Raw genomic sequence first — 62,662 nt, 5'->3', positions numbered from 1 at the left:
TCTCCATCCCCTATTCCACCTGCCTTTGCAGAAGGACTTAGATGACTTTTTAAAGAAGGGGACAAATTACTGAGTCGTGTGCAGGACCCTCGTGCCCTGGGCTTCCCAGCTGGTGTAAGCTTCAACCAGTTAGCTCCAGTTAGCTCTTACCAGCTGGTGTAAGCTCCACTTGGTTTTTCTGTCCTGCAGAGATGTGCAGGGAGACGGTCTAAAGTTTGGATTGGGGCTGAAACACCCTTGGATGTGTCCAGAGTAAAAATAAGTTAAAATATTCCTTCCTTGATGAAAAAAAGAGTGCTTGCTCTTGCCTTTCCACTTTGGTACTAGAGCAGGAGCCAGTGTCAGAGGGACAGTCTGGCAAAGCTCTGCTGTCACTCAGGCAGAGAGCAGCTGAATCCCTGCAGATAATAATCCTCTATTGATTTCTGCCTTGTTTTTACAATCATTAGAGAATTTTCACTGAGCAGAACGAGAAAATCTTCTGATCCCCCAGAGGGTTCTCATGTTCTCTCAAGGAAATAACAACAAACAAACAAAAAAACAAAGCAGAAAAATTAAACCCATGAGTAAGCCAGAAATAACGGGGTAGAGCTGGCTGAGAACACTTTGATGTTCAAATGCATCAGTTACATGGTTTGGTGCTTTTTCTTAGAATTTTCCTGTACTTTCCTAACTTTTCATAAGCAGATTTGCAGTACCAGGCATTGCTTCTCCTCAGTCCATTGGCATTTCCAGCCCTGCACAGAGGAGCATGAGCTGGGCACAGGTGGCTTTGGTGCTGTGTCAGAGGCTTTTGAGGATCATTCCTCTGGGAGAAGTCTGTCTGATAAGGTCGTAGCTGTGTTTTGAGGAATTCCCAAAATGCGTGTGTGTGTTTGTGTGTTGGCTCACTGTGTGTGTCCATGCCTGGCTTGGCTGTCAGGGTAGGTGGAGGCTGAGGTTGTGCCCATGGTGTGGGTGTCTCTGAGGCTTTTTGTGGCCAGAAGGTGAAGAGAAGACTCTGAAGAGTTGCCTGTGGCACAGAGAAGGGCTGTGTGTGTACACAGAATCAGAGGATGGTTTGGGTTTGAAGGGACTTTAAAATTAATCTCATTCCACGCCTGCCATGGGCAGGGACACCTTCCACTATCCCAGGTTGCTCCAAGGCCCATCCAACCTGGCTTTGAACACTTCCAGGGATGGGGCAGCCACAGCTCCTCTGGGCACCCTGTGCCAGGGCCCCAAAGCCCTCTACATGTGCCTGCACACACGTGTGTGCTCGAGGACAGGGGTCTGCACACCTCATCCCAGCACAGCCTTTGGAATGAGTGCCAATTCCAAGAGCTGGCAGCACTGTTCTGCTGCTCAGAGGTGCCTGCTGTCTCACACAACTGAAAAGATTATGACATTCAAAAGAAATAATTTATAAGCAGCAGATGATTCATAAACTGTGACTAAAAAACCCAACAACACAACAGCCAGAGCACCATCCCACCCAGTAAGTGCCTTGACTTAGAAACAGGTATCTGGACAGAGCAGCTGCTGGGAATGCCAAGGGAGGTCGGCTCCAGAGTAGACCTGAGGTGCCCATGATGCTGAATGCCTGATAAGAAATGTTGAAGTGATACAAAGAGGGCATCTGAGGGAAATCAGACTCTTGCATTTTTTATAAGAAACAGGGTGAAGAATGATATGATATGATTGATATGATATGATTGATATGATATGATTGATATGATATGGGTAGGTGTAGGGTGGGGAAGGGGGAAGGAAGAGGGGAAAACAACAATGAAGATGCAGCAGAGCTGAGCCACCATGTGAAGAACTTTGACAGTGAGCTCTGAGCAAAGCTGGAGCCCTTTGCAGCAGCAGCAGCAGCACTGTGACCCTGTCCCCTGCCTGCCCGAGCCGGGCAGGGATGAGAGGAGAACTGCTGCTGGGGGCACAGGTCCTGACCAGGGAAGGGCCAGCAGAGCCTGACACTGCCATGTACCCCTTTCCCAAGAGCCTTCTTGTTACAACTGTAAAAAATCCATTTCAACATCAAAGTCTGTTTTAATTTGAGCTTTCAGTCTCTTTGATTTCATTTCTTCTGCATTTGCTAAATAATGACACGAGTGCTTTCAGAAAATGCCCTTCAGTGCTCTCTAATTTATTTTTGTGCTGTAATCAGCCCTCCTCCTCTTCCTCTTCAAGACCTCTTGGTCCCTGCAGCCCTTGCCCAAGCAGCAGCCAGGAGGAGAGAGTGGACATCTCCCTCCTTGTGCTCCAGCAGGTCCAGGCAGCTGGGGCAGAGCTGCTGGGTGAAAGCCTCCATCTAGCTGTGGCTCCTGGGGACACACCTGCCACGGACTCCATGGACCTGCTGCAGCTCAGCATCTCCCCCCAGTCCCACCCCTCCACCACTGCACCTGTCAGGGGCAGCTCCTTCCTCACAGCTTTCCCTCCATGATCCCACAGATCTCCTGTACTAGTCCCTGTCACACACAACCAGAAGACACCTCCTGCAGCCCCAGCTTGGTGGCCATCAGCCTCCCTGGCAGGATTACCTGGTCTCCCTCAGGCATTGCAGGGATGTACCTCTCTGAAGGACTTGGCCAATTCTTTCCCAGCTGGAAATCCTTGTGGTTGCCCCAGGAACTCTTTGGCAGAGATCCACACCCCCTGACCAGCTTTTAGCAACCTGCAGATTGGCTTCTGGGGTAGCCAGTGTTGTGGTTTCCCACCCACATCTGTCAGTGTCTGCTATTCTGTTCACCTTCTGGGTGAAGGTCTGAATCAAACAGATGAATATCTGCTACTACCACCTGAAAACTGCTGGGAAACATATAGAAATTTAGAGTGAAGGAGCTCTCAGGAAGGATCCAGCCAGTCTCTCCTCAGGGAAGCTGGATCAGGTAGCCCTGCCTGGCAGGAATCTGTCCCCACTGTGTAAGGGAGTTGACAAATTTGGTCAACCAAGTGCCAGCCAGAACCTTTAACTGGGCTCTCCATTTCTCACTGGCTCCCACTTTTGCGGTTGCCATGCCCTCAGCACTGCACTGAATGCCAGAGGAGAAGGCTCACAGCACATTGTCTGTGTACACAGCACATTAAATCCGGGAAACACAACCCTCTGCAGCCCCAAGTTATTTGTTAAAGGCTGTTGATAGCTGTTACTTCTAGTTTGTGTCTCCTTTTATATCTTCTCTGTTTGTCTCTGTCTGAGAGCTGGGGGGGCTGGGGGCTCAGGGACCTGGTTGCCTGCGGGGTGTGTGGTGGTACCCAGAGCCTGGCTCCATGCAGCACTGCCAAGCCAGCTGAAACCCCTGTGGGCATCCTGGAAGAAGGAGGTCACTCTCTGGTTTAATGATAACTTGTTCTCCCCAGAGATTTTCATGTGCAGACAAGCTTCAGAAAGGGCTCATAAAGGACCCTAGAAATCCCCCTAATTTCCACTCCCCCCTCTCTTTGCATACCCCAGGTCCCAGGCAGAGCAGGCTGTGCATTTGCAGGTGGTTCCTCCTTTCCTCGAAAAGCAGAGGATTCATCCACACCTCATCCTGTCTCATTCCCTGGGTCAGGGCTGAGGGCTCATGTTCACATTCATCATCTCCCATTTGTTCCCATTTCCATGAGTGAGCAGCTCTTTGGAGGGTGTCCTTGGAGAGCGGCTGTGCATTAGAGAGAGCTCACTCAGACAGCATTAGTGTTGTCACCATTGCCTGCATCATCCCAGCTCACACCACTCCTGTGCTTCTGTGTCCTTATGGATGTGAATTTCTTTGGGATCAAGGAGGAGGCCCAGTGTGCAGGTCTCTGTCCCAGTTGTGTCTGGCTGAGCACATGTGCTGCCCATGTGAGGCTTTGCTGAGCTGCTGCAGGAGCTGCACCAGCCACCCCAAAAGTGACCTTCTCTGACAAGTCTCACTCTCCACAGGAGTTGTCTTGTGGCCAAATGAAAACCTGAATATTTTCTGTGTAGAGTGAGGGATCTGAAAGGTCAGCCATCCTTGGGCTTTGCCATCAATAAAGCTTAATTTGGGGACAGTGATTACCTGTCAGAGCAAGGGTCTGTCTACCCCAGCACCCTCATCTCCAAAAAGCTGCCAAGGGAAAGGGTAGAACTCAGGGAAAACAGCAGCTGCACCTCCCCAGCCCACAGCAGCTCTCCCTGCCTGCAGCTCAGGCACTTCCTTGAGGGGCTGTGGTTAATAACATTGATGGACTTTTTTCCCCATGAATTTGTCTAATTGCTTTTTGCATTTCTGGATATCCATTAGCTGGTCTCAGCCAAGGAAAGGTTAATGAATTAGAGCCCTTAAAAGCACCCAAAGGGTTTTAATGGAAACAATTCTCTAAGCACAAATCCTCACGTTCTCCTACTGTCGTTAAGAGCTGCAGAATCATTTTGAGCGTGGTTGGTGTAAGTATGGGAACTCCAGCCCTATCCCCCTTCTGACCCATTTCCCAGCCCAGAGACACTGGGGTGGTTTATCTGGCTCTGCCTGAAACCTGCCATTCCCATTCCTGTTTTGTTCTGTGCTGGGGGGATTTAATTTTTTTTACTTTTACTTATTCATTTTGTGGTAGAGGAGGAAGAAGAGTTTAGATTGTTTTTGTTGCTAATGTACAGCCTGAAAAACAACAGCTGCTTATTATGGATTAGTTTCATGGGACCCAGAAAGTGAAGGAGAGAAGAAACACAAAGGAGTGAAGTTTGGCACAAGTGGAAATGATCATCATGAGGACAAACCTGCTGGAGGAAAAGGGTCCAGAGGAGAGAGGTGTCAGCAATGTGTGGTTTCAGTTGAAAGAGAGGTTTCAATCAGGCTTGATGGCCATGGGGAAGGGTGGATGGGGGTCTTCACTCTGCTCCTCCCATGCTGGACCAGCAGCACTGGTCACACTGGGACACACTGGTGGCTCTGGGTTGACAGCAGTGGCTGGGGAGCAGCAGAGTGATGTGCTCCTGCCTAGGCAGGACTCCAGGGACAGCTCATTCAGGGAATGCACTGATAATTCCTCAGCTGCCGAATCTGGAGTTTTGTGGTGTAATTAGTGTGAGTGGGGTGCAATTAACCACAAGGATCAAGCACAGGAAATCTCAAAGTGTAAGAGGAGCTTAATGTCATCCTGGAGCCTCCCATGATGGTGGCTCTGGCACCCTGGCCAAGCCCCAGGAAGGAGAGCTTTCCTAGAGGTCTGCATACCTGTCCAAGCTCTAAACACCTCACCAGCCTCACCTGGGGCCAGGTGACCCACCCACCCACCTTCAGCCCTTAGTCAGGAGTGTATTTCAGCTCAGGCTCTCAGTTTTCTTCTTTCTCTTGGCTGGGCTGTGTGGGTGCCTTATCTGGCCTTGCTCCTTGACTCTGACTTCAGGGCTGCCCCCAAAATTGGCTCTCCCTGCTCTGGGACTGAGCTCCTGGCTCATCTTCCTTGGCAGAGCAGCCTCTCCTTGCTGATTCTCGACACTTTATCTCCAGGTAGGTCAGCTCTTGTTTCATTTTATTTGTGCTTAATGCTTTTCATAATGGAAGGGCTGATCTTGTTTCTCCCTGAAACTTTCTTATTTGCTGCATGGAGGGATGAGCTGTGAAATGTCAGTGCAGAACTTGAGGAGGGAGAATGTGTCAGGGGTTTGTACAGCGGGAAGGGGTTGTTGCAAGGTCCATGTGTTGATGCCACAACTCTGGAAGCTGCCAGTGCCCTCAGGACCATTTCCAGGTGAGCAAAACTTGCTGTTGCTGTGCAGACCACGCTCTGTGGGAGCTGGAAGTTGGCCAGGCTGCTGCAAGATTTAGGAGCTGATTTTCAGGTCTCAGAGCAAGATCCCACTCTGCTCCCAGCTGCTGGCAGGGTTTTAAAGCAGGAGAGGCTGCCTGTGGTGTGTTCTGATGGGGTATGGAGGGAGGGGTGCAAGAACTGGGGAACATGGAGTGCAAAAATAAGGCTGAGGGGAGGGAAGGCATGCTGGAAGCAGCTGGCAGTGGATTGTAATAAGGTGACAAGAAACTCTAACACTTCAGCAGCTGCTTGGTGCAGCCAGTAACCCAACACATTTAATGAGATGCTGCCTGCTGAGAAGTGAAAAGGTTGGTTTCCTTAAATAAATATTATAATAGTATGCAGGAGACTGCTCTGGCAGGGTGCTCCAGTCCCCCTCAGCTCTCCCCTGGCACCTGGCAGCATTGAATTTGAGCTCCAGGGTGAGTGCAAGAGGCTCAAGCTGTGGAGGAATGGCTGTGGGCACTGGGAGCACTGGGCCTGCCTGCTCTTGTGGAGGTGGGCTGTGACCTGAAGGAGGAGGTTCAGGCAAGCTGCTTGGGCAGATCTCAGTCAGGTTGAGTGTGAAGGAAGGGCTGGACATGGTCCCTGGGCAGGCATTTGGGCTGCTGCCCCTCAGCCCCTCTCTCCTGTTCACAGGCATGGTTCTCCTTCCTGTTGCTCTCAGTGATGCCCACAGTTGCTGTTATCAGCTTAAAGCTGACACCGAAATCCACTTGAATTCCCCCTCTCCCATGCTGGCCTGATCATCAATTACCAAAATCTGCTACCACCGTGCTGCTCTCTACACTGCCTGGGCACCTGTGAGAGCCTGGGAGGCTGTTCTGGCCAGCCTGGAGAAGGTCTGGGCTGGGAGAGAAGGAGGGAAATGAAGGTTTGATGGGCAGGGCTGAGCTTGGTGTTTGTGATCAAACCCGCTGGGCATGAGTGTGCAGCAAGACTAAAACCACTCTGTAATGCAGGTTTGGGGCTTTAGGGGAGGTGCCTGGTGTTCTTCACTGGGATGCTGAGTTGCTCTGGGATGAAACTGCTGTGGGTTTTTGTGGCTGCATCAAGGTGCTGCCCAGTGCTTGTAACCAGCCTCGAGGTTGCCTGGAGGGCAAGTTCCTTCCTTCCCACAGGCTGGCAGGTTCCCCCTGTTCCTCTGGACCAGCCCAGAGCTCTTAAGGAAGATGGAGAGCTGGAGCAGTGGCCAGGAGACTGAAACTAAAGGCAAAGGTTAGAAGTCCCCTCACACAGCTGTGATCCCAGGAACACTCAGCACTTTGCTGCACTGCAAGTGTGAGATCATTCCAGCCTTCATTGCTCCTCCAGGCCCTGTTGCAGGTGATATCCTCCTCCTGTGCCCTGCCACAGCTGCACAAGTGAGGAGGGAGAGGAGCTGGGAGAGCAGTAATGGACTAACCAGAGCTCCTCTGCTTCAGCTCAGCAGCTGCTGCACTCAGAAGTGCACCTGTCTGTAACTATTGCCATGCAAAGTACTTGTTTTTAACCCACTTTTTCAATAGTTTCTCTCCAGCCTTTGGCCAAATACTCCCTGGTTTTTCTTCCCTGGGCAAGGGCATGTGGCAGTTCTCCTGCTTCTGCTTTTCCTAGAATGCTAATTTTCTGTGTGGAAATAATACAGGTTTGTGCTGTCAGAAAATGGTTGGCAGGCTGAGTCATGCACAGGGTGCAAGCGTGTTGTGGGGTTGGCCTCCAGGAGCTGGGCAGCCACCATAAAAGGTTCCTCCTTCACCTGAAACCCAGACAAATGCTCATGAAGGCTTCATCCTTAAGTGCACTAAGTGTGGGGGAAAAGCTTTTTCCATTCCTTTCCATGCTGGGAAAGGTGTTTTGCCATGGAGAGCTCAGGAGGTGCTGTGAAGCTGTTGGGGCTGAGGGCAGCTTTGTGCTGTGACCTGAGGCATTCCTGCCTCCCATCTCTGCCCATGGGAGCTCCGTGCTCTGACACAGCAAGAGAGAACTGCTTGCTCAGGGTGGCCACGTGGGAACTCCGAGGTGGCCACAGCCTTGTTCTGCCCTGGGGTAGGACTGGAGGGCTGGTTCTGCCCAAGCTGAACCTGGAGAGAAGCAGGGCCACCTCCTGAACCACTGAGCCCTTCCACACTGCAGGTGTTCACCACAAGCCAGTCTCAGGGATATGAGCAGAAGTTCTGTTGATCCAATTCTTTCTTGGGTTCTGCCTCTGAGCTGGAGGAGCATCTGTGGCCCCACTGATGGGATGGCAATGTTCCCTTCCGCCCACCACATACCCCTCATTTGTTGTGTTTTGAAAAGTGCTAGAGCAGCCTTAAAATAGATGGCAAAAGAGAGAAAGTGCAAAAAAACCAGTTTAAAACATTTCTGCATAGTTGGCGCTATTTTTAGCCACAATTTGATAAATGAATGTAGGTCAAAAAATGGGGGGAGAGAGTTCACACTTCTTCTTTTGTACGAAATTTAAGAGAATTTTGGGAAAACTGGAGCAGCTCAGGAAGGGACTAAGTAGGTGCTGAGCACAAAGTGTTTCTGTCTGGAGAGCAGGCTCCTCGTGTCGTGGGTAGGGAGAAGGAAATTTTTATTCCCTCCAAAATATTCCCCACTTTGGAGTATTTACATAAAATACCTCAACCACAAGTTTCCACCACGCTTCTGGAGCTGGGGCGGTGGTGCAAAGGGCACTTCCTCAGGTCTAAAGCTCCAGTTTTGTTTTGACTCTCTGGATGTGGTGAGAGCAGAGACTTCATTTTTAATTTGTTTTTGTTTCAAATGCACCAGGCCTGTGAGATGAGTGCTGGAGGTGTGTGTGGGGGAAAAACACCTGGGGGATAGAGATCCAAAATCTGGTTCATTCTCCTGTCAAATGCCTCTGCTCCAAGACAAGTGTTGGAGGGCTGGGTGTATGTGGAAGGGATGGGGGAGATGGATAAAGGTGAGTGGGAAGATGAAGTGCTTTGAAAGGACACAGATGTGACCTCCTGTGAAAGGACACAGATGTGACACAGATGTAAACCTGACTAGTTTTAGCCTCTTCTGGCCTTGAGAAAGTTTTTCACCAGGATTTCTTGATGTCAGAATCCTTTGAAGGAGAAGAGGAAGCAGGAATAAGGAGAGCAATTGTATGAGGGATGTGTGTTTGGACAGAGACCTGAGTACCAAGAAGGACACTCATGTACTTGAATGCCTTGAATATCCTCCTCAGCACACTCCTGCCAGCCCTTCAGGAGGCAGATCACTGCTCTGGCCTGGATGGGTCCCTGTGCTGCAGCAGCTGAGTCCCACGGGGATGTGCTGCTGATGCTGCAGTGTCCAGGAAGGATGCTCTGTGCTCTACTCCTCTTCCCATCTCCTGCTTTGCCCCACTCTGCAAAGAAAATCCTGCCAAAATAACTTTCTTGTTGCAGTACTCAATTACCTCCAGGACTCTTACTGCTCTGCTGGCTTTCAGGCATATCCAAATGTAATTAATGTGTTCTAAATTAATCTTCAGCACACAGGGGAGCGAAAAGACACAACCTTCCCTGACTTTCTCCCAGTGCCCCCATTCATCCTAATGATGGTGTGGAACAGTAGGAGTGCAAGAAAGAGCATTTAATACCCACCTGTGCCATTCTGGAGGTGTGCTTGCAGCTCTCTGCAGGGCAGGATCATCACTGCACCGACCGCTGTGGGACTGTCAGCGTGGGCACAGGGATGGCTGGCACCTGCAGCCTCCCCGATTTCCTCAGGCTGGAGTGTCACTGCTGGGGCACTGAGGAAGCTCAGGTGCCCCTCAGTCCCCTCCGTGCTGGGCTTGCTCAGGTGGGACTTGGTGAGGGACCCTTAAAGGGCTCAATGCAAGCTCTGCCTGGGGCAGCACATTGCACCCCAGGAAACCAATGCACAGAAAAATTGTAACTTTTGGAAAAAAAAAATGTTTGGGGACTGATGCAATTCTTTTTCAGCCTCACTCACTATTAAATGACTGTTGTGACTGAACTCCAGCTCAGCTCCCCCTCAGCTCTTTTCCCACTTCTCTCCAGTGGGGTGGGGGAGAGAAGAATTGGGAGGGCAAAAGTGAAAAAGCCTCATGGGCTGAGATGAAGACAGCATAACACAGGGGAGGCAAAAGCTGTGCCCACAAACAAAGCCAACAAGGAGTTAACCCCCCACTTTCCATGAGCAGGCAGGTGTTCAGCCACCCCCAGGACAGCAGGGCTCTGTCACATATAATGGACTTGGCAAGACAAACGTCGACATTCCAAATGTTCTCCTTTCCTCCTTCTCCCCAGCTTTACATGCTGAGCATGATGCCATATGACATGGGATGTCCCTTTGGTCCCTTCCAGCTTTTTGTGCACCCTGACCCCCTCAGTGGCGGGGTGGGGCCTTGGCTGTACGAGCCCTGCTCAGCAGCGACTCACACATCCCTGTGTTACCCAAACCAGACCCACGGCAGCTACTGGGAAGGAAATAACCCCTATCCCAGTCAAACCCAGCACGCTGCCTGGCTGGCACAGGCAGTGCTTGGGAGGTCACTGAGAGCGTGCTCAGTCTGACCCCAACCTCTTATGTCCCCAAGTGATGGCATCTCCCATCTGCAGTGGCACAGCTGTGTCCCAGGCTGTCTGATGGCACTGGGGAGGAAGCAGGGAACTTTGGGAAGCTTCAAGAGCAGCAGGTTTTTGTGTTGTTTCTGTCTCATTTGTCCCTGGCCATTTTGAAGTATTTATGTATTAGTGCCAGATACGCTGAGTTGCTTGTGTGTGCAAATCATGTGTTTGAGTATGCATTTTCCTCCTTAATGGCTTTTTATCTGGAAACCTCCAAGTGCTTGGTGAGGGGAGGAGATGATTTGTTGTGATGGTATGGGAGGTGCAGAGCATCACTGTGGGGCTGTGGGTGCCTGTCCCACACCCCAGGAATGTCCAGGAATGGTCATTACAAGAAATGCCCAGGAGAAAGCCAGGCCCCTCCTTGTAATCCCTGCCTTTGAACACTTCCCTTTACTCCCCACCCAAAATGTTGCTCTCCTTTGAAAGGGCATACACAGATGACAGTGTTTATGTATCTACATTTGAGAAATGTGTTTTTTAATGTGCATTTCCAGTGTTTTCAATGGATACAGTCACATATCACAGAATCCTAGAATGGATTGGGTTTGAAGGGACCTTAAATATCTTATTCCAACCTCTTTGCCATGGGCAGGGGTGCCATTCATCAGACCAGGTTGCTCAGGGCCCCATCAAACCTGACCTTGCTGGATATCAAGTATTAAAAACCTCTTTTGCTATAGGTTTGGGAGCCACTGGTGGCCAGCAGGTGCCCTATAAAGAGCTCAGCTGTGCTGCAAATGACTGCATGTGCTTGACTTGTGGCAGAAGAAAAAATAGTTTGACTTTTTTCAGACTCAGCTAAAACAAGATAAATGGAAAATCAATGTGTGTGCTGTAAATTCTGTTTAGTTAATTCATATAACACTTTAAAAATTACAAAATAATGGAAAAGTGGCTGGGTAAAAAGACAGTAATTGATGGATCACCTTTGATTTTTTTTTTTTTTTTGTAGGGAGAATAATTGTGTGTGTAACTCTGGGATGAGGTTCTTAGCAAGCTGGCATCATGTTCTGCAGCTCTTCCATCCATTTAGTCATGAACATCACCGTTTTCAGTGTACCTGGGAAGCTGCACCAGAGAAGAGCGTGGCACATTTGTTACCAAGCCTCGGAGGTGTTTTGTACATGAGGAGCAACAAGGAAGGCTGTAAATGTGACTTGTAGAATGCTATCCCTGTGTTTTGTTGGATGGGGACACTTCCTTGTGTGCCTCACGGGCTGGGTCCTTCCCCTCACCACTGGTGAGAGCCTCTGGGGCAGCAGGACTTGCTTCTCCTGATGGACAGGGACCTGTGCTGCCCTTGGCACTGTTTCTGTGAGGAAAGCCTGGTGAGCGATGCTTCACTGGCTGCTGCCTGCCTTCCCAACCATCCAATCTCACGGGAGTGAATGCTCCCTGTGCTTAATACTTTGTGTGTCCTCCCGGGAGTAGCTGCCTGTCTCAGCAAAGCCTGCCCCAAGGTGAAAATGAGATGGGTCCCTCGTGTCAGGCTGCCTGCAAAGAAAGGGGACATTTCTTACCTTGATGGCTTGGAATCCGAGTGAGTGACTGGACAGAGGGCAGGAAATAGGAATGTCGTGGGGGGTTTTCTGCCTGTGGTCTCAGGACCAGAGTCAGGGACCAAAGCAGAGGCTCCCCAGTTGCAGCCCTGTCTTCTCCTTGGAAAGAGAGAGGGATCCATCAAGTGAGGAGCCATCCTGGGATGGACAGCCAAGCTCCCTCCAGGGGTGGAATGTTGTCACCCTCTGCTGCTGCACACACTGACAGCCTGTGCTGGCTGCCGGAGGGACTCCAACGCTGACTTTTTCACAGCTGTCCTAGTGACAAAGTAGGGGTTTTCCAGAGCAGGAAATCTGTGAGTCAGCCACAGCACCAGCCCAGCCCAGGACAGCAGAGGTGCAGGTTTGCTGTGTAATGAATATTTAAATTGAGGATGAAGTTTCCCCTGGAGGTCTAAATTTTGTCTCTGAGAGTTAGTGTTCAAAATATCATATTCCATGACGGATGGGGAATAGAGCCATTGACAGCGTGCAGAGCAGGGAATTGCATCAAGGAAAGAAGTAATAAATAATTTTTGGGACCAAAAAGGGTTCCCAGGCCTTCTGGGCAATAGCCTGATTAACAGAGGATACACAGACACCTCTCAAAAAGCAGTGCCATGTCCTGCTGATTGCTGAGATGCTTTTTGGATGAGATCTGGACCAAAACCTTCCCCACAAGAAGAGGAGGGTCAGGCTGATGGGACAGAGCATAAGAGTGAGGTTTCTCCACACTGCTCTTTAACCTGGGACAGACTCTGTGGGAGCTGCTTGGATCCATTAAAATATCCAACACACTGAGCACCTGATGTGGGTCCTAGGAACACTTCTTAAAGGCACAGATGGAGGTCAGGGCCTGAACCCTGTAGCCAGAGTACAAGGAAACTCTGTGGGGGTGGGAAGACCTTTTTCTGGACACCTGAGTGGCCCATCTTAATTGTCTGACCCTGCTGTGCTCTCATATCCAGATGCTGGTTCCCATCTTTATTCCCCTGCAGGTAGCAGGTTGTGGATAGGCTGCACCCATGCAGCAGGAGCATGGGATGAAGCCCAGCTGAAAATTGTACTTAAAGAGCCACTTTTAGAAAAAAACTGAAGATACTCTGAAATTTTCAGGCCTGAGAGCAAGTACCACGTAGACATAGCTACACCTGGGAAGGCTGCTCTTTCCTCTTGAGATGGATTGCTCTGCCTCAGCCTGTGTTATTAAACATAAAAAATACAGTACTTGAGTATAGAACTCCAAAGACTTGTTCTTGAGCTTTTCCACCTGGCTCCTGTGTTTGCTTTACTGCTTACTTAAGGGGCTCAATTATGCCTGGGAAGAGGCAGAGGGTGGGGAAGAAGCCTGTCACCTCAATGACAAGTGCTTCAGGCAGGTGTAATGCCTCCTGGATGCTGCTGGAAAGGGGAGGGACTGGTTTGGGTGACAGTAATTGGGTAATGCTACCTCAGCAGCAGCCCTCTTAGTGCATTTGTGGTAGGTGGAAGTCCAGGTCTGAGGATGGCTGGGTTACAAATGCTCTTTGGATGAGCTGCTGTTCCAGAAAAACCTCAACCTCTTCCACCTGCCTCCCTGCCAAGCCTCAAAGAACAAACACTGGCAGTTCTTAGTGGAAAAGAAAGAGGAATAAGACTCTCCTGAGGATGATGTAGGGCTTTTTTTTTTTTTTTTTTTTTTTTTTTTTTTTGTTTGGTTAAGCAGAAAAGTTGAACTTTACCAGAATTTGTTTTACATGAGGATCTGAGTTACAGATGTCTCCTGGATGTTCCTTGCTGCCTTCAAAATGTTGACTGTTCTCCCAGCCTCCTGCAAGGGAAGGCAGAATGCTCAGTTTCCATCACAAAAAATCCCACATGGAGTAGGAAATTCCCTGCAGCACCTCAGTGGTGTCTGTGAGGTACCAGCAAGGAGCAGGGATGGGGCAAGTGGCGGTGGCTGGCTGTGATGGGCAGATTTCGGATGAGGCAGGGAAGTCACGGGGCTGCAGGAGGCATTTGCTGTGTGGTGATCCTGGTTGCTCTGCTGGCACCTCAAAAAGCAGCTTTGCCAGATGAGTGGCATTTTCTAGAGGTGGATTGCAGTGACTTAATGGTGTTGTGAGCAGGGAGCAGAGGATTAATTCTGCTCCCATCCCACTCCCTCGAAGAGATTCCTGATATCTCCAGCATCCCTGCAGCAGCCAGCTCAACCCCTCCTGCACCTGGGTCTTGCCCTTCCCATCACCAAAATACAAAATAGGATTGGGGCCAAGCTCCTCCTTAGGGCTCAGGCAGCTGCCAGGGATGTGAGAGGTGAAGTCTATTTTTGGTGGGCTGAAAACTTAAACAAAGGAAATGCTATAGTCAGCCTAACCAAAACAATTAGGAAAAAAACCCAAATGATCAAATTAAGAAACTTTGGTATCATTAGTCTGAACAGCAGCTGGGTTTTGTTCCATATCCTCCCAATTTTCACCTCCTTCATCCAGCAGTAATTTTCCAGGGGTTATAAAGGTGCTTGTTTTGCCTCTATACAAACACACTCCTGTCTTTCAAACTTTCACTTTTAAAAATATATTTAATGGGGGAAAAAAAAAGCACACTGAGTAATTTATTGCAGCTGTTTCTGTCCTGTCACCAGGGAGATAATGAAAGAACAAGCCTGGCATTGCAAGAAGGTGGGGAGGCTGGGGTAGAATTGAAATGGGAGATGGAAAAGAACAGGCAGAGGGAGGAGCAGAACCCCCCTCTGTGTGTGTACAGACACCTGTGTCCATAATGTCTGTGCACATTTACACACCACATCTATGTACATTTAAATACAGACCTGCATTTACGTGTGACAAACCAGCCCAGAGAGAGTTTATTCATTGTTGCTGTTATTGGCAGGAACTTTTTCTTCCTGTGCCTAAATATAAAGGAAAAAAAATCCATATTATTGTTTCATGCCAAGCTGTACAAGATGCCAGTACACAGGTTAATGAAAAAAGTGCATGAATTTGGATAGATATATAAAGGTCCCTTGGGTGTTCAGTCATAAATCTTTGTAGCTGGAAGGCAGAGCAGACATAAATAGGCCTGATATAACCAACTGTTTTACATACAAATGAGTGCTTGCCTTTTATTTAGTTGACAATATTATTATTTTGAATCCAAGGAGAATATTAAATGAATTTTGTCATGCTGTCTCCATTAGAAGTGATCCCTGATCTGTGAATTGACTGTAGTGCAAGCTTTGGGCTCCATGCAGGGCTGTGGAAAGAGAGGGGGTGTGCTTTATTTCATGCAATGGGGCAAGTGTCACTGAAATGCACTGGGTTCTCTAGAGAAATGTGCCTTCCCTTAGAGCTCCACTGGGAAGGAGGAAAAAAGGAAATAAATTGACTTATGATGGCCCCATACTTGTAATTATGGGTTCTGTACAATGGATTTCTACTGAACCGACAGCAGCAGAGAAATTATTGCTTTTTAAATATAAATTATTTCTTCTTCGCCATGCCAGGCACTGTGTGCTGGTGTAAGCTGCCAAGTTGTCAGTGTGACTATCCCCATTTGCTTGTTTATTATTTGCTTATTTATTATCTGTGGGACATGCACAGCTAATAAATGCCTTCCCCTTCCTCTGCCTGGCAGCAGGAGGGGGTGCAGGATGTATGGGAACCCCCAAATCCCCCTACTGAAATGGGGACAGAAATCACCAATGTATTGATGCTGCTGCTGGGCCAGGTTCATGCTGCAGCCTGCTCTGAGTCAGGCTTGCAGGGGGGCCTTGAGAGGAAGAGTCTCCCTCAGTCCCTGGAGTAAAAACAGATGTTCTGTGGGATTTCCTTGCAGCACCACCCAGCACCTTGTAGCTCCTGGTTGGTATTAAAAACATAAATAAAATGGTGCTTGTTTATTCTGGGTGTCCACTGACTGCAAACCCAGCAAAAAAAAGGAGTTGCTGCGCTTTGGGCAGTAAAATGTATCTGGAGGGAATGTGCCAAGGGCAAGCAGAGATGAGGCTTTTTTGAGTTAATTTTGTGAAGAGTAGCAAGAAAAGGCCAGAAGTGTGGGTTATGGGCCTTGTTCTTTAAGCTGTTTGTGTGTCTTGGAGTAAGCAACACTAAAATGACCCTGAACACTGGGTTTTTTTGGAAACTCACTGGCATGCTCTCAGCATTTCTTAAACACAGGAAACAGTGTCCCTGTGTGTTTGTCTGGGAGTTGGGGTTGGTCATTGCTGAGCTCAGTCTTTTTGCTGATGAGAGGTCTCAGCACAGACTGCTTTTAAAAACTATTTAGTAGAATCCGTGTCTCTAAGGTATCTCTGAATGCCTGATTATGCTATTTCCTCACTGGTTTTGTGTCTTCATGCTGGTAGGTAAATGTGATTATCTGCCCTTTACAGACAGTGAATGGGGTGCAGAAAAATGAGATGATTTGCTGAAGGCTGCTCACACAACCTGTAGCAAAGCTGAGCCCAGTTGCCCAAAGCTGGGACTCAGCTCCCACCCTGCCTCTGGAGCAGTTGGTGTGATTTTAGTTTTCCACCATCTTCCTTTGGGCAGAGCAGATGTTATCCCAGAACCTACAGGTGCCTCTGCTAGGTTCAAACAGCCTGAGGGAAAATTGAAACCTGAGAATATTGCTGGTTGTGTGACCTGTGTGCTGGGAGAGCTGCCAGGTAGGAAGGACCTTGGTCACCCTTCCAAGTTATCCCTTTGTTATTGGGTAAAACAGGAAAGCACGTTGGGACGCTTGAGACTACTCATATATTTTCTTTTCTTTGCCCAACTTGCTCCTTTTTGGCTCCTCAGTGAGCTGGCTTCACTTCTGGCCCTGGCTCTGTGCAGCTCCTCTCACTGAGCTGCTGCTCAAAGGCAGATGAGTTATGCAGGAGGTGCCCTCCTGGTGCCTTTGCATTTTTAGCACTGCCAGACACAACCATCCTGCTTTCCATTCCCTGAGTTTAGTTCCAGGCTATTTCTTGCCTCTTTGGGTGCACAAAGCAAAGCCCAGCTTAGCTTTGAGGTCATCTTTGCTCACCTAAGCCATGGAAATTTTGTAGCTATTGAAATTTCTATGAAGGGAAGTTTAATTTTAAAACAAAGCCTTCTAACAGTCAGAGCCAGCCAGCTCCGAGGACTGTGCTTTCAGGAAAAAAAAAAAGAAAAGGAAAAACATTAGCATTTGAAAGCAAATCTTCCTGATTCTGTAATAATCTGGGAAATTAATATTGAAAAAATTATGGAACATCACAGTGTTCTTATTTCCTCAGAGCTGAGAAGCCTAAATCTAAAAGTGGAGGGTGCTGTTGTATCCAAAAATCTGGATATTTAAAATTTTTAGCTGAGTTCTCTCTTTGGTCTCAGGCAGAGCCCTTGAGAGGCAAGCAGGAGCCTTGGCTGCCCTGTCCCTGTGCCCGTGGCAGGGCAGGTTTGTTCCTGGGCTGGGTGCCCTGCCAGCAAACTGTGGGAGGTTTTCCTTTCCTATTTCATGGGGATGTGGTGGGGAAGTGTGGGGTCTCCTCTGGAGTGTGGGGAGGTGCCATCTGCCAGGGTGGCTTTGAACCTCCTCCACGCTGCTCCAGCCCTGCTGGCCTGGGGGATCCCGGCTCGGATGAGCTTTGCATCAGCACCAGGGGTTATGGGCTGGTGATCGAAGGGCTGGCAGGAGAAGAGGGCAGGGGAAAAGGCTTCTGACAAATATGCAGATCCTTGAATCACAAATGAAATAACGAGGAGTAATGTGTGCCCTTTGCTTCGGCTGCTGGATCCTCTCGCTGCCTCTGTGCCTTTGGCTGCAAAGCCAAAGTTTCCTTTGAATAATTGTGTTTAAAAGAAGCCTGGCCAGCACGGGGGTGGTGGGTGTGTGGCCCTGCAGAGAGAGCCAGGCAGGTCTGCTCCAGGACCAGCTGCTGCTGCTGCTCCCCAGCAAGGCACAGGCTGGGGAATTGTGGCAGAGGGCAGAGGAGAAGTGTCTCAGAAATTATTTTTGGAATTAATTATAATTAAAAATAACTGCAGGATAGAATGAGCACAGACTACAGAGGAAAGAAGCAGAAGCACTTGAAAATCTTTCTGTTCTGTTTTCAAGTCCTGCTGGACACCCTGGACTGGGACACTTCCAGGGATCCAGGGGCAGTCACAGCTTCTCTGGGCACCCTGTGCCAGGGCCTCCCCACCCTCACAGGGAAGAGTTTCTTCCATCTTCCATATCCCATCTAACCCTGCTCTCTGTTGGTTTGGAGCCATTAATGCAGGATGGCCTGCATTAGGAACATTAGGAACACCTTTAGTGTCCAGCTTCTACCGCCATCATTATCAGCCCCAAATACTCCCCAGCCTTAATGAGACCTGGGATGGACAGCAGCAAAGGCTGAAAGTGTCTCAGACTGCCCAAAGTTTTTGCCTTGCTATTAAAGGTGCTGAGGACCACTGGGTTCACAGTCACTCACTATGGATGCCCCAACATCACTTTCTACATTTTTTGCCATTGTGGCAGAGATTCATCCATATCTCAGACCCTCTTCCTCCAGGTCTGCTGCACCACAGACCTTCCCACCTCTGGGCATTACTTTTCTGCCTGTCAGCAGCAAAATCTCTTAAAATCTCATGTTCCTCTGCTGCTGCTGGAAATGTAAAATAGCTTTGTTCAGCATGTTGTAAAGGGCTACTGCTAATAGCTAATATTCTTGTTTAATTTTTCAGCTGTAAATAAGAAAACATAAAAAACAGTGGACAGCACTGGCTCTGTGGCGTGCTTGCTAATGTGGGAAGTAGTTATTCACACGCCTTTTCATAGCTTCAAAAACAAAGGGAAAGGAGGAAAAGCCCTGCGAGCTCTGCAGGAGCAGTTAGCAATTAACACGGAGGGCTGTCAGGGGGCTCTGGCTCCCTTCCTGGGAAATGCCTCTGCGAGCCCCTCAGCAGCACAAGCTTCCTACAGTGTGGGGCTAAATGCAACTTAACTCCTCTTTTATTTGCATTTAATGTGCCACGGCTGAACAGAGATGCAAGCCCGGGTAATGGACACAACTGCAATCTATTTATAAGGCAAATAAGAGCCATATTTTTCCTGTATAAGGCCCTGTAGCCTGATGAAGGCTTCACTGAGCGGGGTGCTCAGGGACATGGAATTCTGGCTCTGTGTCTGTCGTGACCCTGGTGTGGCTTCATCTCCTGGGTTTCTTGTAGATTTTTCACAGCAGATTTCCTTTGGTGCTTCAGTGCTGGCTCCTGGGCACGCTGAGAGAAGTTTGAATGCTGCTGGCACAGAGCAGCTGCAATTAAGACATCAGGATCTGTGAAAGGGCTGCTGTCACTCAGCATATTGGATGATATGAAGCATTTGTTGGCATTACTGATTAAAGCTTTTCTGTATCACCTACTCCTTGTCACTCACTTGGCTTTTGTGGTTTACAAAAGAAAAACACCTGCAAAAGAACAGGAACCCCACCTGTCCGACACCTTCTGCTGGTGTCCAGCCCTGAGAAGCAGGCGGGGATTGAGATAAACTGTGCTGTCCCCACCCATGCGTGTGATGAAGTCAGAACTGAGTTTAAGCCCAGATCCTCACGCAAAAGGATCTTCAGCATTAAATTTGAGGCTTTAACCCCCAGCTGGCAGCTGGGCATGGCGTCACTATCCTTTGGCCTTTGATATCAAGCTGATGTGAGGGAAATTTCTTCCCATATGTGCTTAAGAGGCCCCAGGAGCGCTGCCTTACACTGTGATTCCCATTGGTGCATGATAGGGCCAGGAACAGAGACCAAACTGCTCCTGCAGCTCCCCTGGGCATGTGCAGGGTGTTTGCATGTGGCCCAGACGGAGGAGGCAAACATAAACACCTGTTGGTGCCAGAGGAGTTATGTGCTGCTCATGCACATCATCAGGGTGTGTGTGGGAGTGGGGAAATAGATCTGTGAGTTAGAGCTCTGGGAAGGATTGCTGAAAGGACTCTGCACAAGGAGAACCTGGTGTTCAGGTGCCTGGGGGCTGCTGTCCTGGAATTCAAACGCAGTTAAAATAAGGTTTGTTAATGGGAGGTGTCCCTTTAGGGGGCAGTGATCACAGCCTTTATTTGGCACTCAGACACAGGGAGATCCCCCTGTCCTGCCCAGAAATGGGGATAAGTTGTCCTGCAAACTTCAGAAAGGTCGATGCTTCCTTAAAGAAAGGTTTTCTTTTGCACTCAAATTGCCCTCAGTTGCAGGGGGACTCTTAACTGCACATCCCCAGGACGAATCCTTCAGTCCAGAAGAGCCCACAAACCATGGTTTGGTACAACTTGTGTGAGACAGACTCGGTATCAGTGTGAGGCTTTTCCTCCGTGGGGCTTGGCCTGGGGCTCTTCTGTGGTACAGAGCAGGGTTTGGGTGTGTTTCTGTGCTGGGAGCTCAGGCACAGCTCATCCTCTACTGAGGGGTCACAACTTGTGCTGCTGGCGTGGGACACTTGGGGATGCTGCCCATGTTCTGCAGGCAGTGGATGTGGGCAGGTTCACGAGATAGGAAGTGCTTCACCATCCATTATTCAGTCTTTGGAGGGGAGAAGAACCCCCATGTGCTTATGTGCTTTTTATGAGCTGCTCTTTTGCTTTGAAGATGGGAACCTGAGTGAACTCCCTTGTGAAAGGCCCTTGGGGAGTCCTCCTTTCCCAGCCAATCCCCTCGCTTTGGGGAGGAGGTGGAGACCTGGAGCTGTGCCCCGGGCTGGGCAGCCACCAGCACCAGCCGGTGGTGGCAATGGGCATGGCTGGCTCCCAGCTGCCGGAGGGGACTGCAGCAGGTCCAGCGATGCTCTCTGGGACTGAGCAAGTGATGTGACTGTGAAACAGCACCTCTGTGAGGTGCCAGCAGCTGTGAAACACAGCGAGCAGATATAAGAGTGTGTGTGAAGTGACTCTTCCCCATATCAGCTCACAGGCTGTTGTTAGCTTGCTTCCTCCTCTGGTGTAATCCTCATTAAAAAAAAATAAACTTTGCTGTTCTTCCACCAGGACTGGGGGGTTTCCTTTTTTTCATTTCTTTATCCTGAGGCTTCCTACATCTCCCTTCTCAACTGCACAGAAGGGGGTGGTAAATATAGAGATGAAACACAAGCAGCCAGGAACACCCACTTACTGATGTTTCTTGCATTGTCTGCCCAAAACAGGTGGGCTCTGAGGCTGGGGCAGGAGGTGAGTTCCCCTTTTTGATGGATTCAAATAAAAGAGCATCTTTTTAGATAAATTCCTCCTCTTGTTGCTCACTTGTTCATTTCTAAACACTGCTTTGTTGCTTCACGGGGTGTACTATTTCTGTTTTTCCACTTCAAGGAGGACTCAGATTGTTCCTGCTTCTTGTCTAGGATCAAACTTGGCTTTTCATAGTGCAAGGGACTCCTTGGTGACTCCTTTCCTTCTCCACCCACCCTGAGCTGCTCCTGTCTACAGCAGGGCCAAGCTGCAGCTGGTGGGAGGAGAGGAGGGGAAACCCCTCTTTACTTATGTTTGAAGGTTAGAAATATCAAGGACGAGGATGGTCATGAAAAATACATGTCCCTCATGTGGGTGCTGGCCTACATTTCCCACCAAATGCCTCCTGGCCAATGTTTTGAAGATGTGCCCTGTGTTTTGAGTTGTTTTCCCATTGTTTCTGTTCTATCTGCATGGATGATTTGGATGATCTCATTCTCCCTGCACCATGTAAGTCCCTTTGAGGTGGTGCTGAGGATGGATGCTCTGTGCTGTCAGTGAGGTGTCTGGAACGTGGCCACCTCAGCAGCACCTCAGTGTCCCCAAATTCAGTGGCATCTGCTCTGCAAGAGGGAGTTCAGCACTACTGAGCTCTGGTGAGAGCACAACGTGCAGGCTGTGCTGGTGGAGCTTTGGGCACAAAACCCAAAGGATTCCTCTTGCTGGCACAGGGGCTGGATAAACTGTGGGGAGGGGACCCTAAACTCATCATAAATTAATTTCTATACCTGGGCAACACTGGTTCCCAAGCTCTGTGGCATTAACAGTGGTGCAGCCCCACAGGGGGCTGCCCAAACTGCAGAACAGTGGGTTTTTGGTGTGTGTGGGCTTTCTATAAACATAATCATACAAAAAGAGCAAGCCCTGGCTGGGAGGCTGCTCCCCTGCATTTTGTACCCATTGCCATCATCTCCCTGCTCATACTGTGACTCTCAAATTCTGTCCCTTCCATTCTGCATCTTGCCTTCTTCGTGCTTTTCCCAACATATCCTGTTTTCCCTTCAGAAGGAATTGCTGCTCCACACAACTCAGGTGCTGGGTTGCACTTGCAAGGAGGGATGTGCACAAACAGGACACCACAAGATTTAAGTTGGAAGCGTCCTTTGGCAGTCAGGTGGTGCCAGGATGTGCATGCTGTGGCTGTGGAGGCTCCTCCTGAGCTCCCTGTCATCTCTGTTTAGGTGGTGGTACAGACAAGGACACTAATAACTTAAGTAATTACTCATGTCCAAATCAATTTGCTGCCCTGTCAGCTTCATCTTCTCTTTGGAGACAATATCAGCATTGATTCCTGAAGTCACCCTTCACATCTCCAGTACCGTGTACAGACTTTCAGTGACTTCTGGAACACAGTGTGGAGGAAGGCTCTGCCTTCAGTGAAACTTGTTTCCTAATTTTTGTAGCAGTTCAAATATATTTATGTGGGTGCAAATTATTCTTCTGGTAGATCACAGTGATCTGGTAAAAAGGCAATCAGAATTCAACACTTTTGCTTAAAGGTAAAAACAGACTGAAGTTTCTCCAGCCTCCGCCTGCAGCTTGGAAGGAGATGAGAGTTTTTGTCACCTTTAAAGTGCAAAAAGCTGGATCACCACCCAAACTGGCTGCTGGATGAGGGGTAAGGGGCTGCCTGGTCACCAGTGTCCATCCAGCTCCATGGCATCAGAATGGTTTGGGTGGGAAGGAACCTTAAAGCCCATCCAGTGCCACCCCCTGCCACAGGCAGGGACACCTTCCACTACCCCAGGTTGCACCAAGCCCCGTCCAACCTGGCCTTGGACACTTCCAGGGATGGGGCAGCCACAATCCTCTCACCCTGTGGGATGGAGAAGAACCAAAGTGTGCAGAGATCACAGAGTCAAATTTTCAGGAGCATTTGTACCTGTGTGCTCTCTCTTGGCTCAGGTGTGGCTGCCCTGGCTGATGTGGTGGATGAACACTCCCTGTGCCCACCTGTGAGTGTTAATTTTCTTTTCCTGGGAGCTGATTTATGTTCTGCCTGCAAAGAATTCTTTATTGGAGGTGTGGCATATAAAAATGGATGACTTGAAAGTAATCAGATTTTTAAAACTAGAAAATTAGGTGTGAAATTCTCACCATCTATATTAAGATCTTTAATGTATTTGAAAGACTTACAATAAATGAAAATGCTAAGGCAAGACATTGACTGCTGAAGTTTTCTGATTCTTCAACCCACTGAAAGGATGGATGAAACCTGCCTAAACACCTGCAGTGACCTTGCTGAAGTGCTGCCTCCACTTTAAAAGCAGGTGTTTTCAGGAATTGCAGAAAGAATACTTTGTTTAAAGCAGCTTCATCCAGTAATAAAGCTCAAAAATTAAATAATTCAAATTTGGTGAGAAAAAACCACAAAAGCAATTCAGGAAGGTGGTTTTCTTTCTGCAACCTCAGATATTCTCTTCTTGCACCTGATTTTCATCCAATTAGCTCTAACATCTCCAAGGTTTTGGCCCCAGTTATTGGAAACAAAAAATTCAATTTTATTGATCACGTGTAGTTCTTCTTTTGTGTTGTAAATCAGAGTGAAATGCAAAGCATGTTTTAATAAAAATATTTTTGTTGCCTGGCACCCAGGAAGAACTTGTAATTGGTAGAAAGGTTTGGAATGCTGATTTGTGCATTTTTATTCAGTTCCAGTTGTCCAAGTACAGTTTGACACAAGTGGAAAATAAACTATCATTTAGTAAATAGTAAAGGGATCACTTAACATTGTTTAACATGGCAAGAAATTGGAAAAATCAGACTGTGAATGAATGCAGGTATCTGTATTTGCCTAAATGCATACAGATGAGCTAGTGAATTGCAAGTAAAGGCTACATTTAATTGCAGTTCATGTTTTAATGGTTTCACACTGATAAGAATAAAACTTTCTGCTCAGCACTCACTCTAAAGTACAAACAGAAATGGGATTGAGACCAGTGGTTTTAGCTGATTTGAAACACTTCTATGTAAATCAACCCAACCCTGATAGGGAGTGAAAAGACTTCCCCAGCATTGGTACAAACCACTGACTGCAGCAGTCCTGGTCCACGATGGAGCTGCTGTGCTCTGTTGTATCCAGAGCTGGAACTGCCCTCTTTTCTCCCATTCCAGGACAGAAAAGAAAAGTTTGCAGCCTTTCTGAGGACAAACAGTGAGAAATAGCAACTAATCAAATGGGACGTGATAGATGGCTGTTAAAGGAATAAAAACCTGCCCACACTGATCATAAACATTGCAGCTGCTTCCAAAATCACTCCCCAGGGCAGCTTCTTCAAATTTTAGTTGTGGAGGAAAAATAACTGTGGCCAGCAGAGCCAGTCTATTTGGTAATAAAGAAGAACAATGGGGAACAGCCAGTGGGGAAGAGTGGCCTTGGTGCCTCTTGTGGCTTTTGTCAAGGATATTGTGCCAAAGTGACCCTGTCACTGAGACAGGTCTGTCCAGCTGGGTTTGAGCCTCATTGACTCTACCTGGCTTTGGTTTTTCTCCTCCCTGGTGTCCTTCCTGTCTGTGACCTTCAGGTTATGTTTGGCCAGAAGATTCTCTGTAGGTCCAGCACTGGAGGGAGGAAGGAGCTGAGAGCTGGTTTAGCAATCTTTTTGTGATTCTTTCTGGGGTGCTCTCACTGACTGTCTGCTGTGTCCGGCTCCTTGCATCATCTGAGGCTTCCCACGTCTAATTTTGGTGTAGCACTGCTCAGTCTTGCTGGAGGGCTGGGAGGCCAAAGGGTGAGAGGGGATGTGTAACCTTTGTAATGCTCCCCAGGTGTGGAGCTCTACCTGCTCCAGGTGTAGCCACAGAGAGCTCTTAAAGTTGGGAAATCCCTCCCTCAATCCCTTTCTCAAGTAGAGGCAGCACTGACAGCCTTTTTGGAGGCATCTCTTCAGTATCAAGGTAAAAACCAGGATGATGTCTGCCCTCCCATCTCCTCTCCTGCCCACAGGAAAGGAGCTGGGATCTTTTGGCCCTCACCCTCCAACAGAAGTGCAAAACTGATCTTGCTCTCACCCCCCCTCCTCCCTCTTCAGGAATTGCTTCTGGAGGCTCCTTCCTCTGCCTTAACAATTTAACTCTGGCAGAATTATATCCCTAAACTATTGTTCTCATGAAATGTTATGCTTAATAAAATGTGTGGCACATCAATAATTTAGGTACTTGTGACAAAACATAAAACTCTGTTAAATGTATCGCAAATTTTGCCTGGTGTTCTTGATAATTAAAAATGGATGTAACGGCAAAGTATTGTAGGTATTAACTCTACTTCAGAGTCCTTGCATTTAAACCAGGGACCATCAATTTTAAAATACTGAAAAAAGTATGGCAAGATTTTAAAATGTATCTGATATATTGTCCTATCTATTTAAATTATTAATATGCAATGCAACCAACTGGAGTCTAAATTCTTCCCAGTATAAGCTCTAGGCAATCACTCTAAGAGGAGCTTGGTGAGCTGTGGGGGAGTGGAGATAAACCCCAGCAGGGGTGTAATCCCCTCCTCTGGGCTGGGGTCTCCTCTGCCTGGCTCCACACGGAGCCATTTACACCTGTGCCAATCTCAGTTCTTCCCTGCCTTGCCTTCCAGGCTGCATTTTACACCTGGCTTGCATTCCCAGAGCTAGATTCATTCTTATCTCTGCAGTGGGATGCTGGACATCCCAGCAGGGAGCTCAGGGCAGGGGTTTGGGATTGCTGACAAGGTGGCTGAGAGCAGAAAGCGCAGTGGTTTTAGCGTGGGAAGAGAAAATCAACCCGCAGGTGCCTGGAAGTGGTGACTCACTGAGCGCAAGCCTGGGGGGAGCTCTGATGGATGGACAGGTTGGGAAGAGGAGTACAAAATAAATAGGAGAAAGTAGAGATAAGGACCAAAACTGTAGGCCTGCTATCAGACCTTGGGTCAGGTACAGCACACTGCTGGTGGAAATCTGGAGCCATCCAAGTTCTTGCTCTGTATTAGCAGTTGTTCAGCTAAAATTTTGTTTTCAGGGCCATACCTGTCCCAAGGTCATGAGTGAAGGGAGTTCTGCTGCTGCAGATCAGAAATGTGGGGTCCTTGGGCAGCGCAATACAAAGGCATGGCCCACATTTCCCAGGCAATGCAGCTCCCTGGGGGATGGCAGCAGAAGGCAAGGGCTTGACAAAGCCCCAAAATTTTTCATGCCTGTACACAGGGCCAAAATAAACGGATCCATTATGATGTGTTTGCTCCAGCCTCTGCTCTACTGCTGCAGTTCTGTCTTTGTTTTGGGACAAAAAGAGTGAAATGAATAGCTAGCATTGTCTCTTCTCTACCAGCATCTCTCTAGGAGTCCTGGCTGAGGGAGAAGCTTATTTTAAGGAAACTGAGTTGATGTGGGGTCTGGGGTGAGGAAGAGATGCATCATGAAGTCCCAGAATGCAGGAAAATGCTCCCCTGCTGGGAATTGCACTTTGTTGGTAAAAGTGAACAGATTGAGCAGTGGGGGGGGGGGGGGGGGGGGGGGGGAAAGAGCATTAATTCACTTCAGTTTGGTGTGCTGTTCCTGGATGTGCTGGTTTTGGAGGCTGTGTCTGAGTACAGCACTCAGTGTACCTGGCTGGCTGATTAATATTTCCTCAGGGGGGGAATTTATTCCTGGCCTGGCACAAGTGGGTGATGGATTCATGTCTTTGATCCTGAGATTTACAGCACTGTGCCATTAAGGAAACTGCAGAACTTTGTGTGTTTGGGTCTGGCTGGATGCTGCTGCTGTCCCGAGGAGCAGGGGGACTCCAGTTCCCTTCCCTTTCCCTGCTCCTTTAATTTTCTACCGAGGGGTAACTCCTGCCCTGGCCTTTGTCTAACCCAGCTGTGTGAGTGCTTCTGTGCTGTATCAATACCCCTTCTATTCCTCCGAAGGCACAGGCTGCAGGTGATATTTTAGAGAAATCAGTGTGAAGTGAAAATCACCAGCTTTGACTCTGCATGAAATGACAAATGCCTCGTTATTGGCCCGAAGAATTTTTGGTGGGGGGAGGTTGTTTTTGGGGGAAAACGCCAGTGTGCTGTTTTTCTTTGTAAATGGACTCATTGTTGTGGCTGTTATGGGAGTGTGTTTTACTTTATGTTTAGTACCATCTTCATGAGACACCAGGATGGATCTCTCCGCACAGCAGAGCACATCACAGGGAATGAATCATCCTGTTCACAAGGTCACTAATGGTGATGAGTGTGGGGCTTCTCTACAAGGTGTTTTTTAGCTTGAAGAATAATTAAAACTGATAAAGCATAACAGAAAAACAGGGCAAAGAGCATCTCTGTGACATGCAGTGTATGGGGAACACCTTTCTGGGCAGGCAGTGCTGGGTGCAGGGGAGGCAAATTCAGGAGGGGGAGGCGTTTTCATAGAATCACAGAACATCCTGAGCTGGAAGGGACCCACAGGATCACCCAGCCCAGCTCCCGGCCCTGCACAGACACCCCAACAACCCCACCCTGGGCATCCCTGGCAGCGCTGTCCAAACGCTCCTGGAGCTCTGGCAGCCTCGGGGCCGTGCCCATTCCCTGGGGAGCCTGGGCAGTGCCCCACCAACTTCTGGGGGAAAAACCTTATCCTAATACCCAGCTAAACCTCTCCTTGCACAGCTTCATGCCCTTTCTGGGGTCCTATCATTGGTAACCAGAGATCAGTGCCTGCTCCTCTGCCTCCCCAGGTGAGAAGGATTTACCTGGTATCACCCCAGGGCCTGTTTGTGTGACCTTTCCCCAAAACCTCAGCGATGGATGTTTGTTGTCCTTTCTGGACAATCACTTCTGGTGCTCTGCTACCTCTCAAATTCAACAGTTTCTCTTGGCTCTGGCCCTCAGTGTGCACTGCTGCATTTCAAACATCTTCATCCTCACTCTGCCCTTAGCAGGAGTGGAGGATGGTCTGTCCATCTCCCTGTCCGAGGCTGCAGCGCTCCAACATGAGGATTTATCCTAATTTACCCCAACAATTCTCTTCTTTAAACTGAATCTCAGTTCCTTTGTCTTTCCTTACAGTTGCCTGCTCCACCCTTATCTTTCCCAGCATTCTGCCCAGGTCAGATGGTGATCACAGTGGCCCAGGATGAATCCTCACCCAGTGCATACAGACTTGTTCCTGCAGTGTGACCAGCAGCCAGGGAGAGCTGCTCCTTGAGTGTGTTCTCCACCTCGTGCACCTTGACAATGCCACCTAACCACAATTCCATGGCTTGTTTAAAGCAGTGTCATGTAAAATGATGCCAAAGGCCTTGCTGTGGCCATTGGACACAACAGTGACTGTCTCTCCCTGAGTCCTGCTGCCCTGTCATGGAAAACTGTGAGATTGGCTTGATACTTGTTCTTGACAAATCCGTGTTGGCTGTCCCTCACTGCCTTGTTATCTTTTCAGTGCTTAGAAAGTGTTTGTTTGATGATTTGTTGCAATATTTTTTCTGGGAATTGAAGTTAAGCTGCCTGGCCTGTAAATTCCCTGCTATGTTTGCTGTTCTCTGCTCTTCTGGGACTCGTCACAGTCCCTGACTTTTCAAAGATAAGTGCTAACAGCCCTCAGATTGTCTCCACCACTTCCAAGTACCTGGCAGTGAATCTGAGCAGCCCCAGCTGATTTGAAAACATGTAATTTATATAAATATTTTCTGGACTATTGCTTTCCCCTTGTAGTCTGAATTCTTACCTTTGTGTAACAAGTAACAATTGAAATACCTCTACAAATGAATCCATCATTTTTATTGGGAAGCATTACCCTCTGCAGTGACAGCTGGGAACAGCTCTGCTGAATGATGGAGGAGCTCTTCTCCCCGTCATAAAATTATTATTAATTTGACGTCATTTTTTGGGTTTCAGTGTTATTATTTAGGTTCCTTACAAGCTCCACAGCAATATGTAACTTAATCTATTTTTTATTTCCCAGGTGTGTTTCCTACTCATTTGCACAGTCTTTAGCCTATTTAATCAGTTTCTACAGCTTACTTTCTTCTCACCTGTCTGTGGCCCAGCATAACCAGATGATTTTTCCATAGTTTATTTACTATATTTTTCTTTTTTTTTTTTTTTAATTCAAAGTCAGCTAGGTCAGAAGGTAAGAAGGTTTTATGCTGGAGTTGGTAGAAATTTCCTGATATGCCTCAACAGCTCTGCTGGGGCCTGACAGGCTCCTGCACCTGGGATGGGTATCCTGGGTTATCCCACCATCCACAAGGCCCGGGGCACAGTGCCAGGGCAGCAAATGTTGTTCTCAAGTATCTTAAGTTCCCTTGTCTTTAAAACAGACCAGGAGAATTTTCACTTTGGAACGATGACAATTTAAATTTACTTTTATCTTTGTCTTGTTTTACCATCATTTTGTGGCACCGTGTTAATAGTGAAGAACAGATTTAACTGATAATCGTGTACTATGACAGCCTGCTAAGTAAATCACACTGATGTTTTTCCTCCCCTCATTAGGGGTGGCTGGGATTTGGCTTGCTGAATGAAACATCAGCTTTTCTTCCTGTGTTTCAAAGTACTTTCCATCTAGTTTACAGTGAAATGGTTTGACAGTTTTCAAGTAGGCAACACTTTGATCTGTGTGTCAACTTGCTTTAACTCACTTCATTGGAACAACAGGAGATGTTTTGTTCTACAGAACAAGTATTTGGTGTCTGTTGTCCCTGATATTTTTTAAATGAAAAGTCAGGAGTGTTTTGATTCATGCATTCCATCAGGGTAGAACTTGTCAGTCACAGTAATGTGTTATAAGTTACAATAGATTTGTCATAAAGTGGAATAAAACCCCACCAAAGATGAACAACAGAATTGAAACTAAAGTTTCTCAATTCTGAAAATAAATCCTTAATGGGAGATTTGAGAGAAGAGCATGTCATTTCATAGTTTCTTACTGGTGACTGACAGACAGGAGCATTTTTCAAATAACTTCAAAGAATCAGAATTGTTTTAACTGAAGGACATGTGGAAACAAAAACCAACCAAACAGGAGGTTCTTGTTCCCACTGTGAGATGCATAAGTGATCCCTATATGGGTGCTAAACATTGGATCATGTTGGAAAACCTCTCTTCCCATGACTTTTTCCTTATGTAGGAGCTTTTCTGGTACTCTGAGCAACCTGGCCTGGTGGGATTTGTCCCTTCCCATGGCAGGGGGTTGGAACTGGATGAGCTTTAGGGTTTCTTCCAACCCAAACCATTTCATGACAACAGATGATGGTCAAATAACTAATTAATATCTGTATCACTACAAGACTGGCTAAAAAGAGAAGCACCACAAACCAAATCTTTACGTCATTTGCAGCTCTTGTGCTTTGTAGAAACCCACTGGACCCCAGACTGTCCCTGCCCCAGCCTGGCCCCCTGGGTCCGGATCTCATGTGAGGTTTCTTCCCAAAAGATTTATGTTGAAAAATTGTTATTTGAAGATATTGTGTGTTTTTGCAGGTGCAGCATGCAGAACTGGTATTGATTTGACAGTTCAAGTTTGCAGGGGAAAAAAAAAAAGGCAGCATTTTGGAAATTGATGGGATTCAAATGACAGGTTTTGATATTTTTAGTTTGAAATAACATTTTAATTCAAAATACAGAAAAGGCAGAGGGAGGAGAAATCAGAAGCTAAAACTGGAGATAAACAGCAGTTGATGAGATTATTTATCTTCTCTTTGGAAGGATATTTAATAATTTAAAAAAGGAAAAAAAAATACTAATAAAAAATGTGACATTTCTATTCAGGGCAAAGAAAAGGTCGAGACCATGGCCAGTCCTTCGCCTGGTGTCTACCAAGAGTGGAATAGCTCCAGCAGGGCAGAAAAGGCTCATTTCTGCAGCATAAAACCTTCCCTCCATCCCCATTCCATCCAGCCTGGATCCAATCACGGGGAATGTTTATTCTGAAAAGTCATCACAGCAGAGTCAGAGCTGCGCTGACCCCGAGGCTGCAGCTGGGAGCTCAGGCAGCCACCTTGGCTCTGGAGCCTGCCAGCGCTGCCCTGCTGCTCGTGGGGGCACAACCAGGGCCAAAGTCTGCAGCTGTTAAAGCTGGGCGTGCAGGGAGCTGTGGAAGGGCTTGCATGAGAACAGAGACACAGTGAGGAGTGTGTGCATGAGCTCCTGTCTCTCCAGTCACTGCTAAAGCCAGCAGCAAGCTGCCAGACGTGTGCCCTGCTCAGGCTATGCAGGATTTGAAAGGTTTGGGTCTAAGCACTGGTGGGTCTCTGCAGGGCCCAGTCTAAGCTGGCAGGCTGGCTGGCTCTGTAAGTAAAATAATAATGAATGTAATTATATGTAATTTCCAAGTTGCCCATACGCAGAAGCCAATTGGAATAATGAAAGGATGCTAATTTCCTTGGCACAAGGACGCCCTGTTTGGAATTGGGTGAATAGCACAGAATTTTCCATTCCTTTTCACCTTCAAACATTTCCTCCCCTGCCCTCTGCTCTCACCTTCGATGGACAGACCCCTCCTATTAATACTGATGAACTTGGTGCCATGAGGCTTCCTCTGTCAGCACACAGGGCACTTTGAGGGATGTCACCCTCAGCCACAAGAGGGATCTCCTGATTGTGTGTGCCTTCAGCCCAGCTTCTGGGTGAGATTTGCCCACAAGGAAATGCCAAGTCCCCAGTGCACAGTGCTTTGGATGGGGCTGGGGCTTGGGAATAGAGGGGTGCTGACAGCCTGCCTTTAGGGCAACTCCAGGGCACATCCTGGGATCAGAGAGCACAGGGGCTCAGCTGGGTCCTGTGTGGCAGCACCGTTAGAATTTGCAGATTTTATTACACAGCAAGAGAAGCATCTCCTCTGATGGGGAGGAGAGGCCCTGAGTGCCCTGCAGCAGCACCAGGAGGTCAGGGCTCAGCAGAGCCTGAAGTGGGGGCTGCAGGGCAGGGCTGCAATTCGCTGAACAAACCCTGCTTGGGCACGTTTGACATGTGGCTGGGGGATGCTGAAATGCTGGGAGGCAGATTTGCACTTTATACCTTTCTGTCTTCATTGCCATTTCTGCATGTAAAGACATTAAATCCTTTTGGCCTTGAGAAAATTACTGCAGGATCTTTGGTGACTGCTACTTGTCAGGAGAGCAACCTGTATCTAAAGGGTTTTTTTTGGCTGTAAATCTCCAAAGATATTTAAGATCCCTGACTCTTCCCTTTGAAAGTCTACTGTAAAGTCCTGGAATATGAAATATGTGCACATATAGAGAACTTGGCACACAGGAGGACTCACCTCCAGCTCGAAAGGTACTCAGATATGCAACATTCATCCCAAAAACCTTGCTATAAATAAAGCTCAGGGAAGGAAGAGGCTTTTCTGGGGTTGCCTCTGCTGCGAGGTGGAGGGGTGCAGGGGCACGGGGTGATGTGCTGCTGAGATTCCCAGGGCAGGTCCCATCCCAAGGCCTTTGGCTTGGTGGAAGGAACTCGACTCACAGTAGTGAGAGAGGAGTGGATACCCACAAAAAGTAAAACATATCTCTCTTGCCTATTTTGACTTAATTTTGAGTTATAGTTTCACTGCTGCCACTATTTTTTGTAATTATTTCTAAACCCAAAAGCATAAAAAAGGGAAAAGTTAAAGTCTGAAATCCATTCAATGCTTTTAAATCTGTGGACATTTAAAATATCGCCTCACCTTGATGTTGTTTGAGTTCTTGGTGTTGCAGCTGAATTCTAATTATGCTCCAGTAGCTTTGCTTGCCAACTCAATCTTCCAGGCTCATATCACATGGAAGCTTAAAAAAAAAAATAATCCAGATTTCGCTTTTAATCTGTCTCACTTTAAACAATTTACCCTTTCTGAGATACCTAATTGCCCAGGCTCTCTTAGATAGCCACATAATGTGTGTGTTACATCTCCAATGGCAAATGGCAGATCTGATCCCTATGGAATGATCCACTGGGGAATGATGGTAATTAATCTCTAACAAATACAAATTTGGAAACATCTGTGTAGATTTAAGCTTAGAGAGCAGGACTGGGGAACAGGTTTCAGCAACGGGAAGAGAGAGAGAAAGCAGAACTCAAGGTACCAGGCAAATATTGCAATTAAATTAGTCAGCTTGAGGAAATTAAATCAAGGGAAATTGCAAAGTGTCATATTTTTCGATCTGGATTTCTGGCTGTTATGAGATTTTGAAGAGAGACAGTGAAGAATATAGAAGATAATAAGTTTTAATTTTTTTTCCTGGTGACTCAGAGGAGAGGTGGATGAAGCCCTTTCTGATTTTGTGATAATTAATGTGACTCCCATGGCAAAGTGAAATGCAGTGATTAGTTATAAGTCAGCTGAACCCTCACAGCAGATTTTCAGAGAATTTCTCATTGTTTCAGTCTTGTTAACAGCCTAAGCTGCTATTCTTGCCTGGGCCTGTCTGATCTACAGGGTGAAGCTTTGCTGAAGAAATCTGGTTGCAAAGTCCCAGTTAAACACATGGTTAATTTAAAGTGCACAGTTGTGTATCAATAGTTATGAATAGACACCTAAATGTATTCATGAAAAATGACACTTCTGAGCTGTGAAAGTGCAGATTTAGCTATTCCTTTAAAAAGAAACCTGTAAGATGCTAGGAGTGCATTTATAGCAGTGCCCAGCAAGAGGTAAGTAGGGCCCGTGGTCAGAGATAGTGGGAAAACAGAGCCAGGGATCTTTCTTAAAGATTTCTTCTCTCAGTTTCTAGTTTATGCAAGCTTGTAAATAGTGTGGGTACACTTTTGGTACCCTCTCACAATCCAGGGGGATCACAGCTGCCATAACGCAGAGCTCCTAGGCTCTGGAACACTGGGGAGGGGAGCAGAGCTGTTCCCTGCTGTCCTGGGCAGGCCCCACATCCCCAGGAGGCTGAAATTCAGCAGCGAGAGCGAGGGAGGCCCAAACCCTTGCACAGAGCAGATGAGTTTCTGCTCCATTTTTCATGGTTACTCAGGTAGGCAGCACGGTGCTGACAGCTCACATGGGAAATGGGATGTGTCCTCCTCCATGGAGACTGGGGAGAGGCGAGCCCATGGAGAGAGGCAAACTCTGGGAGGCAGCAGGTCTTCCTGTGGCCGTGCTCTGCAGCAGGAGCAAAGGCCTGGGGGAGAATTTGCAATGGGTATCCAAGGAGGTGCAAGTTTGCTGCTCCTCTCTGGAAAGTGCTGCCACCACCTCCTTCCAGAGCCTGATTCCTCCGTGCTCACGATGCTGTGTGAGAGGAAGCTCAGGGGTTCAGGTATGATCATCGTGCTCCCAGTGTCCCATGAGAAGCATGCTGTGGAATTACAACCACAGGATCACAAATGGTTTGGGTTGGAAGGGACCTTAAAGCCCATCCCATTCCACCCCCCTGCCATGGGCAGGGACACCTTCCACTAGCCCAGGTTGCTCCAAGCCCTGTCCAACCTGGACTGGGACACTTCCAGGGATCCAGGGGCAGCCACAGCTTCTCTGGGCACCCTGTGCCAGGGCCTGCCCACCCTCACAGGGAAGAGTTTCTTCCTAATATCCAATCTACCCCTGCCCTCTGTCAATTTGCATCCATTTTCCTTGTCTTGGCACTCCAGGCCCTTGTCAATATTTTCTCTCCATGTTTCCTGCAGCTCCTTCAGGTGTTGCAAGGCCACAGTGAGGTCACCCCAAAGCTTCTCCTCTCCAGGCTGAACAATCCCAGCTCTCCCAGCCTTTCCTCCCAGCAGAGCTGCTCCATCCCTCTGATCACCTTGGTGGCCTCCTCTGGACTTGCTGTTAAAGTCAGAAGGTTTTTGGCACCCTGACTGACCTTCCTGATGGACTGGAGAGAGGAGAGGAAGGTGGGTGAAGGAAAAGGTTTATTGTCTCCTTCCCCCAAGAACCCAAAAGCTCCATCCCAGGCCCGCAGGAGCAATGCACTGGAGTACTGCTAATCATGCCATTCCTTTCTGAGAGGGGAAACAATGAATGAATGCACTGAGGGATTGTAAGAGACCGTCTGAAGATCCCTCATCTGCCTCATGATCATCGCCGAGGACAGAGACTGAGCACAGCAGTCCTGCCCTGGCTGAGGTGGGATGTCTGCCAGGTGTTGCCTGCGGGTGTGCCCGCTGGGAACTGGGACGAATTCCTGAGGAAATGAGTGCAGGGAACAATGGACTGCGCCGTTCTTGCTGCCCAGGCGGGAAGGACTGCGCTGAAGGGGAAAGGAATGACCTGTCCTGTGCACCTGTCCTGTACGTCTGTCCTGTACATCTGTCCTGTCCACCTGTCCTGTACACCTGTCCTGTGCACCTGTCCTGTATGTCTGTCCTGTACATCTGTCCTGTCCACCTGTCCTGTACACCTGTCCTGTACACCTGTCCTGTATGTCTGTCCTGTCCACCTGTCCTGTACACCTGTCCTGTACACCTGTCCTGTATGTCTGTCCTGTACATCTGTCCTGTCCACCTGTCCTGTCCACCTGTCCTGTACACCTGTCCTGTATGTCTGTCCTGTAAATCTGTCCTGTACACCTGTCCTATATGTCTGTCCTGTACATCTGTCCTGTACGTCTGTCCTATACACCTGTCCTGTACGTCTGTCCTGTACACCTCTCCTGTACACCTCTCCTGTACATCTGTCCTGTACATCTGTCCTGTACACCTGTCCTGTACACCTGTCCTGTACGTCTGTCCTGTATGTCTGTTCTGTACACCTCTCCTGTACATCTGTCCTGTACATCTGTCCTGTACGTCTGTCCTGTCCACCTGTCCTGTACGTCTGTCCTGTATGTCTGTTCTGTACGTCTGTCCTGTCCACCTGTCCTGTATGTCTGTTCTGTACACCTGTCCCGTACACCCGTCCTGTACGTCTGTCCTGTACCCCTGTCCTGTACCCCTGTCCTGTACCTGTTTCCCAAAGCAACGGGCCCCATTAACAGTGGCTGTAGGTTTCCAGACCTCTTGGCCAGTTGCCCTCGTTTCTAAAAAGGACTATAAAGGGACTTTCTGAAATAACTGAGATGAGATCTCCCCACGGAAAGAAGACGGATCTATTGGCAGAAGACCACGAGGACTTCATCTCATCCGTTGGTAGCTATTGCCCCCCTCTTTTTCTCCCTCTCTACTTTGTTTTTCTTTCTCTCTCTCTCTCTCTCTTCTATCACATTACTGTGTTGTGGGCACTTAATAAAGGTGCACTGTTCTGAGTAAAACTGAAATCTCTTGTGTCCTTTTACACTCTGAGATTGATAAACAAACCATCACGACCCCTGCTCGTGTTAGCGGATCATGACAGGGATCTGGTGGTCAGTGAAGCAGCTGTCCTCCTGTAAGTGTCTTTTTTTTAACTTATTTTTCTTAAAAATGTGGCAATGCTTTGAGTGGAAAGGCTTTCAGGACTGCATGGCCACAAAAGGATTCTGGCTTTCTTCCACATGTGCTGATGCTGAGAACAGTCATTGAGTATTTTTGCATTACATGGGAACTTTTCTTTTGGAAAATATAGGGCAGAAGAAGCTGGAATTATTATTTTTCAGACCTGCCAACTCAATCTCTTAGGCGTTCTTGTAGAAAAGGCTGATGTTCCAAAAACTTGTGCAAAATCTTTCCAAAACAAGCCATTATTTCTGCTTGCAAAGGAAGAAAATAAATGTTTATGGGCTTTCTGTGGAGTAAATGAAGGGGCTTGGTTTATACCCATGCTGCCCTAACAATTCTATGTTAACATATGCCACAAGATTCCTTCTTTTATTTTTTTTTTCCTTCCTATTTGCACTTGATTGCACCTCACGTATTTATTTCAGGTCCCTGACTCTGAGAGGCACCACTAGTTATTTTAGACAAATAAATCATGTCTTGTCTGTAGGATCACCCCAGGGTGAGGAGCAAGCAAGGCACCATTTCCAAGGGCTGCCGTGATGGATTCCTGCAGCCCTGGGGGACAGCACGGTCCCCATGCCAGGAGCCGGGGCAAATGACCTGTCAAACCTGCTGTACTCACCTGCTGGGGATGCAAACCACGGAGAAGGGAAGGTTGGGATGCTAGAGTTGTCTGGGAAGGACAAATTTGGGTTTGGATATACATTTTCTCTGGGTTTTCCCTCTAGGTGGAAAGTTTTTGCTAAAATTTCCAAAGTTCTATGAGTGATTTGTTAATCTGGGTCTTGTTTCTGTTGTTTCTTGGTCATGAAATGCGAAATTCAGCTTAAATCTGGGAGCCCAGCAGGAATGAGGCAGGATACGCCCCATCTCCCCACTTACAGCCTAATTTCTTTGTGAATGTTTGCAAGTAAAAATAGAAAAATAAATAGAAGTTGAAGTGAATCCTAGATACAATCTCTAATTAGATTAGGACCCAGAGTTACAGAATAATAAATTATCTAACTACCACTGTACAGCTTCTCAGTGCTTTTAAGACTGATTTTTGCCTAAGGCCCTGGGAAAGTGACTTCAACAAAACTGAAGAGATTAAGCCTGATTATTAAGTGAAGTTACTTCTTTTGATGCCCCACATGAGCAATGGTGTTGTAATGAACATGTTAAAAACCAAAGAGCCCCTGTGCAGCTCTGGCAGCTGCGTGGAGCCCAGCTTAGCTCCTTTACCTGTGCCCAAAGCTGAAGTTAATGAGTCAAATGCTGACATGGAGATGCGACCGTGAGATGATTTTTTACTTTCAGTCCTTCTAAATTAAAACACATGCCCTGGTGTTCTGAGTCCGAGGACTCTATTAATTTCTGTCATTGTGTTACATTTGTGGCTCAGAAGTGATTCCCAGCATCATCCATCTCCAGCCTGCTGATTTTATCAAGCTGAGCCACGCAGGGTCCATCTCTAACAAAGAAACTTTATTTCCTCTCAGCCATTTGCTGTGTGAATCAGCAGTGCTTTTGCCTCAAACTGGTTGATCACCCAGTGCTCCCAGTAACACACACAGGGAGAACCCCAGCCCTTTCCCCAGGAACAGGAAACAGCAGTGCAAGGCTTGAAAATGTGGAGTTCAAACCCTCAGGAAATCACTCTGTGCATCACTCGCCCAGCTGGGAATGCTGGCTCTGCTTCTGGCCATCCAGGCATGGGTTGGATGCTGCACATGAGAAAGGTAAGTGCTAAGTGCCCCTACCTGGATTTCAGGCCGAGCCTTGACCTAACTTCTAATGAACCCCAGCATGCAGATTTTAAAATTTATTTTCTCTTTTTGGCTTTGGGCAATAAAAGTACGTGCTGGGCTCGTAGGACTGTTAATAAGGAGTAATTAGACAGTGGCTTTGAGAGCTGGGAGCTATTATTTCTCACCTGCAGTGTAGTTAGCAATCCATATACTTTTTTTTCCTTGCTTCACAGCACACTGCAAATTGTATATGGAAAAGAGCTTCTCTCTGCCACACAAGAGCACCTGGAAAACATTATTATTAATCCAGCTGGCTCGGCAGTGGCACTGTGCAGGGCACTGGCCTCTTACCTCTGGACATGCAAGAACACTCTGGCTCACAAGAGCACACATTACTCACCATCCATCTTCACTGTGAAGTTCTTGGGCTTGCTCTGTCCAAGGAAACCCTGGCTGGGAAGAGCCAAGGGAGTCAGGATGTGCCAAGGTGAGTGGAGAATCCGTTCCACAGAGGAGTTTTGAGCAAAGCTCCAGCGGATGTGTGGAGCAATGATGTGTGTGCAAGGCAGTGAGCTCCAGGGTCCTGCCCCGAGCTCCTGACAGCTCAACCCAGCTCGTCAGTTCCTCATTTGCCATCGGTGCTTAAAAGAGGTGAGCAAAGAGCTAAGTTTGGAATAGTTTCTTCATGGAAAACTGGACTTTAGACAGGATTTTACTTATGCAGCAGGTCACGGAGGGCTGCAGAGGCTGAGGGGCTGCTTCGGTTTGGCCATCCTGGTGCTCCCTGCACAACTGGAGTGGTGCTTGTGGCTGGAGTGGCACACAGACTGGAGCACCCATCCAGCAGAGGGGAGGTGAATTTCCTGATGATGAGGAAGATGTTTTCCAGCCTCTAATATGTAAGTCAGAGCCCAGGAATGAGTGTAACCTGTGGAAAATGCACCTCTTGGTATCCATTATTTCATATTGACAAAAATGATTTTTACTCGCTTGTGCCCACCTTAGTTTTAAAAGTCTTTGGCCTTTTCTAGTCCCTCACTCGTGGTCTCTGCAGAGCAGCCTCCACAGAGAGCTGCCACCAGGACCCTCTGACTCTGCTGCCGCTGCTGCATGCAGAGGGGAGGATGAATTGTTCTTTCCATGAGTATTAAATATTTTATTTTGTGACCTTCCTCTAATCAGATGCTTTATCTCAACCATCTATTAAAAGCAAAGCAATAAAAAAAGGATTTTAATAAAGTTAACCTCCTTAAATTGTGTAATTGTCACTTTCCCAGGATATTAGGGAAGCTGTAAGGGGGGAAAAATATGTACAGAGCGGTTTTTGGTGCATTGATAATTTATTATCTAATAATCTCTTCTCTTCCACACTATTCCCAGTTTTCTCATTACTTGTGTGCAGTACAACACCCTGGTGCTGGCAGCAGGCTGCTGTGCTCTGCAGAGCCAGATCTGCTGTGTGTCAGTGCTGAACACGCTGGTGGCAGGAGGAGGAGGAGATGGGACTCTCCAGCCACAGGCAAGACCTGAGGGTGTTAGAATTGTTGAGTTGATTTCTCTCCAGATTCTTTAGAAGGGCTGCTCTCAGCAGTGAGAGACAACTCTCCTGCCCCAACAGGCTGTGGCAGGTGTTTCTCAGAGGGGCAAAACTGTGGCGGGAGGTTCAGCACAGCACCAAAGAAAGGCATTCCTCAGGAATCACAGAATCCCAGACTGCTTTGGGTTGGAAGGGACCTTAAAGATCCTCTCATTCCAGCCCTCTGCCCCTCAGGTTTCTCCAAGCCCTGTCCAACCTGGCCTTGGACACTTCCAGGGATCCAGGGGCAGCCACAGCTTCTCTGGGCACCCTGTGCCAGGGCCTCCCCACCCTCACAGGGAAGAATTTCTTCTTAATATCCAAATAAATCTACCCTCAGGAGCCCAGTGTGGTGGGCACATGTATCCCCAGACATTTGCTGGTTTCCCTGAAGCTGAGACTTAGATATGGGTCAGACCCTGTGGATCCCCTGTTGCTCCCAGGGAACTGTCCAAGGTGGTACTTCTGGTTCTGACTCAACAATACTGATAATTTTTCTTTACTGTCTTGAACATTGAACAAGCACTGAGAGCACCAAGTACCTCCTTGGAGAGGTCACAGGCTGTGCATCTGCTGCAGAAAGTTTGCAGTTGGGTCAAAACAGAAGACCTGAGAGAGCTGAGGCACTGCAGGATCTTGGAGAAGACAAAGCAGAGGTTTTCCTAACCACTAGCTGGCATCTGGAACGATGTAGAGAAGGCTGGGGTAAAAGTGACCCACCTTGGTCTTCACAGGGATGAGGATTTGCTGTCTTGCCTGCCAAAATGTGGTTCTATCAAAATGTTTGTGGTTCAGGAGTGAAGAGGAAGCGCTGGGCCAGGTGTGCACTGGGGAATCAGAGGTGCAGCTGCAGCTGAGACTTCTCCTCTTGGCAGCTCCCCATATTTAAAAGCAGAGAATTCTCCCCTTTTACAGTTTACCTTCGTATGAGGATTCATGTGACAGCTTTACCTGCCAGAGGAGAGCTTCTCCCAGACATAAATTCATACAGCAAGCCATGTCTGGATGAGGGGGTTATCAGGGAAGAGCGAGCATGGGTCAGGTATGTGATGCCTGCTGCAATCTGCAGTTACAGATCACGCTTGGGAATGCACAGGAGAGCGATACCCTCGTGCTTTGGGCTGGGCAGATTGATGGATGTGATGGGATTGAAATGGTGTAGAGGGTGATTACAGCGAGGAGCTGGGAAATTAAATGGAAAAGCTACTGGTTAGGAGCCAAATGTAAATTTGTTTCTCTTCTTCAGAGCTGGATCTGTGCTGATTTGCATCTGCATTGCCCAGGAAGGGCGCAGTGCACAGGAAACAGAAGCTGGCACGTGCTGGAGGCACAAAAATATGATGTGGCTGTGACTTATTGAGCAGAACCTCAGCTTTGACTGCTGGGCAGGCAAGTATTGCCTTCAGAGAGCAGAGGCAGGTGGTCTTGCTTATCAAGGAGAAACACAGGATGGTGCCAGGGCTGGTGGGTAGCAGTGAGGACACCTGAGCTCTCATCTTGCCCCTGCATGTGTTTACAGAGTGCCTGCACCCCTGGGGTGGGGTCAGTCAGTCACTGGTGCTGGGGTCAGTCTGGGAGTGCAAACTCCTGGGGTTTGAGGGCTTTTTTAAGGATTGTTACGAATTTAAATGCAAAATCAGGAAACAGGCAAACAGTGTGCAGTAACCAAGAAAAGGATTTTAACTGGGATTAGTTTTGTGGTCTGAAGGCACAACGGGGTAGTTGGAGGCTGTTGGAGGTGGGAGAGCAGAGTTGTTATCAGAACCTGACTTCTCTCTATTAGTGGTGAATTTCAAATTTAGACTCAAACTCAGGAGCAGGAGAAAGGGCTTGGACCTTACTGCTGCCCAATCTAGCCATGGAAATTGCTGCCACTGCCCCTGCCCTGCCCTCCCCTCAATTCTTGTGATTTTAAAGTGTAATCAGTCTCACTATTCAGGAAAGTCTGGCATGTGTCTCCCCACAACAGGGATTCTGATAAAAGAAGTCAACAAGGCTAATGTTGTTTTCAGTCACTAAACCTGACTTAAAGCTGGCCTAGGAAAAAGGGAATTCATCTCTGAATACATCAGTTGATGACTGACAGGAAAATATTGCAAATGATGTAGTTGGTGTGTGTTTTCATTCACCTGTAAAGCTGGCTGGATATTGGAAAAACGTTTTTGCAAATGTATCACAGTAACTGGCAGAAAAGAAAGAAATTAATATTATGCAGCCCACAAATTGCTCCATTACGTGCCTACACCAACAAGGGCTTGCTAAAGCAGAATTGGATCCAACATTGAAATATCCATCTTGGGCTCCCCAGGAGCTCTATGAGGAAGAGAAATGTGTTGATGGGGGAGAGGTGCTGATGGAACAGCCAGGGTGAGGTCACCTGTGTGCAGAGCGTGTCCTGTGCCCCAGACACTGGCACTGGCTGGTCCTTTCTGGCCACCTCTGTGAGCACGCAAGGGAAACTTGCCCCTGGCAAACCCAACTCTTACAGGCTAGCAGGAAAGCTGGAACAGTTGGAAAAGCCTGGCAAAATCAATGAGAATGACAGTTAGAAAAGATAATCGATAATATTGGCAGGTGGGAGAGCAGTGGAGTAGGAAGAAGAGGAATAATCACGGGGGGAGTTCACAGTGGAGGCTGTAGGTCTCCTGAGGATGCCCAGTGCATGCCCAGCCTCTGTGCTGCACCAGCTCCTTGCCACACAGGCCCTGACTGAGTTTAACATAGGAAAAAAATGAAAAAGATTTCATAGACCAGTGGCCCAGTAGGATTGAGAACAGACTTAGAGTCTTCAGGTCAGATTTCCTTTGGCTCCAGACAGGATTTGATGTGCTGACTCAGTTTTCTGAACAAATGATGCTTCTCCCTCCCTTTGACCTGCCTGCTCTGTGTGCATGTCCTCGGACTATCAAAAGCCTCGAGATTTCTCCAAGGACCCCAAAAGGATCCGAGGAAGACAGGCCAGACTTTGTGCCCTGTCCTATGGAATAGGGCACAGACAAACTCCAGTTCCTGCTGGCTGGGTTCCTGCTTCACACGTGTTGACTGCAGCTGTGTGACTTCTCCTCGGAGCTGTGTCCCCTGGATCTGAAATGAAAGCAGTGTAATTGGATGCACCACCGTAGTGGCCAATGACAAACAGCATTTTTCTGCGAGCATTTTTCCTCCTGTTGCTGAGAGATTACATCTGATGTTCTAAACCAGTACCACCACTAATTTGCCCTTCTAGAAAAGCTTGTTGTTATTGCAGCGTGTTCACTGCAGCCATCTAGGTGAAATTATTTCTTTCAAGCTAGAAAGAAAAAAAAAAGGAAGACAGAATTTTTGCCTTGTGTTGTCCAATATTTGAAAACCCTCGGAGAAAAATGAGAGAGATCAATCCAGACCAAGATGGGGAGAAAACTTATTACCATTTTCAAGATAAGAGAGCAGCCAGAGGAGCAGGGTGTTGGTGGGGAACTGAGGGGTGCAGACACTGTAAACTGAAGAAACCCCCCCACTGCAAACTGAGGGGGGCTGCTGACCCTGTTTAGAAAAGGAACCCTGAATTACACAGTGCAAAGTGGGATCTGTGTAAGGATTCCCCCTGGCCACAGATGGAGATTTCAGAGGGAAGGAATCAAAGTTCATCAAAAATATCTCAGTGAGTTTGTCAATCTACACTGGGATGTTTTAAGAGAGGGTAGATGTGATTTAACTACATCTGATTGCTCTTAATGTCACTTTCCTTCATGCAAAGAGAAACTTTTCTAACCCCAGCCCTAACCCTGGACCTTTCCCCGTAGTCCAGGGCATCTTGGCTTGGGGGCTGTTAATCCCACAGGCACCATCCTCACCAGGCTGGCTGGCAGAGGGAGGTTGTTTGTTGGTTTTTGTGAACTTCTTTTCTGGAAAGAACAAGGGCTGTGGGAATACCAAATGCCTGGAGCCCACCTGTCAGATTGCTCTTGTTAAAGTTTGAAGAATTGGCCAATTTCAATGCAATTTAACAGACAAGAGCTTCAAAAGGTAATAGATTTGTGAAAAGCTCTGTAAAAATAGCTGGCCAGGTAAAAGAGAGGCTCTTCCATGGGCTCAGATGAGGGAAAACTAACATGAACTCACATCTTGGGGATGTAAAAATATCTGTTCAGGTGTTTTCCAAAAGAGAGGAGGACCTGGTAATTCTCCTGGCTACACAGGAACTTAGATGTGTTAGCCCCTGTTTTCCAGGTAAAAGAAAGGAGGGGACCTGCAGGATTTGGTGTCCAGGGTGCCCCATGCTTGAGGCCTTGGGGAGTGATGGAGATAATCTAAATTAAAGTGGACATTTATAGGAAGAAGAATCAAGAAGGAACAAGACCATGTTGAAGGATATAATGGGAGTAGCCAGTTCCAGAAAATGAGTAACTGACAGTTCTGTAATTCAAGGGCACTGTGGTACCTTGGTAGAAAGCTCATGGGTATCTCCATCACTTCTTTTACAAGTGCAGAAGTAGAGACACAAGGGCCTGGGAAGGCTGTGGCCTCTGAGCCTCCCAGTTCACATCTCGGAGCCTCTGTCACGGGGCACTTTATTCTCTTGTAGTCAAGGAGTAGCCAGGGGAAAAGGAAATGAAAAAGCTGTTGGTAGCTGTCATTTGTAATGAAAACCTTGAGTGGTATTGTCTCTTTTTATAATAGGATTTTTAGAAAGTCTGGCAGGATTCATTTTAAAACTGTAGAATTAGAGAATCTCTGACGTCTATAAGTCAGTTGTTCTAAAGGTTAATAATTTCTATTAGAAACAACTTTTGCTTCTTATAGAGTGTTTTCAGGTGAGGAATGAAGGCACAGCTCTGCTTTCCTTGATGCTCTTTGCTTTCCTGGCTGCTAAAGCCAGAATTTCTTCCAGGGCCTGTGCACGCTGACATTGTGGCTGCTATATTTAAAATTGTTCCCAAATGTCCAGGCAGGTGGGTGGCTGACCTTCACACCTGGCTAAATAAATCTGCTCTGCACTCCCTGCACTGCCAGGAGGCCACGTGCAGAAAACACATGGTGGGGCTGGGAGGAGCTTGCCCTCCTGGGCTGGAGTGTTTTGCAAGCTAAAAAAGAAAGTTTAAACCCATCAGGATGTCTCCTTGAGTGGGGCAGAAAATCTATCAGAGATTATGCTGAGCCTCGCTGCCGATCAGCCCGAGGTGGTGGGAGAATTATTTGCTCCTGTGATTTAATCAAAACAGACACAGCGTGGTCCAGACATTCCTTGGAGGCTGGGATGGAGGCTGGGATGGAGGCTGGGATGGAGGTTTGGATGCTGCTCCAGTGCAGAGTGTGGCAGCAGGAGCAGGGCCAGCGTGTCCCCCGGAGGCAGCAAAGCGGGGCCTGGGTAGATAAACTACCTGAAAAATGGTCACACTCCATCCCCTGCTCAGCCTCCCCATCCACAGCAGGGCTGCCTAATAACAGACAGATCCTCAAATCGCTATTGAAGCTGGTGTGAGGGAGCTGCTGCACTCTGCTAACTTTCAATAATCGGTGAAGCAATGGCAATAGAGTTTGTGCACTGCGGTGGAAGAGATCTATTAAAAGTGCCTTCCGAGCCTGTGCTGCTGGGGAGAGCAGTTAATTGAAACCATAGTGCTTGTTTTAATTGTGTCTGTCCGTAAGCCTTTGCTGGAATTACTCTGTCAAGGCTGCTTCCCCCTCTGCCAGCCCTGCCCCTCACCTGGGCGAAGCTGCCTTTTACAGCAGGCTGGGAATTACTGCCGGGAAGTGCAGCAGGGCTTCAGAGCTGCCACAGCCCCTCCGCCTCCTTCCTGCAGAGAGGCAGGGATCCATCCCTGGAAGTGTTCAAGGCCAGGCTGGATGGGGCTCTGAGCAACGTGCCCTAGTGGAAGGTGTTCCTACCTGTGGCAGGGGTGGGGAGGGAAGGAGATGCACTGGTTTTGGTGTCAGTAATTCCGATTTGGAGCCTTGCTGGGGCCATTCATCCCTGAGCACAGAGGTGGCATTTCACCACGAAAGGGTGGTGAAAATCACAAATCCAGATAGGCAATGGAAAGCCAGGAGAATGCAGAAACCCACCATTGCTGCAGCACCAAGATGCACAAGCTCAGAGCCAGTTTGGGGGGCGGGCACAGGGTGTTGTGTGGCAGGTTTGGACTTGGCTCATAGCAATGGTGTGTATGGAGTGGGAGAACTGCCACGATGGAGAAGGGTGGTGGTGTGGTGACAGCTCCAATACTCCCAGTAACTGCTGGGAGTGCTGTTGCTGCTGACACCCACCAGCCTGAGCAGAGGAGACCAGGAAAAACGGGATATTACTGATTAAAGTGACCCAGCAGAGAAGGGTGATGAGGAGCAGTGAGATGAGATATCCAAGCCAGGAGCTGGATTAGCGTGTGCTGAGCCCAGGGCAGCTGTGGCAATGCTGGGTGTGGGGAAGGGATAATCCTGCACGGGAACAGGCTGGTGGAAGGGAGCCAGGGCTCATCACCAGGCTTAACCCAGCATTGTGCCAGAGCTGTGCTGTTTGCCACGCTGCTGTAAAGCCAGAGTAAACCCAAAGAGCAGTTTTTGTTGTGTGTTTGTGCCGGGGAGGTCAGAAACCAGCAGTGCTGGGCCCTCTTGATGGGTGCTGCTTTCCCAGGGCTGAGACGAATGCTGAAATTTAATAACTGCGGAGGCAAAGTTAATGAGTGAATTTTATCTGTGTTCTGTGTCAGCCTAAATCTCCTTGTTTGGCGGTTCCCTCCTTCAGCCAAACAATTGTTTTGCCTTCGGGGAGCGCCTGGCTGCTGGTGTGCTGAGCAGGGCTGGCTCTCAGGTCACATCCCCTCTGCCTCTGCCCTGCTCCTGCCAGGAGAAGGTGATGGCATGAGGAGGGCTTTGGGAGAGAAAATTCAGCATCGAGGGTTATTGCGCTGCTGGGAGGGAGATGGGTGAAGCCAAGGGAGGACCCAGCCCGCTGGGGTCAGGAATTATCTCCCCTGGGGAAACCACCCCGGGGGGTTTGGTTTGCTCCCTGTTTTTGGAGCCATCCCTCCCCTCAGTGCTCAACAAAATGAGCATTCAGCACACTCACTCCCCGACAAAGGCCAGCCCCAGCCGTGTTTGTGCTGTGCTGGCACAGGAAGGGGACTTAGTGTAAATTAAATTGAGTGTAAATTACCCTCATTTCAAAACCACTTTGAAGTGCCAAGAAAGTATAAACTGGTTTTAAGGCTACATGGGAACCAAGCTGCTTGTTTTACAAATCTGATCACCTTGAGCTTGGGACCCCCTGGGAGGTTTCAAAAGTCTCCAGCAGAGTCTTGCTTTGTTTGCATGGATTAAAACTGTAAATATATTTAGGCTATGAATGCAGAATGGGGAAAAAGGAAAAGATTAAAAAATATTATGCATTTCTGATTTTCAGATTTATGTTCTTCCACATGAAAGTGTGAATGACATTTATTTGGCTGGCTGCATAATCCATGTTAACAAGACAATTAGTATGTGCTGAAAGTTATTATTTTCCTCGGCACGTCAAAGTCAGGACTGCTGCTAGATTTGGAATGGAGCCTTGATTAATTTCTTCTTTGTGGTAAAAGATAATATTGAATTTTTCTCCAAAGATCTTGGCAGCATGTAATTAATATTTTTTTTTCTGCCTTAAATAAAATGGAACAAAACACAACAACCTAACTGAGGAAAAATTCAGCAAAAAATGGACATTTCCTCTTAGCAATATTGGGTATCAAGTGAATTCCATGTTTCTGGAAGGCACAGATGGACAGCCAGGGATGGCTGCAGCTCTCTCCTCATTCACAGAGCAGGTACAGGACTGACAGAGGCTCTGTAGTTTTTTCAGGCACTGTGACATGTCCCTAAAGGGGAACTTTGCCGGAGTTTCTCACCTCTTTTGGAACAGACTCAAAAACGTTTGGGTGGCAGAATCTGGAGTTTGACAAAACCCCCAATGCTGCTGCATGGAGTGACTGTGTGTGACTTAAACTGGAGCCTAAATCCCGTGGTCACTGCTCAGTTCTGTTCAGGTGCAGCAGCCTGGGCCAGGGCTTCATGTTAGGTGCCGCAGGTTTTTTCTGCAGCAAGACTCCAGGTGGTTTATCCAGGTGGTTTATCAATGTTCTTTTAAACAAACATTTCATAGCAGTGTTTCCCACTTTCCTATTAACTTTTCCTGCCCTCCTGCCCCTTCCCCACCCTGTGGCTGTGTGAGCTGCACTCTGCTGAGCAGGGCTGCTGCTTCCCTTGCCCTGGTAGCTCAAGGCAGGATCTGCTCAGCTTCAGAAAGTTTGGCAACCACGGCTGAATTTGAGTCTTTCCATCAGAAAGACCCAAAATGTTGAATTTCAGCGGTCCTCTGGTGTCTGTGTTCGGCTTGGAGGAGAACAGCCCCTCTTTCCCATGGCTGGGAGAGGTCGGGGCTGGAGGCAGGAGGAGGGGGCAGGGCTCAGTGTCTGGGGTGCAGGATGGGACAATTATTTGAGAGGTGCTGTGAGCAGAAAGATGTGGGGTTGCTGGAGAGCCTGTGGATGACTCTGTCTCAGATTTCATATTCCTTTCTGGTACAGGACTTTGGTTCCCAGGGGGAAATGAAGCCTGTCTTGGCTGGGGAGTTGGGGCAGCTGAAGCTGGGAGGAGGCAAACACAGGAAACCCAGAAATGTTTCATTTTGGCTTGTCCATTTTATCCTGTACTCTCTGGCTCTGTGCTGTTCCTCCCCATGACGCTGCCCACAGTAAGAGCGGGGTGATGCCAAAGAAGGGAATCAAGACTGAACAGCGAAGGAACTGCTTGATGAGCAGTTTATATCAAAAAGGAGACAGAGCACAGAAAAACACATTAAGTGCTGCTGGTCCATCACTGGGGAAGCTGTGTGCCCCTCTCTGGTACCCAAAGTGGTGATCACCCCTCTGGGGAATGAGGCTGCCACGGCTGGGGTACAGCTGGGGAGGGGGCAGCATCCTCCTGGATTTGATTTCCACCTCTGCAGCTGTCGTGGGGGTTCCTCTGCCCTGGCTTCCCCACAGGCCTCAAGGCAAGAACAGTTTTCTGCAGAGAGCAAGTGGTTAATGCTTGAGGGGCAGAATGATGAACACCCCTGGAAAGGTGAAGAATAACCCAGCACGAGGGCTGGAGGGGTGCAGTAAATAAGGCAGAGGTTCCCATAGAATGAGAATGAATTTAAGCACTACGTAACTCTCCTGTTCCCCAAGCAGTGTCTGTCTTGAGCTGCCAAAGAAGCAGAGGGTCTGTGGATGAAAAAGTGTTGCTAAATCCCAAAATACCCTTCATCCAGGGGGATGGGATGGGAGGAAGTGCCTCTTCCCTGGCAGGGAGGGTGGAGAGGTCAGGTCTGCACATCCAGAGCTGATCCCACCAGCCCAGGTAATGCCACTGCCCCCAGGAGTGTGATGGGTGAGCTGGGGCCAACTGGCTTTGACAAATAGCAAATATGGCAGGGAAATTGATGAAAAACATCAGAGAGGTGTAAAGATTTAGGGTTAAGAATGAAAAATGTAAGTGTTCCTGGCAGCACAACAATCTTCAGAGTCATATTTCAATTTCCTAGATGAGAGTGTTTTATTTAGGAAGGTCAGAGGTTTCCTGGCTGGCCACCACGGATACATGGCCAGGTTTGCCCCTCCTGAAACACGGAAGCATAAATAGAATTGCAGCATGTGTTTTCTTTTTATTCAAAACCAACTCCTTTATCAGTTTTTCCCCATCTCCCTGCAAATCGTTTGTTAATGAGGGACTTAAATTGCTCCAGAGCTGGTCCTGTGGGTAGAGCTTAATTCCTCTTATCTGACACCCTGGTGGCTCCAAGCTCTGCTGCTCCAGACCACAGTGAACTCATTTAAATCATTAACTGTGATGGCAGCAACACGAGCCTTTTGAGAAATGCCGTTGGGTGATACGTGCCCAACATCAGCCCCAAATAAAGGTTAATTTCATTCATCAGGAGGTGCAATTAAACCCCTTTAGCTGGGAGATGTTTTTCTGGGCTATACCACCTGTTATGAGCATTTCAGGGGTCGTGATTTCTGCATTTTCTCTTGCTATCCAACACTAGAATAAATTATGCTTCAACAACTCTAAATGTAAATAATTCCTACAACATGTTTTTTTTTTTGTCATCGCTCGGCCAATCACTGTTATTATTTTCATAATTATGCCATTCTCCATCTGCTTGATGGAGTTAATGCCTCACTTTGTCAATCACTGGCCCATCTTCCTTCCACATCTCAGCAACAGCCAGCCAGAGCACACAGAAATTAGGCTGTTTTCCAGGCGTTGAAATGACAGTTTTAGTGCTTGTGTTCGCCTTTGTGTGTGTTCATTGACTGGCTCCTCAGTTCTGCCTCATAAGGGAAGAGGCAGGAGGGGCTGGATCCTGTGTCTCGCCAAACTGGTGTTTCATGGTGCTTTTGGGCAGAGCTGTGATGCAGCTGAGTGGGACTGGTCTCTCTGGCTCCTCTTCTCCCCCCAGCATAGGACACCCCTCCCCAAAAACACAAACCAAGGGAAGCCCTGCAGGGGCATGGCTACAGGCAGACAGGAGTGTGTGATAGAGAGAGAAGTAGCTCTGTGCACAGCCACATGAGCTGTACTTCGCAGAAGCCAGGCTCCTGTTTTCCAATTTGTGGGATAATATTGATAATTATCAATTATCATCAATACCAGCCCGTGGCTGTTGGTAATTGCCCCTGCCCCAGCAAGAAATGGTGTTGGGGTAAAGTGTTGTGAGGTGTTTGAGTGCTCCCAGAGAAGCCCAGTTCTTGCTGCCTCACCTTTTTTAGGTGGAGAACAGCCCTTTGTGCTCTTCTTCTCCTCCATTTTATGTGGTCCAGCCTTGCCAAAAAGGAGTGAGACAAAAGAAGAAGGCAAGGTCACCATCAGGGACTGTGGGCTGGGTGGGTGAGCAGGATTTGATGTGCTGCTAATCACAGAGCAGCTCAGCACTGGCTGGAAAACCTGCTGTAAATCTGGGAAGAACCCAGCAGGCAGCACACCCTGGCACTCTCCTGTGTGCAGGAGATGCTCCTTTGCCCCACAGTAGGTTAGAGAGGATATTAAAAACATCTCTGAGCTTACCTCTGTGGATGCTGAGCACAAGCAGGTTCAGATGGGCTCAAATTGGTTTAGATATTAGGAAAAATTTCTTCACTGTAAGGGTGGTCTTATGCTAGAACAGCTGCCCAGAGAAGTGATGGATTCACCATCCCTGGAAGTGTTCAAAAAACTTGGGGATGTGGTTTAGTGGTGAACACGGTGGTGCTGGGTTGCTGGTTGGATTCGATGATCTCACGGGGCTTTTCCAGCCTAAACAATTCCATGATTCTGTGAAGAAAACCAAGGGAAACTGCAGTGTGGTTCAGCCTGGTTGTGCCAGCACAGCTCAAAGTGGGGCTGTACGAGATCCCAATATATTTTATGCCCCTCCAAAGCTCATTACCGTGGCTGACGTGCAGAACCAGTGCAGCACCCAAGCTGGCTCAATTACAGCCCATTTGAGGAGTTCTCCTCAGCCATTCCCTAAGGGAGGAAGCAGTGATTATTTGTTCTGCACAGCAGTTTGGGTACCTGTAAGCAGGTGTGCATCCTGCTAAATGCATCCCTGGTAACGAGCTGAGGCCATCGCCTAATTAATATTTCAAATATTCCCAGGCTAGATTGATATACTGTAAATGAACAGTGTCAGATGACAACAGAAATTAGATAAGGAGCAGCTGGAAGTGATCTGCTTGTATTTAAGATCTAGCACTGCTAGGAAACTGGTTTTTTTTCCAGCAGCTCAGGGATTTTCAGAGAGATGCTGTTGATGGTGGGTGAGAAGGAGGAGCTCATCTTCTGGCTCCCCAGTACCCACGGTGAGGCCCAGATCCTTCATTAGCACCAGCCAGCATCCCTGTACAGTGTGGTGCCAACCACGTTCATTAGCTGCATGTAATTAGCCAGGGGCTTGGAAATGGCATGGAGGGTTAAGGGTCAAAGGAGTTCTTTCTGAAATTCATAATAAAATGAGGCACGGGGTAGATGAGCACAGAGGTTTGAATTTCAAGTGAGGATGCTCTGCTTAATGGAAGGTAGGATTTCTTTGGTGATTACTAAGGGCTACAATTTGTAGGTTCCCCGAGCAAAAAGTACAGCTGCACCACACGCATCCTGGTGAGAAATTTGCCTATTTCTCTTAGTTATTATCTGTCTTGGTGCAGGGTTTGCAGTTCATTTTCGGCATGCTATTTGTAGAGTGTGGATTTGGTTCCAGATCTTTGATTGCTAATAGATTATCCAGTTTAACACCGTGGTTTTTATGACACTTGCCTGGAACTAGAGTCATCTTACTTACTTCAGAGGAGATGCTGCGTCCCCTTCAGCCTGAGTGGTTATCAAAAGTTTAAAGGCTGGCTGATTTGTTTCTGTCAGCATGAGAAAGCAGTGATATGTGGCAGCTATGTAGCCCTTTTTTTAATCATTCACACGCACACACAAAGGAAAATGCATACCTGTCTTATTTCTTTAAGCACAATAGAGAGAACTCAAGCAGATTCTTAAACCAGAAATCAACACGTCTGTTACACCAGTGAGTGCTGTGACTGGAAAACTAAAGGAAAACTCAATCTCTCAGGTCCCATGGATGTGATTTCTCCTGGTCCCTTTCCTGCCTCCTGCTGTCTCTCATCCTTGCTGATGAGGGCCCTGACTGGAAGAAGGACTCCCTGACAGGCTGGCCAGGCAGTCCAGATTGCCTGGCAGAGAGAGTCCGACTCTCAGAGTCTTGGAGAAAGTCTTCAGGATGCTTGTTGTGTACCAGGGCTTGAAAAAGGCACCTGGAAGAGGTCATTGTCCCGTATGACCCCATCTAGAAGGCAAGATTCAATGTCTCTCTTTATGTCTTTTTCATGGCCAGCCCCGAAATATACTGGTTTTGCATCATTGTAATATACTGAAGACTGCCTTTCTTCTGATAAAATATATCCAGTTCCATAATGAATATTTATCAACTCTATTCAGGATGTGTTTGACACTCATGAGTTTCAGGGCTCTGTGACTGTTCCTCAGTCCAAAATGTACCTGGTAGGAGTCACGTGGATTACAAGTCCTGTTGGGAAACAAAACAACTCTCCAGTCATTTACAAGGCATGGCATCAAAAAGAGAAAATGTATTTTTGGTTCAGATGAAGAACACTTGCAAAAGGGAACCTCTATGATAGTAAAACTAATTGCAAAAAAGGAAGAGGAAAATATTCCTTTTATGAAATGTAAACTCCCTGCTGTGGAAAACTATTGAGGCAAGTAGATGAGTAAGATTATAAAAAGGATTAGATATGGATTATCCAGGATTAAGGCAATGAACTCTCTTGGATAAAATTCACAAGTGGTTTTCATCCTGGTATGTTTGGGGTCTTAGATAAAACGGTTCTTTCTAGGTAGATAAAAACTGCCCTCTCCTGCATTGCAAGGACCAACAGTTGTTTGTGTTTGCTTCATTTCATTCTTAAAATACCCCAACTCCCAAAGTGAACAAGGGCTGAGGGTAAAGACCTCATCATAGTGAGTGGTAACACAGCACCTGATGAGGTGGGATGCAGCTGACTATAAACTGTGCACATGGGGGGAAGAAACCACAGTGTTACACATACATATAAATATCCTTACATATTTATGTGTGTACATACACTCTGATGGTCCTTGGCCTCAGCAGAGACCTGTGGAATGAGATGTTGGACCTAAAACAGACAGTCCCTGTGAAAGTGTGAGCTTGCTGAATCAAACAGGTCATTCAAGTGTGAGGATTTATCAAGAAATAAACGGAGAACAAACCAGATCTTGTTACAGCACTGCTGATCTCTGAGCCCAGCTGCCAGGCCTGGATGTTCTGCAGGGCTGGACAAGGGACACAGAGCAGCTTTTCCCTAGGGACCAACAGCAAAGGGGCCAAGGACTTTAACCTGGAAGAGAAATGCAGGAGGAGAGGGTACGGCGTGGCTTGAGAAAACCAGGAGCGGCTTGGATTGGGAAGAGAGGTTCATTTAATCCACAGCAATACCTTCCACAAGGGTTTGGCCTTAAAGGCACTTTGGAGCTGCAGCAGTCCAGGCTATCAGCTGCACCCCTGTTTCTAATAAAAGAGCTACTGCTTGGTTGTAGACAGCAAAAATAATTTTCAGATGTTGCCGGTACTCTCAGCGGGGTGTAATAGAAACTCATTATCATTCACAAGTCTAACTTAATTACATTTTTTCTTGAAGGATTTTATGCTGTCTCAGTGGGAAGGGGGGCTCATCTGCATACGTTCAGGGGATGTCTTTTCAAACCTTGGTAATATCTATGGTAAATGCCTAAGAAAGTTGGGGAGTTACTGTAGGACCTTTGTTTGATCAATGCAAGCCACAGCATGGATGCACCAGACCCACAGAAAACGTTATCATACCCAAAACCTGAATTGTTAGACAATGAGATGTTACCTTGCTCCTTCTGTGCATGTTGCTTTCATCAGATGGTCTGAAAATGAGTAATTTCTTCATTGGTCAAATCTTGAAGGCTTTTCTGGCTTTATTATATTTCTTTTGCAGAAGGAAATTTTCCTCCATGGAAGCCTCAAGGCAATACTGAAAATTGGAAAAGCGAAATAAAAGACACTGGAATTCAGTCTGGGATGATCAAAGCATTCCTTGTTTAGCCACAGATGATGTCTGTGGGCAACCTGGCGCTATCTGGGTGGGGTGGGGGTCTTTCTCTCTGTCGTGTGGAGCCCAGGGGCTGCAGCTCTGCAGTCACTCAGCAGTGGGGTGTGGGGAGCCCTTCTCCCCGGCCATCTCCTCGAGACGCTGCCCTGCATCCACGCCCTTGTACACGGCACAACGTGACCCAGAGGGTCCATCAGGGAACGGAAAATCCCCAAACACAAAATGCCTTTGAGCATTTTATTCCCGGGTCAGCTGCCACGAGGGTCAGCCCAGCTTCACAGAGCCTGGGAGGGCTCTGCAGCCCGACCCCAGCCCAGCAATTACTGCTGCAGGGCGAGGCTTGGGGTGGGTGGTCGTAACCTGCACAGCAGCGGGTCAGGGAGGGTGACCTTTGCAGGCAGGAACAAAAAAGAGGTGAAAAGAGGTGAAATCAGCTGTATAATTAGCTGTGTAATTAAACTTTCTCCAGGGCAAGCAACTCCAGGCCAGTTCTGCCTCCTGGGAAGTGCAGCAACACCTCCAACACCTCTGACTACAGAGCAGTGAAAGCAGTGCCTGGGAGTGCTTCACTGGTGGAGAACACAGATCCAAAAGCAGTTCTGGCTGCAGGTTTAGCAAATGTCTTTGGGGTTAAACTGAAAGGATTTAGCCATTGCTATTGCCTGGCAATGCACAAGGCCCCAGTGGGGGAGAGAAGGGCTGAAACAAAGCAAAAGTAATTAAACAGAAGCAAAGCAGGCAGCACTTCCATGCTCATAATCTATGCAAACGACAAGGTTTCTTGTTTGGACAATCAATAAACCAGCCCATTTCATTTTATTTTTGTGTGGTTGCATGTACTGGCTGTATTGTGATAGAAACATTGTGAAACATTGATTCACAGATAGAAATAGATCTGGATTGCTTGTGGTTTATTAAGAAGATCAAGATAACAAGTGCTGCATTATTGATCAAACCCAGAGGGACACTTCCTTTTTTTCTGCTTGTCAGTGAAATCCCATTGTAATTATTTTTTCCCTTTTCTCACTCTTCCTTTCCTCTCACCTCTCCCTATTTCTCTGGGGACGCAGTAATGAAGCAAGCACAAAAAATGTCAGTCAGGACTGGCAGTGGGCAGGAGAAGGGTAGAAGGGACACAAGCAGAGGCACTGCAAGGAAAGTGCATTTGCCGGCTTGAATGGGAGCGCTAATTCTCTTCACTGAGGCTTAACAACCTCAGTCAGAAGCTGAGCAGGAGCTGAAGTAGCCTTTTTTGTTTGCACTTTAGGCTTGAACTGTGAGTTTAAAACTTATTTATTTATAGATGTTTATTTATCAGGCCTGCCTACAGGCCCTTGTGCAGAGCTGGATTTACCAAGCACTGGGATTGCTGTGGGAAAGGGAAGGGGAGAGCTGGTGGTTTATGAGCAGAAGCCCTGCAATTAGACAGGTTGAAGTGTATCTGTCAGTGAACTGATGGATATCAGTTATGACCATAATGCAAGAGGTCTTGGGACAAGCATAGAGAAAACCACATTTCTTGGCTCTTGGCTGGAGAGACAATCTTTGAAACAAGAGCAGCATTTAGTGGGGCAGGGCTTGGTGAGTCGCACTGCCTCGAGTCCCAGCTGAAGCTTTGATGTCCTGTGTCCTCCATTAGGTTCTTTGAGTGAATGTTTCCTCACCTGTCAGTACTCAAGTCACACAGAACTGGGCAGGTTTCAAGTGCACATTGTCCTCTCTGCCCTCCCCAAGATTTTACTCCTCCTGTGAGCTGGAGATCTTGTTTCAGGCAGGCACTGCCATGTTCCTATCTCTAATTTTTTCATGTAGCCATGAGTATCTTGGCTGTGCTCTCTTGATGATCAGCCTGGAAAATTCCAGCTGTGCAGACCTACAGTGAATAAAACCATTAAACCTTGGGACAGGCCAGTTGTCCTGTCCTTTGCTGCAGTGTCACCCCAAAGTGTCTCAAGGTGTCCTTAGAGCAAACCAGTGAAGAGTCTGACACCTCATCTTCACCTGGAGGGCTAGTCCTGGCCTGCAGGTGGAGGAGTGTGGATGCCATTGCTTTGCTGCTGGAACGGTGATGCTGCAGCTTTTTGAAAATCTCCATTCCCCTTCCCATGGACCTGCTTAAGCACAATTCAAATGGCTTATCCACTCGGAGGCTGTGGGACATGTTCCTGTCCTTTATATTTTTATATTTTCATATATTAATATACTTACATTAAATACAAGAATGCATGTATATTTTAATAATTTGTATTTTCATATTTTCACAGTTCATATTTTATATGTTGATTTTTTTCCTTCATTTATATTTTCATTTCTTTCTATTTATGTTTATATTTTTAATGACTGGACTCACTGATCTTAAAGGTCTTTTCCAACCCAAACAATTCTATGATTCTGTGGTTTTATATTCACCATAAGACCTTGTGTACTCAGCACATTGTTTCCTCCTCACATCCTTGAGGTTGCAGCCTGGGGTTCAGTGAGACCTCGGTGCTCCCAGTGCAGCCCTGCCAAGAGCTGCCTCTACCCAGACCTTGCTGCTGTTCCTCCTGCTGCCTCTATTTGTTGTTCAATTTGTCCAGGCTGAGTTTTCCCACTCCATACATCCCCCAGCCCTATAAAATTTAAAATACTTGCCTGGGCGTAATTGGGTTTTGTTTTGTTTATATAAGCACAGGAACAACACGTTCAAAAGAGCAGGAGAGCAAAAAGTCAAGCACAGCAGAGTTAGGAAGAGGCCAGAATGAAACTGGTTTGTACTTTTGCCTTGTGCACATACCTGTTCTGCCCATTTTTGTTTGCAGGGCCATATTGAAAAGCTCCCTGTCAGTACTTCATGTCCTTGCCAGGAAGATGAGGTGCTCTAACACTCCCAGTAAAAGCATCACTGGCTGGTTTGGTTTTCCTTTTAACATAGGAATCATTTTGTTTGTTTTGTCCTGTTCTCTGAAGCATTTCTGAAACTCATTTGGGCTGAGCTGTTTCAAACCTCTTTAGCCTGATGTAGGCACTTCAGATATAAAATTCTAACCTTGTGGAAAATTTGTCAATATAATCCTAACCAGGTCTGATGAGGGTCACTTGCTGGGCAATGCTTCTGGTCCTGATGGTGATGCATGTGGCTGACAAACACAATTTATTTATTTATAGAAGAGGAATACAGGCAATCTGAAGAAATTTGAAGTTCCCTTCTCATTTGAGAAGTGACAGACAAGTGCTGGAGTGAACCAAGGCTCAGAAGCTCATAACATGACAAAGATGAATGGTGCTGCCTATCAGCCTTCTCGCTGGGCTTGGACTGGGCACTGAAATTTGAAGGGTTTCTGAGAGTTGTTCAAACCCAATGGTCACTTCAGGTTTGTACCACTGTCAGGGAAGAATAAGGCAAGTCCCAAAAGCAGTTCAGGCTTTCTGTAGTTCATAACTACGCTCCTGGTGTAGGTGGATGTGACAGGCAGGTAAACTCACTTTTGCCCAGGCAAAACAACATTTCCTACAGCAGCACCAGCTTTACTTGCAGAGGTGGGAGAGGGCATGAATCAGAGAAGATAAATTTTACGTTCAGAGGTAGTCTGGCAAGTTCTTATGGCACTTAATAGCTGGCATACTCCCACTGGAAGGGAAGGAGAAAGCAAATTCAATCATTTATGTTACGAAAGTCCCACCGCTCTTTATTATGTGCACAGATGGTGTCTCGGGAGCTTTGCTGGCTGGCAGTGCTCTGCATGCCTAATGCCAGGCAGGGAGCAGTGCTTTTCCAGCCCAGGTGACAGTGGGAAAACTCTTTTCTTTCCATTTGCTGGAACCGTGTGGATTTTCAACCTCTCCCATTTTACATTTCATTTAAACCAACCTTCCAGCAAAAAGTCAAAATATTATTGCAGACCACATTTAGCAGAGGCAAAGGCAGAGAGAAGAGAAGATGCACTAAAGAGAACAGTTTATGCACCATGGAAGTGAAAATCTGTTGCAAACAGAACAAATATAGAGGTACTGCAGTACATCTAATGGGAGAGGAAATGGAGTTGCTTTGTTTTAAATCCTTTCACATAATGGAGACTTTCAAAGGGTAAAGTGTGAAATCAGCTAAATCTGTGCAAATATGTCAACTCCGGGAATGGAATGACCTCACCCAGTGGCTCCTTGTTTTTTATGAAGGTTTTTTAAAACAGCAGCACCTCCCATAAGAGCTGTATTTCTGCAGCTGTTTACACTCAGCCCTAGACTGGCCTTTTCAAATCAGTGCCATCCTTCTTGAGCTGACCACTCTTTGCTGCAGCAGTGTATCCATCACCTCGCTCTTCTTCCCTGCTGGCTGGGTTTGGGAGAATGCTCTCAGTAAAAGTTACAGGGCTGTGGAAAGGTCAGATGTGCTCAGCCTCTCTTTACAAGTGCTGCTCTAAGAGTACCATTTACTTTCAGCAGTAAAACACGGGGGGTTTATGCTTTCCCCCTCCAGCCTATAGGTCTTCCAGCACTTAACAGCTATTGTGTTATGATATACAGCACCACTAGGACACAGCAAAGCATTATCCCACCTTCAGAAGTAGGAGAAAAAAAAACAACCCAGAAGACTTGGCTGACTTTTGAAAATCACAGATCTTACCCAAAAAATGCTTTGGGCCAGAATTTAACTCCAAGGTCCTAAGGGCTGACAGAATTTGGCATGGATCCATCTGATTTCATGCTGATAGAAGAATTAGTGTCAACTGAGACATCTGGGGGCTTTAAAAAAAAAAAAAAGCAAAACATCCCAGAGGAGATAAATACCATCATGTTGTGGTAGTTGCTGGGTTTTGTGTTTATTTCTGTGCTGTTGGATGGAATCGAGCTTCAAAGGGGCAGCTGCATGTGGTCAGAAGGCCAGAGGTATTTGGAATAAGAGCAGATATTTCACTTTCAATGCACGTGTCTGGAGTGCCTGTACACTGAATGTGTTGGAGGTTGTGGATTTAACATGTGTGACATCTATCAGGCTATGGGCCAGCTCAGGTACTGACTGCAAAGGATTTCAGGTAGAATTTCTTCTGGTGCAGTCCAGTCTAACCGAACCCAAATGATTTCACCAAACCACAGCCTCTGAGCCGCCTTTGTCTCTACAGCTCAGCTGTAAAAGCGAGTTCCACGGGAGAGGAGCTCAGGAACTCTTGATTCCCCAGAGCTTGTGCCCCTACTTCCCCTGGACTTCAGCAAGTTTGAACATTCAGGTTGCCCTGCTAATCTAGACCTAACTCTCTCAGAGCTGAACACCCACAAATGGAGACAGAGCTTACTGAGAACGTTGCCCCGGATTTTTTAATTTTTCCACTTTCTCCTTAAAGGGCCTTTGCTACAAAACTTTCCAGATTTCTTTGATGCCCTTAATTAATGAGGCAATTGCAGAGCACTTTATGGGCCTGTGCTCTTTCTCTGTTTAGGCATTGTTGCTGTAATCAGTGATTTCTCTTGGTCTTCCTTATTGCTTTATTGTTGTTTGTGAAGGAAAATGCCAAAGAAAAGAGCAATACATGTTGGCCATGCCCACATTGCCCTGATGCCCAGAAGAACTGGAGGCCATGCTCAGAGCTCTGAGGGCTGGTCATTTGTCTAAGCATGTAATTCTGCTGACTCCTGAAAGAAATTTGACATTTCCAGCCTTTCACCCTCACCAGTGCCCGCAGAGCTGACCCCAGGGGCTGGCCCAAAGGGAGCTAATAAGATAACTTGCACTGGGAAGCTGGAGGAGTCGATAACAATGAATATTTAAGTGGTGAAATTTTCCACTGCCACCACTGAAGTTTGTTTTTTTTTTTTCCTACTAATTACTGCCATTAATAAAGTCCTGCCAACACCTGGCTAATGAGGACTCAGCACCAACTTTACTTAAACTATGGCCTTTTGTTTTCTTGGTTGTGCAATGTGTGTGACAGTTGCCAGGTCGCTGAGCACGAAGGCTTTAGAGAGGTTAATAGAATATGGAAACAGCCTTACGAGAAGTCCATGCTGATGAAAATAGGAATTATTATTGAAAATAAGCTGGAAAAGTTCAGATAAATGCTAGTTGCGCTTGTTTCCTATCAGGTGTTCAGAGAGGTGGTGTCTTCTGATTTTTAGGTTGGAGCACTGAAAAACTAAATCTGGTTGAAGATGTTCCAGCTCATTACAATAAGGAGCACTGGTGTAGAAAGACTTTAAAGACCATTTAACCTCCAACTATTCTAGGTTTAGTTTTCTGCTGCTGGAAGCCGGGATAGAGTCTGAACTCTCGAGTTTCAGTTGGACTTACATACACCAGTTTATGAAGTGAAGTGCTCATAGGAAGGAAAATAAAAATCTCCATTTTCTTCATTCAGAGCTCTTTGTTGAGGCTGTGAACTCATCTCTGTCTGGGTGACTCCTTTTATAGTGTTTAGATAGAAGTGAAATTCCTGGAGTGCGTGCAAGAAGTTAACCAGCCCCTCAGGACACCTTGCCACAAAGGGTGCTTTTTAAGTTTAAATTAGCTTAGTTGCAGCAGATCCATAAATCTTATTAAAAAGGAAGCTTTAGCTATTTTTAACTATTTTTGAGTCAAGTGCCTCAGTACTTGACCCTGGTGGGGACAATGTTGTTTCATTTTGAGTTCTGGAGTGGGGTTGTGGTGGGAATGCCTCCCATCCGAGTTCTGCAGGCTTTAGGGGAGTCTGTGCAGAACCAGCTGTGACGTGGAAGTCAAACCCTTCACTCAGGAGCAGATCTGAACCCTCTGAGAGTGTGGAATTGCTGCTGAGAAAGGTGGGGGGTGTAATTGCAGAAACAAAAAGTCAGCCTGACTCCCGTGGATGAGATTTGGGGCTGCGAATTTCAGTTGACACCAAGCTCTGGCTTCTATCCTTTCGGAGTTGTTTCATGTTTATACAGTGTAATTGCTGGGAAATGCAAGCTCTCTGAGCTTCATTAAAAATAGCACCACATTAACCTAACGAGCTTTTACAGACAGGATTGATAATGTTTATTAAAGGATGTATATAATATGTTAGTCTGCAATAAAAGATTGACCTGAGAGGTCTTTCTGATCCCAGTTGCTCCTGTTACAGGCAAACCATCCACGAGAGGACAACAGAGGCTTGTGTGCCACTGGTGGGGCTGTGAAAGGGGTGTAATTAAAAAATATTTTAATGCATAATGAATCTGTCAGCTCTGGGAAAAAAATATTTGCTGCTGTTCCCTGGAAGCTGCTGTGACAGCTGCCTTTGGCAGTGCCACCTCATGGAGTTGGTGCTTATGGAGAAGGTGGCTGGAGGCCACGGGGCATCAGGCACTACAAAGGGATCTTTGGGGGAATGTGCTCCCCACTGCCCTGTCTGTCCCTTCTTTGTGGGTGATCTAAGAGGTGGCAGCTCCCAAGCAGCAGCAGATTCCTCAGTGTGGTCCGTGGGCAGGGTTGGCTCTGTGCTCCTGTCCCATTACTCAGTCACTGGGAGAAGTAATGGTGCCTGCAGTGATTCATGGGCCTTCCTTCCATTCCTCATTGTGCTCAGGACAACCCAGCTCCTGAGTCATGGCCATAAAAGCAGGAGAATAATGGGTGTGTGGCCATGAAGCCTCCGTGATCGATTTCAGCTGTGTTTTTCCTTTTTTTTTAAAAAAAAAAAAAGGTTGAAAAGGAATTGTAATTGAAATGAGCCTGGTAAGGTTGGGGAATTTCCCTGGACAAGATGGAGCAGAGGTCAGAGCAGGAGTGTGCAGTGTGGTTGTGGCCAGATGCTCAGTGCTGCCTGCCCACAACAACGTAGAAGTCGAGCCAGGCTCTCCTAAACATCTGCATTCCAATTTTTACATCTCCATTTGGACTCCTCAGGGGTTACAGTTTAAACTGCCCTCAGCAACCTCTGGTGCTAGGAACAGAAATTTCTTTAACTGCTGGGTTCAGCTCATCAGATTGGCTTCCATGTAACTTCTGGGCCTTCCTGAACATGGGGATCCTGAAAAGAAGCAACAGAGACATCCCTTAGGATGAGTTCAGCTGTGGGGTGAATGGATGCAGCTCTCCATCAACAAGGAATGCCCTAGAAAGTGCTGGTATAGATTTGGTAGTGGCATCAACCCCCTTACCACTGCTTCTTCCAAGGAGTGTGCTTAACTGTTGGCATTTATCGTGTTACTGGTTTTTTAACTTAAACCCAAAGTTCCCCTTAAAGTAAATGAACAAAAGGTGGTTGAGTGAGAGGTGCAAAGGCCGATGCTGAATGGCAGAATTGATGCAGGAGATTCTGGGGAGAAAACTTTGGGAAGCCCAGGGAAACAGAGGACCAGGAATGGGGGTGGGAAGGGAGAAGTAGTGACTGCTGCTCAGAAGGGGGAGAAAAAGTAGCTGGAAAAGAGGTGGTGGAAAGT

At 47.4% G+C, this 62,662-nt stretch overlaps 2 long non-coding RNA genes across 2 annotated transcripts; both read left to right on the top strand.

Annotated features, from left to right (window-relative positions):
* Nucleotides 1-5,256: 5,256 nt before the first annotated feature.
* Nucleotides 5,257-12,832, top strand: LOC138121005 (uncharacterized). Its single transcript, XR_011156035.1, has 2 exons — nucleotides 5,257-5,447; nucleotides 11,278-12,832. It is a non-coding gene; the product is annotated as an uncharacterized lncRNA (long non-coding RNA).
* A 12,079-nt stretch (nucleotides 12,833-24,911) lies between these two features.
* Nucleotides 24,912-28,880, top strand: LOC138121169 (uncharacterized). The gene is made up of 2 exons (XR_011156121.1): nucleotides 24,912-24,961; nucleotides 28,068-28,880. It is a non-coding gene; the product is annotated as an uncharacterized lncRNA (long non-coding RNA).
* The last annotated feature ends 33,782 nt before the right edge of the window (nucleotides 28,881-62,662 follow it).

Source organism: Aphelocoma coerulescens, chromosome 20, assembly GCF_041296385.1.
Source record: "Aphelocoma coerulescens isolate FSJ_1873_10779 chromosome 20, UR_Acoe_1.0, whole genome shotgun sequence".
NCBI classification, from domain to species: domain Eukaryota; kingdom Metazoa; phylum Chordata; class Aves; order Passeriformes; family Corvidae; genus Aphelocoma; species Aphelocoma coerulescens.
The sequence above is the reverse complement of the archived record's forward strand: the minus strand, read 5'-3'. Positions and strand labels throughout refer to the sequence as shown.